Source organism: Solanum dulcamara, chromosome 11, assembly GCF_947179165.1.
Source record: "Solanum dulcamara chromosome 11, daSolDulc1.2, whole genome shotgun sequence".
Classification (NCBI taxonomy): Eukaryota; Viridiplantae; Streptophyta; class Magnoliopsida; order Solanales; family Solanaceae; genus Solanum; species Solanum dulcamara.
Window position 1 is genome coordinate 46,011,016 of NC_077247.1, and position 59,854 is coordinate 46,070,869.

Here is a 59,854-nt window from a genome sequence, read left to right on the forward strand (position 1 = left end):
TAAATGAATTAATAATCCATTAAAACTTAAAAATGAAATGAAGCTCCAATTATTTCTGTTTTAAAAATCTTCTTAAGATACAGTGATAATGAATGAGCGGAAAGTAGGTAACTAGGTATATATGGCATTGAGTGAGTGGGAATACAAAATTATTTACGTGATCAAATATATTGTAAAACACGTGCGTTTTGTGGCTTGGCACGTGAGATTTGGAGTTCCCACGAACGCGATTTTTCCAAGTTCAAAGATCCGCGTACACTAATGTTAAGACTTACCAGGTGTTTGAATTTACTATACTACCCTTCATATGGCCTTGGAGTCATTCAAAATCGAACTGGAACTAGTAACTCAAATTTATTCGTAATAATTATTAATTTAGCAGTTTAAGTAATTGTTTCGTTTTATATCGATTCTTAACGGTTTTAAAAAAAAAATTAACGGGTTAACCGATAACTCAATAGTAAATTAATAAATTATATTTACATCATTTGGTCTTAAAGTACTTGATTTAGGGGTTTAGTTTCATACTTTCATTTTTACTCTCTCAAACTCTTGATTATTTTGTAAGGTGTCAATGTTTGTTTTTGAGCAAGATGCAATCTGTCAATTCATGATTCATATGGTTTGTCACTATGTTTGTAAGTGATTTTCAATGATTTCTTTTCAGCGAAATCTTAACGGTTAAATCGATAACGATTAATAACTAATAAATCAAATTGATAAATTTCAAGATGCAATTTGTCAACTCATGATTCATTTGGTTTGTCACTTTGTTTATAAGTGATTTTCAATGATTTCTTTTGAGCGAAATCTTAACGATCAATAACCAATTAATCAAATTGATAAACTTCAAAATAGAATCGATCGATATGCAGCCTAAGAAACTTCATTACTTGATCCTTCAATATTCAGTTTCAGCAGCAAATAATATTCCAAATTGACAGTTTTGATTGTTTTTAACGAGTGAAAAATGTCACAAAACCAACAAAGAAAATAATATCTGGGGTAAACTTGATGTAAAAATGATCATTGTGCATAACTCAACCTCAAAATTTAACCGGTAAGATTGTCCAGTATATAATTTAAACTATAAAGATGTCAAGTTAACCTTTTCCACTAATGTGAGATTCAACAAATAGATATTGAGCATAACTCAACCTCAATAATTAATTCATGCGGTGAAAATTTATGCAACATATAAAAAAAAGTCATTTCCCACGTCGATCTTGGACTCAACAAAAATTTAGGGCACTAGTCTAGTGATTAGTGGTGAGTAAATCAGTACGTATAACTAAGTCATTATCCATTAATTACCTAGAGATTAGATCTTAGATATGCCAAACTTATCTGAATTAGGTAATGCTTATGAATATGATAAATCAGTGGTACTCCATGATTGATTCTTGATCATCAGAATTCCGTAAAGAATATAATTTTAAAATTTGACCTACTTTATAGTTGGGTTGATTCGATGAATGTTAGTGAGTAATAAAATTAGCAAGAAAAAACCATCATTTCATTAAATGTTAATGCCATGGTGTCATTTCACAACATGATTGTTATAACTAATGAGTTTGGTGCTTCCCTTTATCTCCTTTGGTCATGTCAAACCCCAATTAATACCCTATTTTAGCATATCAACATCCTTACAACCTTGCTAATAAAAAGGGCATTTCATAAGATTGACGACAAGTCATATTTTCATACCACACGCAATCATATACTCTCCCTTAATTTAAGGCCACATCATCACTCTCCATATTCCATTGTCTTGCTTTTTTGAAATGAAACAATAATCTATTAAAATTATGGGCATAATTTATTTAGACATCTTAATCTAATCTTATATTTATTGAATATTTGCCAATTTCACCTTTCAAATATGTATTTTTTCAACTTCAAATATTACTATTTTCGAAATTTCAATTAAACTATGTTCAAATGATGTTCTCAAAGCATATAAGAGGGCACAAATATAGTTAAACCTAGAGAGCTCATTTGATATGCGAGATAAGAAATAATAATTATACGATAAAATAAAAAATTATTTTATCTCACATTTGATTAATAGATAAGGAATAACAATTCCATAGAATATATCAAAATAATTAGTTAGTTATCCAATGTAACTGATGGCATAACTAGTATTATTTTTATCTCAATCCATAAAATATTTTTATCTATCTCACGTGGGACACCAAAGTATGCATCTTTTGTCAGCTACTCCATAATCATCAGTCTTTGGTACGACCACTTTGATAAGTACATCAACATATTCGAAAATAAAATAATATTACACACTAGAAAACGTGTAAACAATCAAAGTTGAAGCATTTTGGTAATATAAGCAACTAAGAAGGGCAATTTGGTGAAGAGAATCAATATATATATACTGACACGCAACTAAATCCTCCTCTCTAAGCAACTTCCATAAAAACCTCTGTTTTTATAGCTCCCAGTTTTCCTTCAGCCTCCATTAATGGAACTTGAGGCTGTTCTTACCCTCTTCGATTCATGTTGGTTCAATCTCGAAATCCTTAATAAAAATTCAAATTCAACCCCTTTATCAAGTTACCAGAAAAACCCAGATGACAAGATTCAAGAAAATTCACCTGAAACTGTATTTGATTCACCAAAATTAGAAATCCAAATCGAGTCACAAAGTGATGATTTGAGCTACAATTCAGATTCTTTCTCACCCGATTCAGTTCTTCAAACAACCCATTTTCAACCTGATTTTAAAAGGGCGGAACTGAAAAAAGTAAAGGGTAGAAGAAGGGATCAATTAAGGAGAAAAAGAACAACAAAAAGGGGTCTTACCAAGAGCTTATCAGAGCTAGAATATGAAGAGCTAAAAGGGTTTATGGATCTTGGATTTGAATTCTCAGAAGAAGATATAAATTCTAGTTTGGTTAATATTATTCCAGGTTTACAGAAATTGCGTAAAAACAGGGATAGTGATGATGATCAACAAAAAGTGAACTTTTTTGAGAAATCTGATAAGTCAAGAGCCAGGCCCTATCTTTCTGAAGCGTGGGGAGTTATTGAAAAGACGAAGAAAATGAATCCATTGATGAATTGGAAATTACCAGAAACAAGAAATGAAATTGACATCAAACATAGTCTCAAATGGTGGGCTCATACTGTTGCTTCCTCTGTTAAACAACCGAACAGAGTTTAAAATTAAAATCCTACTGAAATTTTCTTTCTTTTTTTTCCCCCTCTCCAACGACAACAAATGAAATTCGGAGAGAGTACAGTATACTAGGCAGATCTTACTTGCATTTTGATCCTGGTTTCTTTTTAGCTTCTTGACTCACACTGGTGAGCTAGAAGTTGCAATCTGAATATAGGAGAAAAAGCAAATTACTTTTCTTCAAAAGAAAATAATTTGTTTATTGGTTTTTAGAATTTGCATTGAGCTAGTCGATGCAAATGGTAATGTGTACAGAATTGAAGTTAGATATTTGCCAATAAATGGAGAAGAATGAGTCCATCTTTTACGTGTATATATAGAGAGAGAGTTATTCTTTACTTCAAGGAAGTCAATCAGCAGGCCAAGGCCAAATAAGAATGCGTCAAAAAATATCTTTATTTTGTCCCATCTACTATTTGTTTGATAAGTCTTCAAAAGCCATCCGCAAATATTTTAGTAATAATTCAAATATAGTATGAGAAATCAACCCCACGTATCAAAGATTAATAAGTAATAGTATTAGCAAATCTTGATGATGCTTTGATCAAATTTTGAGGATAATAATAAGATTTTTGTGGTATGATTGGTTGGAACAACCGAACAAGTGACATGAAATTAAAAATAGTTAACGGAAAAGGGCCAAAATTATCCCTGAATTTTGAAAAATAGTTTATTTATGCTATTCGTTCTACTTTAGGGTCAATTATACCCCTAACGTTATACTTTGGGCCAAATATGCCCTTGAGATTAAATCTGTTTTTTTAATCTATTTTTTAAAATCAGTTTTTTTTATTTTATTTTAAATTTGTTTTTAAAATCTGTTTTTTATATGTTTTTTAAATCCATTTTTTAATCTATTTTTAAATCTGCTTTTTAAATTATTTTTTTAAAAAATCTGTGAATGCAAATTTATTTTAAACACAAATTTAAAATAAAATAAAATAAACATATTGTAAAAAATACATAAAAAAACAGATTTAAAAATTTTTATTTTAAATTTGTTTTTAAAATCTGTTTTTATATGTTTTTTAAATCCATTTTAATCTATTTTTAAATCTTCTTTTTAAATATATTTTTTTAAAATCTGTGAATGCAAATTTATTTTAAAAACAAATTTAAAATAAAATAAAATAAACATATTGTAAAAATACATAAAAAACAGATTTTAAAAAAATAAATTAAAAAGCAGATTTAAAAATAGATAAAAAAACGAAATAGATTTTTTTTAAAAATTATTTTTAAAAAATGGTTTTAAAAACAGATTTTAAAAAAATTAAAAAAACATATTTAAAAGGGGAAATAAGTTGACCACTGAGAAACTGACACGTGGCATTCTGTTATACTCAAGGGCATATTTGGCCCAAAGTATAAGGTAGGAGTATAATTGGCCCTAAAGTAGAATGAAGGGCATAAATAAACTATTTTTTAAAGTTCAGGGGTAATTTTGGCCCTTTTCCGTTAAAAATAAGAAAAGTAATTTGTTCAAAAAAATATTTTTCTTGTAAATGATAGAAAACTTTTTTTTGAAAAAATACTCACAAAATATACAGGAAGGCGAACCTTCAATGTCCAACTTTTAGTATTGATTTCTTCCAAAAAATAATTTGATTCATCTAGATGCAAAATGTACGTACAGTATCCTTTTTTTGATTATATCGAATGGATGACTTCTACGGTTTTAGCTTCAACGTTACAATTCTTGTCACCCAATCAAAAATTTATATGTGTATATTTTTAAGCATGTTATTTTCAAAATTAATAGGTAAAGTGTGAATTTTGGGCTAACAACAACTCCTTCATACCAAACCAAACTTGACATTAGATAAATTTGTTAATTCATTTTTCCATTCCTATACAATTTGATATACTCGTCCCTCTACCGTCCTTTCTTTTCATGCCTCTAAACTATTATTGCATATATTATAAATAAAGTTTCAGAGGTGGTATGATATCACAAATTACATAATTATATCATATAATAATAAACATTAATTGAGAACCACACGTACCAAAGACCAAATATTTCACTACAAATTCTGAATAAGCATGGCAAAACCGGCCAAAACAATTGTGAAGAGGAAGAGGAAAGAAACTAAATATTAATTTCTTAAGAAATATAAATAAATAAAGAAGAAGAAGAGTGTCAACTGTCATATCATTATATATCGATCTTTCCTAAGTATTAAATTAATTATGTGACTTATATTTTTGATTTCTCTGTTCTTTTTATACTCTTTTTCCGTCCAAGTTAGTTGAATTATTTATTTTAACAAGACAAGAATAAAAGTTTGAAGCGCCACGTTTCACTTCATTTAACTATTTTATCTACACGACGAGGAGGCTGTGTTCACTAGAAATAGATAGATTAAAAAACTAATCAAATAATCATATCATAAATTTTATATTTACAAAAATAATGGTCGGTAGGACCATAAGTTATATCATTGTCATTGCGTGTATGGAAACACGGAATCAATATTTTAAAGGAATAGTTACTTTGACCACTAATTCATCAATATAATCAAAATATATATATTATCAATACATAAGTTATGTATAATTATGAATATTATATAATAGTATTCCAACGATCTTGAATAACAAGCTACAAGTTATTAAATATTTTTTATTTTTTATGATTTTAGATTTTTCTTATTGTATACATAAATTAAGTAAACTCAAGTTCTTGAGTTTCATATTGATTGATTCTTTCAACTCGTGTGATATAAATTATATATTTTGTCTTTGTTTTATATTTTTTTACACTACCATAATATGATGTGATAAATTTCTATTTTTGTTTTCTTGATTGATCACCTCTTTAATAATAAAAATGTTTAGAGATTTTTTATCCCAAGTATACATAATAGCGTTTTTTTATTTTTTTAGTATACATAATAGTGTGTTCTAATTTTTATATATTTTTTAATAAAAAACCAAAAATTAACCGAATCGTAACAATATCAAAGAAAAATCGAGATAATAAAACGATTTTAAAAAATCTAATTTTAATTATAAGAACTAATATTACCAAAAAAATGATATGATATAAATTTCATAAAACAACTTACCGAATGTACCATTGACATCCCTACATTTTCCCTTTATAAATTATATGGTAGAATGGTTTCCGCCTTTTAATTATCCCTATTTTTTAAAACTTTAATCTAGATTCATTACGTGACTAAACTATCCTATACAGTAATTAACAGCCACATGCGTTTTGCTTATTTGGCACGTGAGGTTTTTGGTAATTTAACCTCCCATGATTATTGGTGTAACAGGTGGTTGCATTTACTACACTACCCTTCTCATGGCTTGAGATGTACGAGTAGTATTTCTGAAAGGAAATTGGAAATTATTTTATGCAAAGAAAAGGAAAATTGAAAGTTTCTGATTTCAGCATCAACACAAAACATATGAGTAATACTTTTTGCACAAATTTGCCAATTTTCTTTCTGTTTTTCCTGGAATTAATAATTATTATCGAAATAAATTATCTTTCTTCTTGAGTAGTATAGTATTTTTGGGATAAAATAGGTAAAATGACAAAGATATCTATTTAAATTCTTTTTATACATCACTTTTCGCATTAATGTATATTTACATTATTTTTAATATCATGTATAATAACATTCACAACCTTCACTACTCCTTATTTTTATGACAATTCTTCATATTTATCTATTAAAAAATTACACTATATAAATATAATTTTTATTTATGAATTTATTTGACTAATTCTTATGTTTATTTATATTTTGATTTCTCTACTACTAAATTATATATTTTTAATTATATATTCTTTTAGTCACTTGAGAACTTGTATTTTATATATCAATTAAAATAAAAAAAATTAATATTTCACAATTTAAGAGTGCTATGTACTTATGAATGAAGTGATATAAATAATAAATTATTTTTTACTTTAATAAATTTAATATGAAAGTTCTATTTTTAAGTTAAATAAGATTGAAAGTTTTATTTTTAAATAAATATAGTAGCATCATCATAGGAATGCACATATATAAAATATTTAAGCTAAATAAGACGAAAATTTTATGTTGAAGAATGAATAAGGAAAAAATTATTTGAACCTGTTGTATTTGAATCATTATCAATTACCTAAAGATTATTCAAAACTTATCTTAATTACCAGGGTGTTTAAGAAATTCTATTATTGGTTCTTGATTGGAAGTAAAGAATCATCAGGGTGTAGGGTAATAGAAAGTGAAATTTAACCTTTTTTGTATGTAGTTGGATTAATCCCCTGCAATGATTAGTTGTCTATGAGTTTTAGCATGAAAAAGTCATCATTGAATTTAAGGTGTAATTTCACTAACATGATAGTTTAAGTTTGGTGTTTGGCCATAGGCCATGTCACACTCCAATAAGTGAGGCCTCAATTTAGCCATGTAGTATGTTTCATCACAGCCTTTATGGTTAGGGCATCTTATTGAGATTGACATTTCACTCAGTACCGCACGCAATCATTTACTTCTCCTTTTAAGCCACATCATCTTCCATATTCCATGCTCATGAGGCTTGACCTTTCCTCAAGGGAATACATTAAAATTTATTTTAAAATTTGAGTTGGAAGTATCTTATATGTAAATATTTTATTATGTATTTAAATGGTCAATCGAATAAGATCGTATCTCGAATGTCTATATGAAATATACTGACACATTTAAAGAATTGTTGATATATTCTAACATTTTTAAAGATGATTGTGGGATCAAGTTTATTTAAACAGATGTCAATTATGTTATTTGATGCTTATTAATTACTGAAGGAAGTGAATTGTTTACTTAATTTCATTGAACTTGGCCAATATATACAAATTACAAGATATGTTAAATACAAAGATTGATACTAATAGCTAAAACTAAGAAACCTAAATCTATGCTTTCTATAAATACAAAAATACAATATTAATTAGAATATATTCAAAATATATTATTTAAGGCATAATATATTTTAACATATTCTAACACACCTCATCCGTCGAAGCGGGAGGTTCACGTATGCTTAGACTGTCCCGAAAATCATTAAATAAAATGCACGGAAGCCCTTTTGTGAAAATATCAGCAATTTGATAACGGGACGGCACATGTAACACACGTACTTCGCCACAAGCCACTTTCTCAGGAACGAAGTGAATATCCATCTCAATGTGTTTAGTGCGTTGATGTTGAACTGAGTTTCTGGATAAGTATATCGCACTCACATTGTCACAATAAACTAGGGTAGCCTTTTGAATGGAATAATGCAACTCTAGTAGTAGATTTCAGATCCAACATGAATTAGAAATAACATTAGCAACACCCTTGTAATCCGCCTCTGCACTACTACAGGAGAGAGTAGGTTGTCGTTTGGAAGACCAAGAGACCAGATTATCTCCAAGAAAAATACAATACCCAGAAGTGGAACAACGGATGTTAGGACACCCACCCCAATCAGCATCTGTATAAGAGATAAGTCGATTAACGGAGGATTTATACAAATGCAAACCGTAGGTTAAAGTACCCTGAAGATAGCGTATAATACGCTTGAGGGCACGCATGTGCTCATTAGTCGGAGCGTTCATATGAAGACAGATCTGTTGCACGACATATGAAATGTCTGGTCGAGTGAATGTGAGCTACTACAGAGCACTTGCAAGACTACGATAGTTAGTCGGATCATCATACGGAGTATTTGCGGTTGCACTAAGTTTGGACTTAGTATCAATAGGAGTAGGACAAGGACTACAGTTAGACATTCCGGCACGTTCAATAATTTTTATAGCATATTGGGTTTGAGATAAGAAGACATCATGGGTGTTATGGGTGACAACAATATCCAAGAAGAAACTCAAATGATCAAGATCTTTCATAGAAAATTTAGAAGACAAGAGAGCCATCATATGCTTATGAAGATGGTCAGAAGATGCTGTAAAAATAATGTCATCCATATATAAAAGAATATAAGCAATAGCAGAACCATTCTTGTAAACGAATAAAGAGTGATTTGACTTACTATGAGAGAACCAAATGATAGCCACAAAATCAGCAAATCTTTGGTACCAAGCCCGATGAGCTTTTTTTTAACCCGTACAAAGACCTTTTTAGAAGGCAAACATAGTCTGGAAATTATTTGCTACGGAAACCCAGGGGTTGATGCATATAAACTGTTTCATTGAGACGACCATGTAAGAAAGCATTCTTGACATCCATTTGATGAATGGGCCAAGATTTAGAGAGAGCAATGCTGAGAACTGCTCTAATGGTAGCCGATTTAACCACGGGGCTAAACGTTTTATCACAATCAATGCCCTGATGTTGTGTATTTCCGTTACCAACAAGGCGAGCTTTGTAACGTTCAAAAGAACAGTCAAAATTATGTTTGTGACGAAAAATCTACATAGACCAAATAACATTCACATTAGATGGCCTAGACATTAATTCCCAAGTCTTATTTTCAATTAAAGCATTAAATTCATCTAACATTGTATTTTTTCAATTATGATCACGAAGCGCACTAACAGAATTTTTTAGGATAGGAAAAATATCAGTAGTGATCGTAGTGTGGTAGTTGAAAGTGTATTTAGGGTTGGGTTTAAAAATGTCGTTAGATGTACGAGTGGTCATGCGGTGTGAAATGGAGTTAGTAGGCCTAGAAGTGGTGTGAGGAGGGGTCAAGATAGTTGAACTGGGTGTAGGAGATGACGGGTTGTGGACACCACTACTTGAGGTAGTGGCGTCAAAGAGAGGAGGAGAGGGAGTGGGCTGCTGTAGCTACTGGGCTAAAGGAGAAGCAGCATGAGGTGAGACGTGATCTGGTCCCGTGTGAGACTGCGATTCAGATTGAGGAAGAGAGGCCGAATTTGTTTTGGGCTGTACAGACTGGTCCAGTTGATTAGGTGGGTTAGTTTGCAATGTAAGTTGAGTGAAATTTTGTGATAAATGATATATTAAATGTGAATTAATAGTGTCACTAAAAACATCATAATCCGAATGTTTTATTTTGTGAAGTTTGAAGAATGGAAATTCAGTTTCAACAAAATGAACATGATGATAGATTATGATTTTACCACTCGACATATCATAGCATTTTGAACCACGATGATTAGGAGTCGGACATAAATAAGCACAAGGAGTGAACCATTCTTGTAATTTATGAATAATACATGAGGGGAATAATGGAAAACATAAGCAACCAAAAACACGCAAACTCAAATAATCTGGATCACTTTGATATAAGATTTGAGCGGGTGATTGGTTATTCAATACCTTGGAAGGAAGGATGTTGAGAAGATATGTGTCCATGGTGAGTGTATGATGCCAAAAGGATAGTGGCATGGATGCATGAGCAAGAAGAGTTCGGATGATATTATTGATGAATTTTATGTGTCTTTCGGCCTTGCCGTTTTGAGGAGATGTATGAGGGCATGAAAGATGGAAAAGCATGCCATGTTTCTCAAAAAATTCCATAAAAGTTTTATTTATGTACTCCGTATCATTGTCACACTGAAGCATCTTAATATTACGTTCAAATTGAGTTTTGACTAAAGCATGAAAAACTAAGAAAATATGTTTGGCTTGAGATTTCTTGGCAATAGGAAATGTCCACAGAAACTTACTATAGTCATCAAGAAAACGAACATAATAACAATAGCCGAAAGTAATAACAATGGGAGAAGTCTAAAGATCACTATAAATAATATCAAACGGAAGAAAAGTATATGAAACAGAATCATAAAAATATAGTTTAGAATGTTTCCCAAGAGGACAAGAAGAACAAAAAGTTTTACAAGCCTTATTACAATCAATAAACTTTTTACTACAAAGAGACTTAAGTATATTATCGCCAGGGTGACCTAGACGATTGTGCCAAATATCCGAAGGCAAAGCAGTAAAAGCAGATTGATTGGTGGAAGAAACGGTTTGAGAGTTGGAGAAAAGTGGATATAAGTCTCCGGTGCTATCACATCTCATTAGTCTGTTCCCCATCTGTAAGTCATTAACAGAGAAACCAAAAGGGTCAAATGATATAGAAACTATATTATCTATGGTAAACTTACGAACTAAGACTAGATTTTTGATGAGTTTTGAAACATGTAACACATTATTTAAGGTAAATGGTGGATAGGATAGGGGCAAAATAGTACGATCGTGATCAATAATTAGAATTAAATGACCACTACCGACAACAATGTTATGATGCTTATTGCTTGAATTAAAATAAGAAAAGAGAATACCTGCATTCGCCGTCATGTGAGATGTAGCATCGGTATTCATGTAGTAGTTCCCATCGGGGTTGAGAAAATGAAAGAGCATGCATAGCGGTCTCAATATCGGTGGGTGTGTAGCTAGGAGTAGTAGGTGCAAGAACATTAAAAGATTGAGGTCTGGGTCCAAGTACGCCTGACCCAGAGGCTGAAGGCCCTTGAATTGGGCCTTAGCTGCCACTGGAATGTAGAAAACGGGCAAGGAGGCACTGTCCAACCTCCTCAACTAGACTGCCACTGTGGTGGTGGGCCCTGATGACGTGGCTGCCACTGGTGCTGCTGATGTGGCGACTGACTTAGACTGGGTCCACTTAGGCTTTATTGAGCTGCCTTTTTCTTGACATTTGATTTTGAATTATTCCTATTGTTATTATTGTTGTTTCTTTTGTTGCTAGCAGATAAGTCATTCAAAGAGAAAGAAGGTGCGGCAACCATGGCATCGCTATCGGCCCGATTTCCATACACACAATTTTTTCACGAGCTTGGTGAGCCTTTATGGTACGCTCAGCCATTTTCAACCTGGAACGACAACTTTCAAAGGGGGCAATGACTCTTGATTTTGTATAAAATCCACCGTACCATTATATGCCTCCGATAAGGATCCGATAAGACGTAAAACTAGGCGACTATTAGTCACCGGAGCATCAACATTAGCCAACCTGTCCGCCAAAAATTGTAAATAATTACAATAACTGTCAATTGAGGTGAAATCTTCAAAAACAACGTTCGTAAAGTCCTCTTAGAGATGGGTGGCTCGGGAGGCTTTGTTGTCTTGAAAAATAGATTCAAGATGATTTCACGCGCCCTCTGCCGTGTCACTGCATTTGAGGATAGCTAGAAGAAGATCAGGAGCAATGGTAGTGTAAATCCATTGCAATATAACAACGTCCAAATGCTTTTAAAGAGCCGGATCAGCAGACTTGGCCGTAGTGTAGGCAGCTAGAGCCGACGCTTCCGTCGGTGGAACCAAATAATCATAAAGATCATAAACCCTAGCAAGATTGATGAATAGAGTAGCCCAAGAATGATATAGGCCTTGCTCATTATCTAATATTACGGGTACGAGAGACTTAATATTAGTGACGGTGAGATCGGAATGAAATTTGGGCGAGTCTGCCATGAGAAGAGATGAAAGGGAATAGGAAGAAGAAGAGATGAGGCTAGGATTAGGAGATCGTACTAGTCTGATACCATTTAGGAAGTGAATTGCTTGCTTAATTTCATTGAACTTGGTCAATATATACAAATTACAAGATATGCTAAATACAAAAAATGATACTAATAGTTAAAACTAAGGAACCTAAATATATGCTTGCTATAAATACAAAAATACAATATTAATTAGAATATATTCAAAATATATTATTAAAGGCATAATATATTTTAACATATTCTAACAATTACTCATTTAGTGTCAAATTTATGTGATTTTTTAATCCATAAAACAGGAGATAGTTTTATATTTAATAATATTTTATTTTTAATTTTTAATTTTATTTTTAATAAAATAATTTTTAATCATTAACATCTTTAACTTATTTATGCCATAAATTTTAAAAGTTTTTCTTTTATTGTTATACTCCACTCCTCAATCAAACCACATGATGTAAATTGTGACGGGGGAAGTACCTTTCATAGCTTAGAAAAATGAAAAATATTTAATTGACATTTGATGGAAACTTACATAAATATACAATATTAAGAAAATATTTATTATTTATAGCAATAAAAAAATAATTTCACTGATCACGTATATTTATAATACAGTTTTAATACATATTGCAGAAAACTATTTATAAAACATATATAATACAAGTTTTATAGATGGATAATACATTTATCATATATTTTAATAGACTTATAATACATTATGTTAGTTTCTTACTACACAACATAATATATATTTTAAAACACTTATAATACATTTATATTGTATGCATAATTCACTTTTAATACAAGTGTAGATTTATCATAATATTACTATAAATAATAATAAATAAAAAAATCGCTAAACTCAGTAATTAATTTTTTAAAAACACTTAATCAAGTAGATTTTCCTTATTTCTTCTACTTTGTTGACAACTAAATTAGTCTTATTTTTCTCGGGCCGCTCATTTATATGCGCTCTTTCCCATTTAAACAATTGTCTTCGAGTGTCAAATAAAATATTGTAAAATTCTTTTCACTAGAGATAATGGCAAAAACTTATAAGTTCATCTTTTTTAATATTTGGTTAAAATCATTTTTCGCAAAAGACTGATATAACTTTAACAAAAAAAAAATTAGAAAGAAGTTTTCGAGAAGAGAAGAATTGCTTGGATAGTAAGTATTTCTATCATTTATTTTAAGATTACGAATTTAAGTCATAAAAAATATAAAAAAATAAAAATTCTTAGAAAGTTGTTGAAAAGAAAAATTCTCCTCCAATCTTTCGAACTAAATGCCATTAAACTTGTTAGTTAAAGTTTGGTAATGTGTGTAAACTGACTCATACATACAAAATAGTTCGTACACCATCATAAAAAAAATTAAATAAAAAATATATATATTTTTATATTAAACAAATTTAAAACCTCTTATTAAGATCATGTTTAAGGTATAAATCTTATTGAGCGGCGCTCTACACACTTAGCTAATCCCATTTAAAATCGAAGAGGTACACATAGTTTCCTAAGAATTTTCTCATGGCACCCTTACATTAGCATGAATGAAAGAAAATAAATGTGGAACTAAACCTACTTTTGTCAACTAAGACAATAATTTTGTAAAATTACACGTTTAAGTACAGTAACATTATTTATTCTAGTAAATAAAATAATACTACTACAAAACGTGTAAACAAACAAAGTTGAAGCATTTTTGTAATACAAGTGACAAACAAGGGTATTTTGGTCACTAGGATCAATATATATACCCACACAAACTTAGTTCTCCATGAGCATTTTCCAAAAAAAAAAAAAGGTTTGTGTTTAATAATTTCCAAGTTTCTTTCAGCCTCCATTAATGGACCTTGAGGCTGTTCTTACCCTCTTCGATTCGTGCTGGTTTAATCTCGAAATCCTTAATAAACATTCAAATCCAACCCCTTTATCAAATTATCAAAAAATCCCAGATGACAAAATTCAAGAAAATTTAGCAGAAACTGTATATGATTCACCAAAATTAGATATCAAAATAGAGTCACAGAGTGATGATTTGTGCTACAATTCAGATTCTTTTTCACCAGATTCAGTTCTTCCAGCAACCCATTTTACACCCTTTAGTAAAAAGGCAGAATCAAAGAAAGTAAAGGGTAGAAGAAGGGAATTAAGGAGAAGAAGAAGAACCAAAAAGGGTCTTAGCAAGAGCTTATCGGAGCTAGAATATGAAGAGCTAAAAGGGTTTATGGATCTTGGATTTGAATTCTCAGAAGATGATGCAAATTCTAGTTTGGTTGAAATTATTCCAGGTTTACAGAAATTGGGGAAAAACAGGGACAGTGATGATGGTCAACAAAAACTGGATTTTTTCGAGAAATCTGATAAGTTAAGAGCCAGGCCTTATCTTTCTGAAGCGTGGGAAGTTGTTGAAAAGGAAAAGAGAATGAATCCATTGATGAATTGGAAGGTACCAGTCATGAGCAATGAAATGGACGTAAAACACAATCTCAAATTGTGGGCTCATACTGTTGCTTCCACAGTAATAGCATAAAGTTCAAATCTTTGTGAATTTTTCTCCCCTTTTTCCCCCTCTACAAAATGTATAAGAAGAGTAAAGTTAGCCTTTTGATCCAATTTTTTGGCTGCTTCTTGATTCACATTGTTGAGTTTCGAGTTGCAGTCTTATGTATATTAAACTAGGAACAGGGCAAACTTCTTTTTTCTTCATAAAGTAAGGTAGTGGGTTTTGGAATCCCAAATGAGATATTCGATCCAAGTTCTAATTTGGGTTCAGTTGTAAATATTTGTCAAGAATGACATATAAATGATATCAAATAAACATAGTTGCTGCAGAATTGAACGGTTTGTTTGAAGCTCCAGTTTCTTCCTTTTGTTATGAATCAAGTCCATAGTACACTGTTGCTTTGGCCCTACAGATTTCACAAAGTTATCGCTATAGTGTTTATTTGTGTTATGTCTTAGAATAATTTTTTTACTTTTTGGCTCTTTTTCTGATATGCCGGTTCTTTAGAAATTTGGCAGCTCCATACATGAATACATAGGTTTGTCCAAGCTAAAAATATATGCATACATAGTGGTTTAATGACAAGATGGACTAGGGAAGCTCGGGATGGACCCAGATTCTGGAAGCCTGCCCGTTTTTCTATTTGACCTGCCGTCCATTCCCATGCTCGCATCTTTTTTGTTGTGCTTTCAGTAATTCAATGGCATTGGCTTTTAGGAGTTGGTATCCCTTTTGCTTTTAATCTACAGGCGTAACATTGTGATTTCCAAATAAAATTGAAAAGTCGGCCATGATTTATCATTGTTACTATTTAAAATATACATGGATTTCGTCTTTTCTATGTTGCGGTCGGTTCTGATTTATTGACTATTGTTTGAGGAAGACATGTCTAAGAAAATTGATGGATGGCCAAGATCATGGAGTACTTTTTACTTTGAAGGAGATACTCATTCTTATTTACATTTCTACTGCTTAACATAATTCGAAATTATTGCAGTGAATTTCATTTTATGGGATTGTTATTATTTCTTTCAGAATAGATTTCTTGTAGTGATTCCAACATCACAAAATCATTTTGGTTCCTACTATTAAGCCTTTTTTTTTTTTGCATGCATCAGACTAATAAGTGCATAGGATGTGTTTTTGTATAAGATTGTGGCTTAAAATATCATTTTCATTACTTAAATCGTGCTAATAAATTACTAACATATTTATCCTGATCAATACCACATCGTTTTGATGCCCCAAAAAGAAAACACACTACAAGAGGGTATAAAAAGGGGTTTTATTAGTAGAGACAAAGTTGCCAATTCAAAGGGCGCGCTACAATGGAGGAAGCAAGAAAGCTCAAGGGTCACAAAGCCAGCACCACTTGCTGTATCGCCTCCCAAAACCGCCCTGGTCTTATTGCCACCGCAGCTGAGGTCAACCCTTTTCCATATTCTATCTCACTTTTCGTCTTCAAGAACCCCCCTTTTTTTTGTTTAATTAGACACCCAGATGAAGCATAGGCCTTGAGGGGGTAGTTGTGACTGCGGAATTTCGAATTTTGTGATTAAAAAGATTGAAATTTTATTGAAAGGGCCTTACTTTCAAATGTTGTTTTTTTGTTAGAGTGCGCATTGGTTGGGGAATGAAAGAGTGGTTTGATTATATGGATTTGGATAATTTTCTCCTCGCGAGCTAGTTTTGGGGATTGAGTTAGGCCTATGTGTCGTATTGTTACAGTTTATTTGATTTTTTTGATCATTTTCTTGCTGATATTTCTTGGGAAATATTAGGATGGTTGTGTGTGCTGGTTCGACTTGAGGTGCAAAGATATAATCTTCACAATAGATGTTGGAAATGGTAACCCAGTTTCATCACTATGTTTCAAGCCAGGTTTGCGATTTCTTTTTTTTTTTCACTGGTTCCTCTTATTTAATTGGTGTTGTGTGATTAAACTAAATATGTAGGCTGTATTTTATAAGGTTTATTGCATCTATACATAATTTATTGCTCTATGTACTCCCAAATGAGAACCCTAAGATACTGGACAGGGAGATACAAGGGGGCTGGTTTTTCCGGAATTTTTTAAGAGCTAAAGCATCTTGGCCTATGAGGATTCCATTTCATTCTTGATAGACCACTGGTGTTTCTGTCCTTGTGTTAATTGCATTGCATCATATCCATCTTTGTTACATGGTCCCTTTGTTTTTTCTTCTGTAAGTTATGACTAAAGCTTGTCTCAGCTTTGCAATTAACAAATCAAGACCTAGATGGAGCCTAATGGATGTAGAGAATTCATATAAACCACCCCAACTAGAATTGAGGTATAATTGATTGATGTATAGTGGTGAGAGCAAAACACGTGATTGATTGATGTGTGGGTTAGATGGTCACCGGTCCAAATCCTGCTGCAGGAAAAATAATCTCGGTATTTTAGTGGAGAGGGGTGGATGCATTATTCACCAAGTTTCTAACTGTGCGCCACTTTGGTTATATAAAAGACTCTATCTTTTGTTTGGCACTGTGACAATGTTTATGATTACACATGTTAAGGAGCTGAAGAAGTCTGAATACTATAGATTTAAATGAAAATACTTCAAATCTTGTTGTAACAAATTATTTGGGGAGTGAGGAGAGGAGAGGAGATAATGCCTGGGAGACAAAATGTCTTGATTCTCCAGCTAAATAGTTTGTTGGATGCATACAAAAGTGGATAATAAAAATTTCCAGAAAAAATGGCATTGAGCACACAAATATTATCATATGGATAATATTTAGAGCGACAAGAGTGAAATAGTTTCGTATACACATGAAATATGGCTAGAGGTGGATCCAAGATTTAAATTGAGTGGGTTCAATTTTTAAGATTTTCAGTATTGAATTTATTTGTTGACTTTTATGTGTGCGTGTGTATATATATATATATCCATACTCCTGTCGAAAGTTGTGGGTTCAAATTATCAAATCATTACATTTTTCTTTTGCCATATTCAGGGGTGAATGTAGCCTTTCGTCTACGGGTTCATTTGAACCCACAACTTTCGACAGGAGTATGGATATATATATATATATATATATGAACCCGTAGACGAAAGGCTACATTCACCCCTGAATATGGCAAAAGAAAAATGTAATGATTTGATAATTTGATGAATACAATGGACACCTATTTAATAAATGTCAAAACACTAAATATGTCGTATTCTTCAATGAGACACAATACTCAAAACTTACAGTTTTAATGTTCTAAATCTGGTATTCCAAAGCTAGCATTTCACGTACTAACTTGCTCCCTCAAAGTATCCATATAAAGTAAGTAGTCTCCAGAGAATTTCTGAAGAAACATGCCATAAATTTGCCAGAAGATCACAAAGAAATTAATGGAATATAAGTGGTTGACAATGGTAGTGTCGCACTGCCGCCACTACAGTCGCCAAAAATGCCAATGGATAAGAGATGTGTTGTCACCGGAATACTAATGACTAATGAGAAATATGCACAGTGCCATCAGAATGATATGCGGGAAGAGGCATGATGTCGCCAAAACAGGTGCCTCGAATGAGCTGTAGTGTCTCTGAAATTGTCACCAAGAATAAATGTGGTATTGTTGAACGGTTATGGAAAGGAGATAAAGGATAGTAAAGCTATTAAAGCAAAGAAATAAAAGCTAGTTAGGTCTCTACTATCTACCATGGTGGTAGAGACTCTACTTAACTTTCAATTATGATCGTAAAAAATCTGATACCTGTGAGAAATGTGAACAAGAATGAACTGTATTGATGACTTGATAATTGATGAATGCAAGACACCTAATTATATGCGTCACTCATAATACATAAACCATATTCATTTAAAAAAAGAAGAGAAAAGATAATAAATGGCGTATACCACGCTAACTTAAGAACTAACAATCCAGCTCTATTACTCTTTAACTCTAACAAGGAACATTCCAGCTAAAAACATATGCTTCTACTCTTTGACAAAATAATATGATATTTTAGGACAATTACTAAGAATTATGTGAATACTGATTTTGAGTTCTCTGTTTCTGCAATGTAATAAGTTAGTTGGAGGGATGATAACCTTCCGCTGGCACTGATAGCATAATTTGAAATTTTTGTGAGTTGTCAATCTTAAACATTGTATCCCATGGTGCAGGAAATGAAGATGTTGTATATGTCTCATTGGGAAGTGAAATCAAATGCTTTGATGTGAATATGGTAATGTTATATTGTTCCAGCATTACTTTCCCGTGCCTTTTAACTTGTTTCTTTATGTGCTTTTATAATTTACCGCTTCTTTGTGTGAATCTTTTTACTCACAAATGGCTAATTTAGACCTTTACCAACATCTCTCTGAATGAAACGCTTTCCCTTAATGTTATGTTGTAATTTGGTTAGAGTTGGCTTCTCCCCACTTATTCTCTTTTATCACTTTGGGCACAGAATTTTTGTTATTAATCCAGTTTAACTGTATCTCAAGGTTACTGCATCGAAACTGTTGCACAGTTACAATTACAACAAGGATGAGATAAATCAGGTATCATTGTTGTTCGTTTTCTTTTTTTATCCTTATATTTCTCCTTTCTCTCACTGTCAATACCATTTGAGAAAGGATTTTTGCACTATAAATTTACATTATTCTCCTCTTTGCAAAAATCTTCCCTTGTGCTTTGTTATTTTCCACTAGTCATGTTATCAGGAGCATGCCGGATCATTTGTTCAGTTGACAATACAATATATTGCTATCTTCAGCATCTTCTTTATTATTATCTCCGTCCATATTTATGTGGCACCTTTCGCTTCCCTAGAGTTAATTTGACTAATCTTTGAAGCTAAATTGGATTAGATCAACTTAATGTTTTAAAATTAGAATTTGGATATTCAAAAACTATACAAAAAGTACTATGAATTTCAATTTTTGTCATGACAATTTGATGAAAAATACATTTCAAATGTCGGTCAAAGTTTACATAGTTTGATCTCGAAAAACAAAAAGTTCCACATAAATTGGGATAGAGGGAGAAATCTCTAGCCTCTCATTCAAGCACTCGTGAGTATTTTGGGACTTTGATTTCAAGCACTTCAGTTAAATGTATCAGTTATTTACTATTCTTATCTCTTAGCCTGATCAATTTTTATAGTTTTTGAGCATTAGCTAAAGGAGTTTAGATAGAATCAATTTAGGAGGTTTCCTGTATGGCTGCCTGTTCAACACGTAAACTTTATGGATCACGTTGCTTTTCAAACCCAAATAGTGGTACATGTCGATGTAATTTCAGGACTAGATGCAGAAACCAGGGAAAAGTCACACTACTTATCTGTCCATCTCATTCTGTAAAATGCCTTTGCTTTAACCACCACGCTAATAGGTGGATTGCTCTGCAATAAACTGTACCACATCTCCACGTTGACGAATCTGAAGAGTTCTGATTAAATTTAGGGCTTTTTCGCGAAACGTCCCTTGTTTCTTTTAGGCAATTGTGCACTCAATTCTCTGTTTTTAGGCTCTAGAAATGTCGTCTCCAACAGATCCACCTTGCCACCTTGTATAGGCTTAAAAACAGAAATTTAGGATTTACTCTTATTTGTTCATTCGGATAAGTATTAGGCTTTGTCCATTCAATTATTTTATCTTTACATATCTTCTCTTCAACCTTTTAATCTCTTCCCAGACCCCATGGTGTGGGATTTCACTGGGTTGTTGTTGTTGTAACCTTTTAATCTCTTATGATTTCTCCTATCTAACAAGGTCATATATAGGTACATGCCTATTCTGTTTCTGCGTGCTTAACCTTTCTGTTTTGTAGATTGCTTGCAGCTCGAAGTCATCATTCCTCGCTGCAGCAGATGATAGTGGTGATGTCAAGGTAGGACAGTTCCTCTATTTCTATAAGTATGTTGTACATCTGTTCGCTGTTCCCATAAGAGATAAAACTGATGAGTTGTGAAACTTTTAAAAGATAAAAACTGTTTTGATGTTTATGTTGGACATCTAAGTGCTACTTGTGTTGCAGATCATTGACATCCGCCAAAATCGCATTTACAAAACATTGAGAGATGGCCACACAAGTGTATCCCTTTTTATATAATTACTATAACAAGTTTTATATATTTCCTGCACCATGGTGGTTTTTTTATGTCATTCATTTTGATTAAAATTTTACTGTTCTACATTCTATATTTGTTGTTGCTCTTCTTGTATTATCTTTTTGGCATGTGAAGTCCTACTTGTATTTGGCTGTGAAGGTTATCCAATTTTTCTTCCCCCAACTTCACATAGGGAACTATTTTTTTATTCCGAACCAATCATCATTTGTGACCTTCACTATCTTATCAGATATGTAGCAGTGTTCAATTCATCCCTTGGAGACCTTGGGAAGGTACTTTTTGAACTAAAATTTTTGAAATTCCTAAGCCCCCCCCCCCCCCCCCCCCCCCATGAAGTGAATCGCCTACATAAATGCATGAACAAACTCAGAAATTTTGGCACCATAAGAAGTATGATAATGTTTTTATCCAAAGTTATTTTAGAGGGTATATGATGCCCACTAATACATAGACTGCAGATTTCTTGGAGAAACTAATTCTTCCTATAAGTTGTACTTTTTAGTACTCTTCGTGAGTTTTAAGCTGGTAGGTTTCAGAAGGTTTGCATTGGCTAGCATTTGACAAATTAGTCACAATATTGTAAAAAATGATGTGTTTTGATAATTGAAGTCAATTTAAGGCTGTTTTTACAGTTGCTGTCTCTCTGTTTCTCTCTCTCTCTCTCCATCTTGCTGTATGCGTGTGAGAGAGACAGAGAGAGCGAGACTTCAAAGAGAGATGCAGACACAAAGTATATGACATCCGTTGGCCCTTTAATTATTTCGAGAGAATCTTGATGTTAGGTTCCTCATGAATTACCAGTTTAATCTATATGGGATGGCCACATAAGGTTTCATAAAACATGCAAGTTGTGGTGCATAAGGTTTTTGTAAAATGTGCAAGTTGTGACAGCCTGCTACATATTATTCAATTTCTGATGATGTTTTGAGAACTATGTTTACTGTCAATTGCTATGCCAAACTATATATTGTCAGTTTGCTAAAGCTCTTGCTAAGTTAGCCTCCTAGCTAAATTTTCCAGTAATGTTTCTTATAAGCTGATGACAGTATCTTGTGTTTCTTCCATCATTTTTTAGTCATTACTGGGGGTCTTGATTCAAAATTTGTGCTATGGGACTTTTCCAAGGGACGGCCACAGAAGATTTGGGACTTTGGTATGTTAAGCCCTTAACCTATGCACTCTTTTCTAGATATGCTATTTCGAGTATTAATTGCTTTGGTAATATGTACCTTTAAGTTGAAGGCATGCCTCATTACACCAGAACTGCATATCTGAATTTTAGGTCTGCCTTACTACAGTAGCTACATACCATCTGAGTTTTAGGCATGCCTTACCACACTAGCTGAAAAACGAGCGAAATTACTAAGTTTTAGGATATCTGGTAGTTTTCTCCCTATATTTTGATCACAGGGGATCAACTAGAAACATAGAGAGTTAATTTTTGTAAGAGTGATTTTCTACATTTCAAGTTGTCTGCCTAAGCAAGATTGGCCAGAAGCAATTCATGACTACTCTAGTGGGATCTGACTACTTTAATTCTCAAAACACGTACTGTTTAGTCAAGTTCACGTGAGACCTAAAAAAATGTTTACTGCTTCCTGCCAGTGTGACATGTAATTTTGGTTCTCTCCTCGCCATTTTCCAAAAGAATCAAACTCGCCTTTCTGCGACATCTATGGTACCTCCTCTCATCATTTTACCTAAGTTCACCCATCTTGAACAGACATGGGCATTTCCAGTGGATCCTTCATAATACATACAAAACCTAGAATGGCTGAGTGTAGTGTCAGACACATACCTACATCCAATATTCATACCCCAACTAATTTGTTAGAATATTCTGTCTTGATATATTTAGCTTATTAGATTGGCTGTCGAAGTTCTCTTTGTTTGCTGTAGGCACACTTGACGCAGGAAGTAAAGGTGATATGGGACAATGTTTGAACCCTGCCTTTATTCATGCTCTGGCTCTTCCTGAAGTTGATGTGGTGGATAAATTTGTGAAGATTTGTGCTGTGGCAAGGGGTGATGGAGTTGTTTCTGTAATAAACGTTGAGTCAGAGCTCAATACTGTCAAGCCTAAGAGTTCAGCTAAATCCAAGAAAGGTTCTAAGCCAGCCCCTAAAGTTGGCGGTTCTTCTGCTGATCCTGAAATTGGAAATCAAAATGGAGGAGATTTGCACCTTGATCACTCTTTGGGAGGACACACTGCTGCTGTATCCTGTGTGTAAGTTTTCTTTATAGCATAGCATGCTCAAATCAACCGTGCCAGCCAGCACTAATCTACTGAAATTCTATTAGGACTTTTTCCACATTTGGAGACAAAGGGAAGTTCATAATTTCAGGTGGAAATGACAAACAAGTAAAAGTGTGGGATTGGTCTAAGTTTTTCATAGCTAGTGAGACGAGCAATGGCAAGGATTTCCTTCATTCTAGCTTAAGTTTGAGCAGAAAAGTGAGTTACACTTCATTGCTTTTTATGCTCTCTGTCACCCACTTTATGCCTCAGTTGTTTCGAATATTTTGTCTCACAATTTGCTCTTTAATTAATTAGGTGAATTGGCTTTGCACAACTCCTACTGATTCAGAAAACCTAATTGTCTGTGATACATCCAAGGTAGTGAAAGTTTACAACATCAGGTGAAGCAGTACAGATTGAGCTGAGATATTTCTACTTGTACATGATGTGACTCTTGCAGAAAGTTATGCTCCCGATATGCCAGTTTAGGCTCTTTTCTCTTGTATGCTAAACTGGACGTGCATGGCTTTGCCAAACAAAGGTTCTATCCTGCTAGGTTCTGACCAAAATAGGTAGCTGCTACAGCAATGGTATTGGCATATGCTTGTGCCTCTGAAGGATTAAATGTTTTATTTCCAATGTAATTGCAAAAAGATGTCTAGGATATCAAGAATCTGAGCGACATTGTTTGTATATTATTCTCTCAATTTGTAAGCAGCAATACAATAATAATAAAAAAAACTCCCTGAATGAAGATGTCTATTGCATGTTTGCTTGAGTGTGCGTGCAACTGTGAGGTCTACCTATTTGTTGCAGACTTGCATACCTAATTGTGGGCCTCTTTCAAGTTTCAAACACTTTCTTGGTACATTAGGTCATTGATGTGTCCAATACATTAATATTGAACTTTATGATATGTATAACATCCATTTTACATCATCATATGTAAAGGTAACATGAATTTCACGTCTGATTACCGCGAGTTTCCATATTTTGATGTTAAAATTTTTAATCTTGTTTATTTGAACAGGATGATTTAGGACAGTCGAACTAGTGATTATGTTTTTATTGTGATTGTATTCACATGTATTTGGTGAAGAGAATAATCTTATCTGTTGAGATATAAAAATAGGCAAATCTTTAATTAGAGCATAAAAACATGAATAAATTGAGCTTAGTTTCTCTAGAATGGATTGATAAATGTGATTTTACAAAAAAAATATTTTACTTAGAGAGAGAAGAAAACAGAGTGGAGGGAGAAAAGATATTAGGTCTGAATCACATCATTTCATGTTATTAGAAGTTTTTATTCTTTCCTTGATTTTGACAGTAAATCTATAGATCTTAAGATCAGAAAAAAAGAAAGAAAAGGAGAGCTTAAGTTGTATGCATTGGTGTTATAATTTTTTTACGCACTTAATTACAGATAAATTTGTGTAAAGTATTATTTGGTAATCCAATAAAAATGATAACATGTTATTACAAGTTAATTGTATAAAAGATTATACACTATCAATGTATATAACTTGCATCCAAAGAAAAAAGAAAAGAAAAGAAGGCATGTGGCTTGACTACATCTGTCAAATGAGGTGTGGAAGGTGGCTCAACCTTGAAGCTGCAGCCTGACTGAAAGTTTGGTACAATAAGTTGGTTAAGATGTATAAACTCCAACCATACTCATTCCTTCAAACTCCAGCAAATTTTTTTTAAAAAAATATGCCAACACATTGCTTTCTTCTCTGAAAAATATACCTTTGATACCAACTTCTCAACCTACAAGGCCTTGTACCCACTCTCCAAACTTTCCTTCTCCATTAAAATAATGTTTCTCATTCCTTTGCTCTTTTCAAGTCAGTGAAAACATTCCTTCTTTATATTCATGCAACTGACACAGGAGAAAGCATCATTTGTTTGCTAGATTGTGGCCAGGACTAGTGACTAGTGTTTTTGTGAGTGGAAAAAATGATGGAGTCAGGGGTTCCAATATGCAACATTTGCGGCGAACAAGTGGGATTAGCTAATACTAACGGTGAAGTCTTTGTGGCTTGTCATGAGTGTAACTATCCTGTTTGTAAGACTTGCTTGGATTATGAGATCAAAGAAGGGCGCAATGCATGTTTACGCTGTGCAACTCCATATGATGGTAAGTAAATTTTGTTTTTTTTATGACAATCTTGATATTTGAAAATTTGGGTTTATTTCTGATCCCATATGACTATTTGCAAAAGAATTACCTAAGGAAGTCTAACATAGAACTTTGCTTGTTATTATGCAGAAAATGAGCAAGAATCTACTAACCATGCTAAAGTGGCTTCTCATCCTGATACTGCTCAGGTACTAAGTAATGTTTGGTGGAACTTCTCATCGTCTACAAATTGAATTTTAGTTGGTGACAAATTATTGTTTCCAATGTAGGATGTTGGAGTTCATGCTAGAACTGTCAGTACTGTTTCAACTGTGGACAGTGGTAAGTAGATGGAAGCTTTGCTGCACAACATTCATAAGAGCTCTTTCTAGTCTAGTTCAATAAAGAACGTTGTATTAACTTATTTATTCTTTCCTCATGAAGAATATCATGATGATTCTGGGAATCCAATATGGAAGAATAGAGTGGAAAGTTGGAAGGAAAAGAAAAACAAGAAAAAGAAGAACCAAAGTAAGACTGTTGGGCAAGAAGCTGCTGAAGTTCCACCTGAGCAGCAGATGGAGGAAAAGCCACAGTAAGTAGACCTTCGCAAAAGCAACTTAACAAGATACGATAAATTTCTTGAAATTAGGAAGTAACCACGTTTTAGATGGTATTGCAGTTTTTGTGTGATTTCATAGTTTTCTTTCTTTTGTCTAGATGTCTAAATAACTACCAAGAGAACAAGGAATTTTCTAGTTATAAAAGATTGATGTTTGATCCACCTTCAGCGATTTTGAACCTTGAACTTGCTCTATCTTCATCATGCATGTATTAATTGCTTGTAATATAACTTGTGCAGGTTAGCAGATGCTGCAGAACCACTTTCAAGAATCATTCCAGTGCCCAAGTCTCAAATTACTCCATACAGGATCGTAATTATAGTTCGATTGGTAGTCCTCTGCCTCTTTTTCCACTATAGAGTAACACATCCAGTTGAAAGTGCCTATCCCCTTTGGCTTATTTCTGTTATCTGTGAGATCTGGTTCGCTTTCTCATGGGTGTTGGATCAGTTCCCTAAATGGTCCCCTATCAACCGAGAGACATATCTTGACAGGCTATCTGCAAGGTTAGAAATCTTCTGCACAAATATTCATACTTCTTACAACTTGATGAAAATTGTAGTCCTAGCTCTTTCAGTTCCATAGCACTGCTAATAGAACATATCCAAACTTCTTTGCATTTCTTCACTTGAAGTTAACTTTGTTTGAATATTTCTAGGTATGAAAGGGAGGGAGAGCCTTGTCAGCTTGCACCTGTCGATTTCTTTGTCAGTACGGTGGATCCCATGAAAGAACCTCCTTTGATTACTGCAAACACTGTTCTCTCGATCCTTGCAGTTGACTATCCTGTCGAGAAAGTATCCTGCTATGTATCTGATGATGGTGGCTCAATGCTTACATTTGAGTCACTAGCTGAGACTTCTGAGTTTGCAAGGAAATGGGTTCCATTCTGCAAGAAATTTTCAATTGAACCGCGCGCACCTGAGTTCTACTTTACGCAAAAGTTTGATTACTTGAAAGACAAGGTGCAGCCTTCTTTCGTCAAGGAGCGCAGAGCAATGAAGGTAAGAGTGGGATTTTGTATAAAATAAACATCTGCTTCAAGAATTGGGCTGCATTGTTTAGATGATTAATCTTTTATTTGGTATTGCAGAGAGAATATGAAGAGTATAAAGTAAGGGTAAATGCTTTAGTTGCCAAGGCTCAGAAAACACCGGAGGATGGCTGGACCATGGCAGATGGAACATCTTGGCCAGGAAACAATCCGCGTGATCATCCTGGAATGATTCAGGTTAGTGGTCATTGATTTTGCAACAATCTTTGTACTCACTGCTTTCAGATCATTTTGATTCTTGAAGTTCTAGTATTTGTGAAACTTGACTATTCAACAAAAGCATTTTGGAGTTCAGATAAGTATCATAATATTTCTTATTCACAGGTTTTCTTGGGACATAGTGGTGTCCATGACATTGAAGGAAATGAACTCCCACGACTCGTTTATGTTTCAAGAGAGAAAAGACCTGGTTATCAACACCACAAAAAAGCTGGTGCTGAAAATGCTCTGGTGTGTTCAGATGAAATTTATTAGCATTGATCTCAGACTATTTTATTTAATTCCTTTTACAAATGTACTGTTTTATTTCAGATACGGGTGTCTGCAGTTCTCACAAATGCACCCTATATTCTCAATCTTGACTGTGATCACTACGTCAATAACAGCAAAGCCATCCGTGAGGCTATGTGTTTCCTAATGGATCCACAAGTCGGCAGAGATGTCTGTTATGTGCAGTTCCCTCAGAGATTTGATGGGATTGATAAAAGTGATAGATATGCCAACAGAAACATAGTCTTCTTTGATGTAAGTATCGTGAGCAACTAAAATTAACACCATAATATTATATCACTTTAAGCCTCTCATGTGATTTTCTTAATCTATTTGAAAATTGAAGAATAATCTTGCTTCATTCAAAATCATACACTTAATATCACTTGTATAGCATTGAATCTCTTGATGCTGGCAAATGGATTGAGATGGATCTTATCATGATTTCAGGTTAACATGAAAGGTTTGGATGGCATCCAAGGACCAGTATATGTCGGTACAGGAACTGTTTTCAATAGGCAAGCACTTTATGGTTATAGCCCTTCTAACCTGCCTACAATACACAAATCTTCTTCATCTTGCTCTTGCTGCTGTCGCCGCAAGAAACCAGCCAAAGAGAAGGATCTGACTGAGGTTTATCGTGAGGCAAAAAGAGAAGATCTAAATTCCGCAATCTTCAACCTAAGAGAAATTGAAAGTGAGTTTTCTAGTAACTTTGGAACTAGTGAGAAATTGGCCTCCATTATCTTTGGAACTTTAACCTTAAATCTATCATTTTGATGTCTTCAGATTATGATGATCACGAGAGGTCCTTGCTTATCTCTCAGATGAGTTTTGAGAAAACTTTTGGCATGTCCACCGTGTTTATCGAGTCTACATTGATGGAAAATGGAGGAGTACCTGATTCTGCCAATCCATCGACACTGATCAGGGAAGCAATTCATGTTATCGGCTGTGGTTATGAAGAGAAGACAGCATGGGGAAAAGAAGTAAAAATTGAATCTTTCTCTTTTCAAGACTTCTTTTGGTTTCACTTATGGATAGAGGGGGCTAACTCTCTTCTTTTTGTATGTCCTTTCCAGATTGGTTGGATTTATGGCTCAGTGACAGAGGATATCTTGACTGGCTTCAAGATGCAGTGCAGGGGATGGAGATCAATATACTGCATGCCATTGAGGCCCGCTTTCAAGGGGTCAGCTCCTATCAACTTGTCAGACAGGTTGCACCAAGTTCTTCGATGGGCTCTTGGATCGGTTGAGATTTTCTTGAGTAGGCATTGCCCTTTGTGGTATGGATTTGGAGGCGGCCGCCTCAAATGGCTCCAAAGACTTGCCTACACCAACACCATTGTTTATCCTTTCACTTCTCTTCCCCTCATTGCATACTGTATTCTTCCTGCTGTTTGTCTTCTTACAGGAAAATTCATTATCCCTACGGTAAATGCTTCCACTTGTCTGACTTGTTTGCAACTTTCTAAATTGTTTAAAGATTTGAGATTTTGGCAAATGAGTTCATATTAGGAGCTGGTATTAAGGCTGCTCATTCTTTAGTTTTTATAATTACTGAGTCAAATTCTTGTGCCTTCTATGCAGCTATCAAACATTGCAAGTATACTCTTCCTTGGTCTTTTCCTTTCCATCATTGTAACAAGTGTGCTCGAGCTACGATGGAGTGGTATAGGCATAGAGGACTGGTGGCGTAACGAGCAGTTCTGGGTGATTGGTGGTGTCTCTGCACATCTCTTTGCAGTTTTCCAAGGATTCCTCAAAATGCTTGCTGGTATAGACACAAACTTCACAGTGACAGCCAAAGCAGCAGACGATGGAGAGTTTGGCGATCTCTACCTATTCAAATGGACAACAGTCTTGATCCCTCCAACAACAATTCTCATTGTCAACTTAGTTGGTGTTGTTGCTGGTTTTTCTGATGCACTCAACAAAGGATATGAAGCATGGGGGCCTTTATTTGGCAAAGTGTTCTTCTCATTTTGGGTGATCCTTCATCTTTATCCATTCCTCAAAGGTCTCATGGGACGCCAAAATCGAACTCCAACCATTGTTGTGCTATGGTCTGTGCTGTTGGCCTCTGTTTTCTCACTAGTTTGGGTCAAGATTAATCCTTTTGTCAGCAAAGACGACCCTTCAGCCATGGTTCAAAACTGCATCGACATGGATTGTTGAGCTTGGAACAAGCTTTCTTGAACCATACCACATGTTTGATAATGTAGGCTTCTTTTTCATGTAATGTGGAACTGAAAACTCTTCAATTCTTGCACAGTTTGAGCAGCTTGTATCAGTTTTTCCAGTAGAGGTTGTAAAGAAGATTTGTTTGGAAACAGGATGTTGGAACTTTGAATTCAAACTTTTGAAATTACAAAGGTAAAGGAAGTTGAACTGATAATGAAAAGTTTTATGGCACTTTAGATTAATGGAATTCTTTTCTAGTCTTTTGAGTTTCTCATAGTTCTAAGTTCTAACAGAACTGGATAACACATTTTAGACTCAAAATGTGCTATTATTTTTTAATCAAGCAGTTTGATTAAACTTTTTTAATAAACGGTGTCAAAATCAAGTTTAAGAGCAAAATTCTTGAAATGAAAGTAACGTATAATGTATGTCCTTTAAAAGGAAAACCTTAATTATTCAGCACTTTATTATTAAGCCACCTTTAATTTGTAAGAGGTCTAGTTAGAGGAAGTCTTTCAAGCAAACTAAAATTTTGGGAAAACCCCAATATTCTCAATTTCTGTCATAGTTAACCATATAATACTAGTAAAATAATTTTAAGGTCCGACTACTCCGAATTTATAATTAGAAAATTCCATCTAAGAAGTGACTACCAACAATGACTTCATTTCGAAACTTGAATTCAAAACTGATATGTAAGAGTCGATACTATATATCTTCAATTTAACCTTGAAAAGAAGTTGAATTAATTTATTGATCCATGTTAATCAAAAGGTAAAATGTCTTTTATCACAAAACTAGGAATTTCCAAGTTGTGTAGACCACAATACTTTAATTCAAAGGATAGAATCACATAATAATGAAAAAAACTAGTATTCCAAGCAAAGAATAATCATGAAAAATGTTTATGAAAAGGGCCAAGAATGGTAGGAGGAGAAAAGCATATAAAACCTCGATAAAGTAATATTCGATAAAGTAATAATCTCGCTAAATGAATATTTTTCTCCGATTCCGACTTGGGCCAGTTATATTAAAGTAATATTCTCGCTAAATGCATTAGATAATAATTAAAAATAAAGTATTAAAGACCCACAAAAAATATAAAGTAATACTTACTAGAATATATCAAGAATTTATATATATATTTAATCCGTCAATAATACTAGACCAATAACTATTTTTTTTTAAAATATGATTTTATAGTTGGATTCTCTTTCTTATGCTCACATATTGCGTTTCTTATTTTATTGGTTAAAGATGATTTTGTACGCCTTTCAAATGATGAGAAGACATTATACTTGGATTATTATTTTTAAATGTCTAGCTTTTTCTTTTTATAGTTAACATAAAATTTCTTCATATTCTATATACATGAATAGTAAATATGCAAAGACTAAACTTTTTAGTTTCCTAGATTTAAATTTTTGAAATTCTTAATTCAAATATATATTTTTTCTTTCTTATGGCACATACTGCAAAATATTCTCTAAAATAATAAATATTTATTTATCGATGAATAAAAATTTTATGCATTTATCAATAAACTAATAATCTCGATAAATAAATATTTTTTTCGATTTCAAGTATATGCATTTATAGAGGCTTTACTGTATATTTATTGAATGTGGTTCCAAATTTGTTGCATCATATTTGCAGGTGTCCACTAAGGGGTCATTTGGTAGAGTGTATTAGTAAAATTAATGCATGTATTAATTAGGTGTATTAGTAGTACCTTATTTGGTACACTTTTTCATGTTATGTATATCTAATGCTTGTATTAATAGCATTAATTATACACTCTATTGTGTATTAAAATGTGTATTACTAATACTATGGATTTTTAGGTATTAGTAATGCAAGAGGATTTAATATATGCATTAACATGATTAAAGACCCAATTACCCCTCAAAATCCCCTTTACATCTTTTCCACCATAATTATTGAGGATATTTTTATAAATAAATATTTTTATGCAATGCATGCTATTTTGTATATACTAAACCAAACAATGCATAAAAAATATTCTATCTATAATTAATACAAACATAACTAATACAAACATTATTAATACATTTTATTTAACATTATTTTTATATACTCTACCAAGTCACTTTACTTATCAACAAATAAGTCACTTTATATTTGTCCCATCCATACTCTTCCAAATTTTATTGTACAAACTCTTCTCACAATTCACAAAAAGTTTCTTCTATTCCTAATTTCTTCATCAACTATGGCTCCAAATCTCTCTTCTTTCTTCCTCTCCTTCACCCTTCTCTTCTTTCTCCTCTCCACAAACTCATCATCTCAATCCACTGATCTTGACCCAAACCAACTCAAAGCTCTCAGATCACTAAGTGTCCCAACAGGAAAAGACCCCTGCTCTCCTCTTCACAATTCCACCATTTGTGACTCTTCAACTCCCTTTCACCATCTCATCTCCCTCAAACTCATAAACTGTTCAAATGATGTTACATTATCCCAAACAGCTCTCAAAACTCTCTCCACTCTCCAAGATTTGCAATTCATCAACTGCCCTGTTTCTCCTATTCATTTCCCTTCTCAACTTTCCTCCAATCTCCAATCCTTCACTTGCATCAACTCCCTCAAGAAACTCACTAGCGTTTGGCTAATTCAATTGCGCAATGTGGTAAGTTTAACAGTGTCACATGTTCCTGTTTCTGCTAATGGCCCTTCTATAATCTTGAACAGTATCAAGAGCTTGCATACTGTTACAATTTCTCATGCAAATCTCAAAGGGGTTGTTCCTACAAAATGGCATATGAATCTTACTTATGTTGATTTATCTGGGAATAAACTACAAGGGAAAATACCAAGTTCTTTAACTGAACTTGAAAATCTTGTGCATTTGAATCTTTCTTCAAATTCACTCAATGGGACTATACCAAATTCATTTGGTAACTTACTTTCTTTAAAAAATGTATCATTAGCTTCAAATGCTCTGTCTGGAAGTATTCCGAAATCGGTTGCTGCAATTCCTGGATTAGTCCATCTTGATGTTGGATCAAACCAGTTAAATGGAAGTGTTCCAAAGTTCATATCAGATATGAAGGGATTGAAATACTTGAATCTTGAGAGGAATAATTTCAAGGGGGTTTTGCCATTCAATGCTTCTTTCATCAAGAAGTTGGTTGTGTTTAAAGTGGGAGAAAATTCAAATCTTTGCTACAATCACTCAACATTGTCTTCAAAACTGAAACTTGGCATTGCACCTTGTGATAAACATGGATTGCCATTGTCTCCGCCACCTCCTAAGGAAGATTTCAGTGATGATACCGGCGATGATGCCAAGGATGATAGTCCACCACCTAAACATGAACATGGACCAAGCAGGGTTGTTTTTGGTGTGGCCATTGGACTTTCATCTATTGTGCTTTTGATTATTTTCTTGGTTCTATTGTCCAAATGCTTTAAATAAGGATGAATGTAAATTCTTGGTCCAGTTAGGTTAGGCAAATATTTGAAAATTTGTTCTTTAACTGTATACTTGGATCTTGAGGGAGAGTAGTTACTCAATTTGTGTGTGATTCTATTAGCACTTTTGCTGAAGGAGTAGAAAAACTCCATTTCAGTTATCTAAATTGTTTTGACATTTATGTATGCCCTTTCCGTCCCTTTTTATTTGTCAAATTTTGATTTGACACATCTATTAATAAAATAATGATTAATATAATGAGTTTACCTTTATTAACTAATAGGTACCAAATTTTTCATTAAGGATATTCAACAAATTTTATATTTTTCAAAACTGTGTATTGCGATCTCAGCTGACAATCGTTCTTTTCTTTTCGTAAGATCTATTCTTAGCTCACTCAACCACTTTCTCTCACCATACCCCGCTCCCCCCACCCCAATTTTTTAGTTTTATTTTTTATTTATTAAATTTCTTTTATAAAAGATTTTCTAGAAAAAATCTTACTTCATTTCCGCCCCCCCCCCCCCCCCCCCGTCCCCTTCAAATAATAATTTAGATATTTTTATTTTTTTTAAAAAAAATTCTATCCCGCCCTACCTAACCCTCCACTTTCAAATTTTTTTCTCGTTTTGTGTTATATATATATGATTTTAGGAAAGTATTTTTTACTTGTCGCAAGATCTTTCTTAAAATAAAATTTTTATTTCTTTTATATTCGGTATGCAAGTAGAAAAATATTTTTCTAAAATTATATATACATATCTAACACAAAATGAGAAAAATATATAAAAATATATTTATATGAATTAAGAGCGGAGGGTTAGATGGGATGGGTATAATTTTTATTTTTTTAAAAAATAAAATAATAACATTTTTTGGGAAGGAGGGGGGGGGGGTTGAAGAATGAATTTTTTTGAAAATATTTTATAAAATAAATTTTTAAAAAATAAAAGGACGGAAATTATTGCGTGGGTGGGGGCGTGGGGGAGGAGGAGATGTGGTGGAGTGCGTGAGCAAAATATTTTAAATAATTTTTTTTTAAAATTTCTTTTTTTTTAGGTAGAAATACTTTAATCTTTAACTTTTAACTAATATTAATAGTTTATTTAATTTTTTTCAAGGTGAAATATTTCATCCATTTAGAATGTCATATGGCAAGATTTTTTCAAAAAAATAGAGAGAGTAGAGAGGGTGTATTAAACACACTATTGATGTGTGTTTCTCAAACTAATAAGTAATAGTTTATGCATGAAACTACACTTCCAATAATTTATGTATGAAACTCAAAAAATATGAACAATTTAGATGTGTTTTTGACACTTATCTCATCTAAAAATTTTATATTAACTCTTTTGAAATTGACTTATAGAGGAAGTACTTTTTAGTGTCATAGTTTACTGTTTTTACTCTATTTAGCTGTAAGGAGAAAAATATTTGACCAACGAATTTGAATAATTGTATCTGTTGAGTGATGAGTGTATGATTAAGTACCTGTGGACTGTGGAGTAACGAAAATCACACGATGGATGAATCATTAATGTATCTTAATCCATTGTTATCGAATATATACATATCTATAAATTTACTGACTCTAAATCCATAATTAATCTTAAGGACTATAGTTCCTTTTTGTCATGATCCGAATTCAGATGTGATGACACTCATCTCAATCCATCGAGATAAGTCAGCCTAAAACTCAACGGAAAGTAAATGCGGAAGTAATTGAGATAAAGCAAGGTTTAACTTAGTCAAAAATAAATAAATAATCTCAAAATCCCCCAAGACTGGTTGTCACGTATACAAGCCACTAATACATTATCGAAGTACGAAAGAAAATACAGTCACAATGTCTTTGTCTCTAGAATAGTACTAAACATATTAAAAGAAATGGATGTAACAGCTACCTCAACACTCGAGATGATAGCCTCAGGCGTGGTAGAGAACATGTCACGTCCCGGGAGGGTACTCTAGACGTGGCCGACACTCAAAGACCATTGCTGGTCCCCAAGCGAACTACCTAGTCCAATCACACATCCGTTCATTCAATCAATCGACGGAAGGCTTAAAATAAAGAAATAATTTAGTGGACAACTCAAATCATCGATCTAACTCAAGGAAGAAAGGTCATGGGCCAACAAATCAAATTTCACTCTATCTCATTAAAATAGTTTGACAAGAACAATTCAAGAAAATAAAATACTCAATCGATCCATCACTATCTAGTCTACGAAGCCTCTATCATTACTATCTAATTGGTGCCAATGACATGTTCATGGCTACCTCAAATCAAAATGAAAAGAACTAAACTCAACACAAGAATAACATAAGTAGTGTCCTCCGAATGTAGGGGAGGACTCACCAATAAGCTGAGTATGAATAGATCCTCAATGGTGCGCCTATTGATGATCTCCTAAACCTGTCTCTGCATCATGAAACGATGCAGGTCCAAATGGACATCAATACGTAAAATGTACGAGTATGTAATATGACAGAATGAAACATGTGTCAAGATAACACAGTACCAACTCAGATATCTTAAGTCATAAAGATAAGAGATACTCAATCAAGGTGTCATAAGTCTAACGTAAGAACACAGTTTAGACAGAGACCAATCATATACAATCTAATCCAATCATATACAATTCGATACAATCTAATCATATACAATCTGATCCAATCCAATCATATATGATTCGATCCAATCCAATCATATACAATCCGATCCGATCCAATCCAATCATATACGATCTGATCCAATCCAGTCACATACAATCCAATCCAATCATGTACAATCCAATTCAATCCAATCATTTACAATTTGATCACACACCATCCAATCTAATCCAATCATATTCAATCCAATTCAATCGTTTACAATCCAATTCAATCATATACAATCAACTCAGCAATAAAGTCAAAGGACTCAATTCAATAGATATGCAAATTAGAATTTAGCAATGTTTTACAAATCAACTCAATCAGATATAATCTCAATCAAACCAATTATATCAAGCACAGTCCACTCAATTGGGAGTTTCTCTAACCGACAACCATCATCATATGAGCAAGTGATAGTATAACAAGCCGACGTTGTTGCCACGTCCGTTCATACCTTGCCAGAGTAAGAACGAATCAACAATCATGAATCCATAACCAATCAAGCCCTATCATGTCAGGACAGTAATTAAGGAAACATCCGACTTTAACGGTCCAATCCTCTCCTATGTTTGGCGACGTAGTTATTGGTTCGAGTATGGACTATACTCTTACCCAATTCGGTGCTCTATACTCCTCCCAAGACTCAATATGCTCATATCTATCAAGTGAGTAAAATACTCAAAATACTCATTTAGTCTCTTAGGACTTATTTTCAAATCAACTCATTTAGTCTCATTAGACTCTTTTCAAAACTCAATCAATCTGGTCTCATTGGACCTTCTTTCACAATCAACTCATCTCAATCATCAAACTCTTCTTTTTTTGAATTTGATATCATCTCAACTCAATGAATACAAAAAATATTAGATGCATTTAAAACATAATTTCAACTCCTCAACTCAAACTCAAAATAGACATTTTTATGTAAAAATACTCATCTCGTTTCTACTCAAAATACTCATGTTTAAAAATAATTAAAAGACTTTTTAACTCAACTCATGCTTAAACTCTTTTTAAATCAAAGATGAAAATAATCATTTTTTAAACTCAAAATAGTGTATAAATAGTTTATGCAAAAATGTTCACAAATTATTTATTTAAAACTCCTTCTCAAACAATCATTTATACTCATATTACTCCAATCAAATCAAATTATGCAAATCACATATCATGTAGTCACATTAGACTCTAATTCATTTCATCTCAAAACATCATCATCAACATAAACTTTTCATCAATCATTTTTCCTTAGTTAAATAAACATCATTCACCTCATCATCAAACATCATCATTCACATCATCATTAAACATCATCATTAAACATCTTGCTCCAAAATCCTTATTTACTTCTATGTTCAATTTATAGAGACAAAAGGACATTCTGGCTCTACCAAGGTTTCGTCCCTTTTTATGCCATTCACATTCATAACTATCCCAATTCATTCTTTTCATACCAATCAATACATATACACAAAAACCATCAATTTCAACTTCAAGACAATTATGACAAAAAAAAATCTCATCTTGTGTTCATGTGAATGAATACATGAATTCATACTCTCAACAAAACTCAACTCAGGAAAAACTATCAATACATATGAGTTTAGAAACAATAATTCATTTGTAGTCAATATGTAGCTACAGTTTATGAAATAAATATGAAAGATAATTATTCAACAATTTAAGTCATGAAAATCATTAATCAATTAATAGTATATAAAAATATTCTATGGTTTAGGAAAAATTCAAGAAAACATTCATAGAAGTTAAAGTCTTTCACAATTTCCATCCAACACATCTATGGGGCATATGAAAGAACTCAATTCATATTTTAAGTTAACCTAACATACCTTAGAGTAGATTTTGAAGAAATCTTGATGTTAGGTCTTCAATGGGAAGCTTGAATCCTTGAGTTTTGAGGGCAAATCTTGTTGGAGCTGATTTGAGAGAGAAGAGGATGAAGATTAGGGTTCTTTGGAGAGGCAAAAGATTGAAAAATATGATCCAAAATGCGTCCAAGTTGTATATATAGGTATTAGGTAATTTTCCCAAAATGCCCCTCTAAAATCTGGAAATTGGGACAATTCGGTGATGCAGACGTGTCGCGCACCTTTCTAGTAGACAAAAAATGAAATCTGAAAAAAAATCGTCAAAGTTCGCTTCAGGTCCGTAACACGGACCTATCGCGGACCCCTCTGTTCAATCAAGCATAACTTTTGACTCCAAATTCAGAAAAATGTAATCTTGGTGGCGTTGGAAAGAAGACTTAAAGAACTTTAATTTGATGGATCATGGGAAACCCAATTCATTATATTTTAGGAGATATGGTTGTTTGAAGTTTACCCTTATATGGACTCATCCGTAAACTTAGTCGAGAGGAATTCTTTGAACTTGGCTTGGTTTTAGGGATACCTTATGACCCTAAATCACATCTAATACACTTTAAATACTTAAGAATTGATCCTAACTCATATATACAACTAGGAGTCACCGAGTTCGATCCTAAAAGCACATGAAGAATGACGGGAAAAAAATTCGAGGTGTTACAAACACTAAAAGATCAAGCAGGTCCGAGCTCACAACCTACACAAGTGTAGAAGCAAGGGGTGAGTACCAAACAACACGGTACTCAGCAAGTGGAACTAAAACTAAGCAAAACTCAATAGATACAAGTACTCTTGTCCTCCCAACCGAACCTCCTTAACTACAACCTGCATAAAACCAGCTCAACTCTACACTTGTACAATAATAACAGTAATATAGTCCATGAATACTCATCAATAGTATCATCAATGAATCATATCAAGTCAAGTTCAGCATATACAGAGCAATAAAGGGGTAAACACGAATTCACAAATATCAACAAAATGTGATGCAATGCAATGAGATGATACATGTCTGTTCTATCGGTACACATCCACTGAATTACAGTCCGGAACCCATGGGGGACATTTTTATCCATGTAACCTGTCATGAAGCGTGTGGCCCGTCCCCTCAATATATATATCCTGCCATGGAACGTGTGGCCCGACCCCTTTATTTCATAATATCTGTCACGCAGCGTGTGGCCCGACCCCTTTTGTTTCATATCATTTTCCATCTCAACATAATATATTAGAACCAATGCAATTAATTCATGTTCATATAATTTACGATAATAACATGACAACAATAATAATTTTTCCTATCTCACATCAACATAGTCATTTCACATGTCCAAAATAAATCCATAATCATAATATATCAATTCTACCAATTCATGTCATTAGATCACCATTTTATACCCCTCATCTCTATTTTTAAGGTCAATCATACAGTCAATAACTCAATCCAATTCTCATTACTTCTCAGTACACATAACACGAAAATACAAACATCTATAAGTTTAAACTGAGGTTTAAAAATTTACTTGCCTTAATAAATCAAGCAATCATTCCGGGACTTGAGCCTTCCCTTTTCGTTGAGTCTTCAAATCAACGTAATCTAGTCAAATAAATAATCACAATAAGATTTTCGATACTAATAACACCCTTATTACCATATGTCTAGCCTAGACCCAAAAATTTAAGCAAATCTATAAACATGTTTCTAATCTTGATGCCACTTAACATGTTAACTCTAATATTTTCTGAATTTTAAAACTATAGTTAAACCTCAATTAAATTGAATAATCACTTTAAAACTTGAGCCTTTCGTAACGTTTCCGAATGATCAAAATCTGTTCAAATACATAATCTTCATAAGAATACAAATCCAATGACACCTATATTGCTATATTTATTTTTGGATAAAAAATTGGGTCAAAAAGTCATCCTGAGTCATTGAAGTCAAATCTGAAATTTTCTTTCCGATTATGTTCACTCATGATAAAATAAAATCACATGTCAAATTTAAGCTAAAACGGATCGTTATTCGACACCCAAATCAAGGTTTTATGTGAAGAACCCTAGGGTCATATTTTCTTATTTCAGCGTTATTTCTCCATCAATATACCCTAAAAATATATTCATAATCACATAAAAATTTAATGGAAAGGATGAGAATAATTACCTTGACACTTTGGAATGAAAATTCCTATTTTTCTCTTCTCCTTTATTTTTCTTTTTCCCTTTCTTTTTCTTTCTTCACCGTATCTTTTTTCTAGCTTCTGCTGCTGTGCTTTCTCGCTGTTCTCTTTTTTTTCTCTTTCTCAAACTAATTATGTATTAAAATTTACAAACACTACTAACCTATTTTAATAAATATAAGAAAAGTGGTATAAGATATTAAATAAATTAACACCTTAGCTCACCAATTAAATTAATTCTCTAAAATTATCCCTCAACTAATTAACCGAAGTTACCGAAAGGTCCAAAATTTTCAACTTAAATTTACAAAAAAGATCTTTTATAAAAGGACTGAGACTCATTCTCCAAATGACCTAACGGATCATTACATTATCTAACCATGTTCTTCTAGCTCCTCTTGACTTCTGCCATGTGCAACTTTGTTTTGTTCCTCTAGTTCTTTGTCCTTCTACTAATAATTTGAAAAATGTTCAAAATGTCCCTTTTCTTATTAGAAATGGTTCAAAAATACCATTCTTTCACCTATTGAATTAAATTTGCATTTCGTTCAATTTATTGGATCAAAAATATCTTTAACATATTAGAAATGGTTCAAAAATGCATTTCTTCCACCTATTAAATCAAAAATGCCCTGAACCTATTAGAAATGGTTCAAATTTGCCTTTTCCTCTACTTATTAGATAAAAATAATCTCCTTAACATATTAGAAATGACTCAAAAATTTACTAATTCTAATTATATATGTCAATAATTTTTTTAACAATACTATGACAGTTATTTAGTTTTTTTTATTTGTATTTTTTTTTGAAAAAATTCTTGCTTGTATTCTTACCTAATAGAAGTATTTGCTTTAAATAAAATATATGAACTAATGTATGAATTAACCTGAATGTATGTTGTATAAAAATATTATCTTAATCACGGAGAAGAGGAATGTCATTATATATGTCCATAAAAAGATAATTTTTGTTGAATTTTTTTCTGAGTATAAATTATTTTATATATATATTTATGGAAAATGTATGCAACTTTATGGAAGGTTTTAAGTCGACGTAATCGTTGTTTTTCAAACTAATTTTTCTAGTCAAATTTTCATACACTTTGTGCTAACGTTTCATCATAAATTTGTTTTGATGAACATAAAATCATTACTCTTCCGTTGAATATATCAATAAATTATATTAAATATTTGAATTATAATTTATTTTGATTGAGTATATGAACCAATTCACTTTCAATTAAAATCTAAAAAAAGTTTCTGCAGTGTTTTTTTAATGTTCATTATGTAAATAAGTAAACTATTTAATTAAAATATATTATGTTATTTAAATTTACGTATTAACCTCAAAAAATTATAACAATTCAAATTTATTTCAATTAATGCTAATATGTGTAATATATTATGTTATTTAAAAAAAATCAATTCTTTTCTCATCCAAAACCACATGCGATAGCATCTAGCACAGTAGCACGTGTGATAAGTGATGAGACACAACAATGTGTACATGGCTCTTGTGGTCAGCCTGCATACACGTTTACTCTTTTTTGTGGTGGTGAATCAATGTGTTTCACTAAAAATAGAGTATATGTTACGTAATCAATTTCATTAAGAATCGAAATTTTTTTGTAGTTTTTCAAGAAAGTATGGGTGCACCAGCAACTGCAGTTTTCTCTTCAAATTCCATATCTCACATGCCCTCCTTCTCTGCTTTATGTAAACCCAAGTTGGGCATCCCACTACCAAAAGGTACTTTTTTTAATCAAAATGAGTTAATTGAGTTGTGTTCTTATGAATTCTTGAAATTCAAAATTGGTTACTGTCAAAATTTTGGGTTTTATTTATCATTACTATATTATTGGAATTGCAAGGCGCCAAATAATTAGTCAATGTACATGCTAGCTGACCCTAAAACTAATCCACAAAACAGTCCATGCAATTGATGGATCAGAAATGTGGAATTTGAGTGTTATTGATTTTAATGGTTACTGGCTTTCCAGGTACTTGTCGGAAGATTAAGTTTTTTGTGGTAGTTGTAGGAATTAATAGGGGTGAAGTAGATGAGAAGAAGTCAAGAAGAGACTCACTTTGCCTGTTATAGCTACATGTACTTTTCGATTTAAACTTTGTTGATGTTTCTGTACTCAAGCTGAGGGTATTTCAAAACCAACCTCTCTACTTCAAAAAAGTACTGGTAAGGTCTGTACTCTAGTCTCCTCATAGCCCACTTGTGTTATTTCATTAGGTATGTTGTTGTGAAGAGGAATTTAGTATATTTTATAATCACTATGTCTTGTAAGATGTAACTGTGAATGTAGTGGCAAGGAGTGCTTGGAGAAAAATACATGACCTCTTTATTTTTTCTCTGTCATTCTTGTTTTTTTTTTTTTTGTGTGTGTGTGTTGGAGGGTAGGGGTGTGTGTGTGGAGGGGGGGGGGGGGGCGTGGCTTTTAACATGAGGGGCATCCTTGAGATAATTTTCAGACAATGAGACTAAGATACCTCAACAGTCTGATATTGGCTAGACAGTACATTAGGACTAGGGAATAGAAGTAACTTTCTTTGTAGCCTGGCTCCGATTGTTCGAATTTGACCTTCAACCTTGTCATAGACATATTTGAACCACTGGTGATCTCCTTTTGTTATGTTCATGCATTTTTTTCCCCGCTTTCCATTTGGTGATAGCATTTGTTGATGGAACAGACAGTTGTATATGGATCTTGTGATTATGTAGTTTTTAGATACTTTTAAACTGAGGTATTGATTTTTGATGCAGCTTGTTCAATTTGGCAGAGATTGCATATGGGCTTTCGGTGAGTACAGATCGTAGGGATTGTCATTGTTCAACTCTCTCCACCATAAGAGCGGATGGGAGCAGGCGGAGGAGGTCTTCAAAAGATGCCACGCCACGGAAAACATCCAAAGGAAATCAGCTCAATATGCAGTCACCCCCCGACAGTAAATCATCAAACTCATTAAACCAGGAAGAGATCATTTCTCTTTTCAAGAGAATACAATCTTCAATTTCAAAAGGTGATTCTACAAGTTCCAAGAAAAGAAGTAGCAAGTCTTCTGAAGAGAAGCCTGCTATTGATTCGGTCTTGGAAATCATTCGTCATTCAAAGACAGAACCAAAAGGTAGTGAATTTCTTTCAGTTTTACCCAAGCCTGTATCCAAAATTTTATCCTAATGCAAATGATGATACCTCAGTTAGATACTTATCTCTTTTGCTTTTGAAGGTACAACTTCAAGTATGAAGGATGACAAGGGTTCGGCTCATCAAAAGGAACCAGAAACAGACTATTCACCAACATTAGATCCAAGATCAACACGCCTACGGTCAAGCTTTGTGAAAAGATCCCCTATACAATCTCCAATTAACTCCAAAGAAAAAGTTGAGCTCAAGACGGAGACATCAGTGGATTATCATGTTGAAAGTGAAGCAGTCAAAATTGAAGAAATGAAACTTCCTCAGCTTAAAGAACTGGCAAAATCTAGAGGACTTGCGGGTTATTCAAAATTGAAGAAAAGTGAACTAGTGGAATTGCTCACCAGATGTTGAGATAATGCTTTACATACTTGACAGTTAACTGCAGGGCTTGTCTCTTTTTCATATGTGCTTTCTTTCATGAAGAAACGAGGTGGAACACCAGAGCACTGTGGGGGGAGTTTTAAAACATTCATTTGTTGGTTGGTTCGTAACATATGTTGTCTTTAAAGTCTAATTGCATTTGTGATCTCTCTCTTTCTGAAGATGTGCATACTTCTCTTGTGTTGGTAAGGAAAAAAGTCTTCCGTTGCCGGGACTTGAACCCGGCTCTCTCGGGTGAGAGCCGAGTATCCTAACCACCTAGACTACAACGGATTTGAACATTAATGCTAAATTATTGCCTCATGACTACAAGGCAGGATCCAAGCGGGCGATGTGACTAAAGGAAGATTCGAGGAAATTTAGATAATTTTCTTTTGAAATGTTTTTCTTTAAATTGAGGGTCTATAAAAAAACAATTTCTCTACCTCACTTATGTGACTTGCATACATTCTATCATTTACACACCTTCGTTGTAAATTTATTTAGTCTTATACTTGTGGACATGCTTATTTAATTTGCAGGAATTCCAACTCTACCAGCTAGGCCATGTCTTTTAGTAAATCAACTTCAACATTGTATATTGGCTGCACTTGCTCTACAATGGTCATTCCTCGTTGCTAAAATTATCCATACAGGGTGGCCTATTACATTTTAGTTACCTTGAAAGAACAGTTTACCCAATTGACAAAACAAGGGGAACGGTAGTATTTTTATTGGTTAAGAATCAATCACTTTCAGTATATAACAAATTCAACCCCTAAGACTACTCAATCTGTTACTACTTATTTTATAACAGGGAAAGCAGACATCAGATGTCACATAGGAGATAAGAAAGAAAAATAGAATGTAGCACATATCATGCCATATTATGTAAATCATGTCTCAGGAACTTTTTCAGAATCTCTTATATAAATAAATGATTTGCTCATCTAAATTGAAGGCAGGCTTCATAGATGATGTAAGAATCATGCCACTCTCGGATCTGAAGGTGCAAAAGTGATTGCCATCTTATACAATATTATCTAGCCAAATAAAAAAAATGATAGAGATTCAAAAGAAAATCTGAAGTATATAATCCCACTTATCTAAAATCGACCAAGAATTTGGCTCAGATGATGTGAAAAGACAAAGCTATGGCATAAGTTATGCTGGTTTGTTGTACTAAAAACACTCAAAACCTTGTTATCTGCAAGACGCGGAATAAGATTTGAGGCAAGAAACTATTAACTCTATTTACCGCATCAAAACAAATTTATACGGCAAAACCATGGTAGCCAAAAAACTATTATCAGGCATGCTATCAACAAGTTACAAAATGGCTGTCCACGGCAGCATCTTCTATCTCGTTCTGCTGAACCAGTACCACCTGCAATATATCTCGCTTCATTCCACTCTGCAATGAATCTATTGTCGCTGACACCAGTGACATTTTTTGCGATCTCCCGACAAATTTCACACAATCTGCACGACGATACAGGAATGAACTAACAAAGTTCGACTTGGACATTCAACTTTAACAAGCAGCAACAATATAAATTCCTTAATTCCATGTCTTAATTATATTACTGTTTATGCCAAGTTACCCTTACCAAGCAACTCATCAATCACTTTAAGAATTTCAATACTAGAGTTTTCGACAATTGAAGAGGTTTTCCAGGTTAGGCACATGATGCCATTCATTTACTAAGCAACAATAGTACCCCCGAACGCACATAACAAGCTCTTGATTTTAGAAGTCGATAATAAAAAAAAAATCATCTTAGCTGGCGTTTTTGCGCAAGAAGTTGGGAATAGGGTAATAATCATGTTGCTATTCTGCCAGAGTGCAAACCATCTATGGCATGTACTTTAAAACATACAGTTACCCAGGAATTGTCACAGACCGTAAAAGGATATCCTTTAGTGTTGGACGCCAAAGGGACCCACAAGCTTGGGGATATTAAACAACAACAACAACAATATTACTGTTTATTCAGTTATGCATCATCCAGCATGCTATGCTACCAAAGGGCAGGACAGAAGGCAGCACTAACAGCCAGAGAAAGTAGTTTTCCTTTTTTTTTTTTGCTCTACTAATCAACATAATTCTTATGCAACATAAAATAACCTAGTAACTGAAACAGAAGAAAAGAAAAACTGAATCTTTGTGGATCAAATCCAAAAGTGTTGATCCGGGTACCAGCTATTCCCACCAACACAGGTACTGGTAACTCTGCACAAGCAAGGTTTACTACCAATGCAATAAATTTGGCAAAGGCAAACACTCTTTGCACCCTTTGGCAACCAATTCCAATAAAGACCAAGCTTTAACAAGACATAAGTACACAGTATGCTAAATGCAAGCAAAAGAGCTAGTATTGTATTGTACCTAAGGGTATAACCTAGTGGTCAATGAATTGGTTGATAGCATGAGGTCTCAGGTTCAAATCCCAGCGAAGACAAAAACATTATGTGATTTCTTCTCATCTATCCTACAGAGTTACTTAGCACTTGTTGCTGGTGGGAGGTGACAGATATCTCATGGAATTAGTCGAGGTCCGATTAAGCCTGGCCCGGACACCACGATAATAGGAAATAAAGAAAAAGAGCTAGAACTGTATTCAACCCAGGGACACAATAAGATTAAAGCATACAGATACTGTCATCAGTCAAATAACAAATGAAGTAAACAATCATAAGTAAAGACAAAAAAAAGGGAAAAAAGGTTAAGTTACCTATTTCCTTTAACCTTAAACCAAGTCTCTGCACAATGAGAATGAACAAATCCAAGCTCTCCTTTACACCCACAACCAATCTCAATCAAATCCACAATTTTTTTCCCACTTTCAAATGTATCCAAGTGGCATATCCTACACATCTTCTCGAAATCTTCAACAATCAAATTCTCCTCCAATTTTTCATCCCCAATATCATACTTCACATCAATTACACTTGAAAAACTCTCTTGCTTCAAATCCTTCACTTTCGCCTCATCCCCACCAATCCCAGAATCCACCTTTTCATGATTTTGATCCAATCTGATAGTGATTACTGTCTCCAGAGCTCTCTGATTCTGAGTATCGATCTCCTTATCCATAAATTTTTCGTTCATTCGCAAAATTTCATTCAAAATACACCAAGAAAACAATTCCAATCAATCGAATAACGAAAAAGGGTACATGAATCGGGAAGAAATTAAGATAAGATCAATTGAACTTGAAAATAGTGGCCAATTTGGGAAGTGAGAAAATAGAGATAAGAAGGTAAAGATCCATACAAACAGTACAAAAGAACAACGGCCTTTTATTTTATTGTGAATCTATGAAAGTAGTTTGCTATGATAAGTTAAGTTCCCTATATTGGTGTCAACCAATTTGTACTCTTGTGCATATATGCGTGGTGGTTTAACTGCTGATAGGGTTGACGAAGCAGTAGACTTTTCAAGTGGAGGGCCCATTTGGATGCCGGAAACATGATCTTTCAGTTAATAAATTAAGGCTTATGGTTATATCTATGTCCTCCAATTTTAGACAGATATAAATACAAATTTAATTTTTTAAAAATTTAACAAGTAAATACAAGTATTTTACAAGGCATAATACATGTTTGACACCACTTAGGACACACAATTATCACGTGGGATGTCATTTAAGACAAATGTGTTTATTTATTTAATTTTATATAAGAGCACAGATGTTTGTCCAGGGGCGGAACCACGTACAGAGTATCGGGTGCTCGAGCATCCACTGACCTCGACAAAAACTTGGTATATGTGTATAGAAAATACTGGTAAATCGATATAACCTATTTGCAAGCACCCATAAACCAAATGGTTTGATGAGTGCTTTGATTCTAAAGCTAATGTTAGAGTGTTTCGATGTCCTCTAGCAAGGGTTCAAATCTTGGTGCCTGCAACATTTTTTTACATTTTTACATTTTTTTTATTTTTATTTTCCACTGCACGTTAAAAGAAGTGAGCAACCATGACCTTTAAATCTTGGATCCGCTGATGTGTCTGTTGATGCCAAGTTAAATGACACATTTATGTATTATGCCTAAATTAAGTGGGTGTTTGATCACGTTTCATTGTGAAATTTGAAAAATCAAAGTGCAAAAATGAAATGATATTTGAAAATTGAAATTGTGTTTAGCCATACAAATTGAACCTGTTTTTTTTAGAATTATTTTTTGTGTGTAATTTGAAGTGAATTTTTTTTTTATTGTTTTTTAAATTCTTGAAAATTCTGGAGTTGAATTCCAGAATTTTATGGCCAAACATGTTTGAATCAAAGTTCAACTCTGAAAAAAAAGTAAAAAAAAAAATCATGGCCAAACACCTCCTAAAAAGTTTCTCCAAATCTGAATCTAAAGTGCATGTCCAAATAAAAGTTCAATTCCAAATCAATCTGATTTCAAATCATGATTTTATATCGCATGTCCAAACGGACCCTTAATTAAAACCAAGAGGATCCATTTATTATTATTTTTTAACACTTTAAATGATTTACTAAATTAAAGATGTCCATGCTCCTTTTTTCCTTTTTTTTTAAAAAAAAAATTGGCTAATTGGGGTAGGGGAAGGGGATTACAAGGCAGGGAATCAAACTCTCACCAATAAAGTTAAGGTTCAAGCATCTAACTAAATGAGCTATTAAGATTCCCCGTACATACTCCTTCAATTTTAATTTATTCGGTGATATTTGACTGATCACAAAAAATTGATCTTCGAAATTTAATTTTAAACGTGCCATAAAAAGTATGAAGGCAAAATGAGAAATGAAAGTTAATGAACAAATATTTATTTATAATCTATGTAGGAAAAAGTGGGAAAGTCATAAATAATATACTCCAATCTCATCTTTACTACTACAATTTGAAAATTGATATTGGACTCCTAACAGAGTACTTGGTCGAAGACCATTTTATGTATCCTTGTGAAGAATGTGTTGAAGTTGAGCGCTTAAATGTTACTTGATAGGACAACTTCTGGTTCAAAGCTGAGAATTTCAATATTCTAGGCTTAATACTCAACGCGACGCCTTCAACTCCAATTACTTCAACTGTGTAAGTCGAATTAGCCTCACCAACATTAGTCACGGTCCTTGTGAACGTTTGAGCACATGATCCAAGATCAATTGAAAATGAAGGATAGTTCAATTCTGCTTCAGCTATGCTCGACGTGCAATGTACCTTCCTATTCACAATGATACTAACTTGTTGATCGGTGTAGTTTAAGCCGCATAAGTAAGGCACATAATCTTGGGGCTGAATGTCATAAACTAGGCCCGGATCATTTGCCTTTGATGGATTTACGTGCCCTGATCCAATTGTAAGTAGATCAGCAGGGTTGAGTTTTTCATCCTGAATCGGATTGTTGCCAAGGTTGACTAAATCAGCAGTCGTCATGATTGCAGACTTGATTGCAGCTGGAGACCAATCGGGATGTGCACTCTTTAACAAGGCCGCTACTCCTGCAAGGTGAGGGCAAGCCATCGATGTGCCAGATATAATGTTGAATGTTGATGTAGCAGATGGTTTCACCCCTGCAGGGGCTCCGTTCCATGCTGCAAGGATATTCACTCCGGGGCCAATGATATCAGGCTTTAATATGCCTCGACTTATGTTATATGGTCCCCTAGAAGAGAAGTAAGCAACTACTGGCGCGTGCTTGTCTCCAAATCTTGTTCCCTTGAATGATATTGTTGCAACGGGGTCTGATGTTGATTCTGTATATTTTAAGATCTTTAGTCCGTCCGTGTAACTGACATGTGTTGAAGGAAGGACATGAACCTCTGCAAATGTTGTATAGCCATGCTCTTTTTCGTTCCCTAGAATCATGGCAGCGCCGCCAGCATGTTTCACTGCTCGTCCTTTTTCGATTCCAGACAAGTTACCCATGTTTTCACACAACACTATTTTACCCCTGACATCAAATCTAGCCAATGACTCACAATTACCGCCATTTATGAGGGGAAATAAGTTTCGTGAGATTTTTGTTGATTGAAAGGCTGATTCGCCCTCATATTCCGCTCCATTACCCAAAACTGCTACAGCACTGATCTTTCTATCTGTTGAACTAGCACCAACAGTTAGAATCCATGGGGATCCATTCTCTATATTAGTATTAGATGGTCCGCTATTTCCTGCTGAGCAACTTACAAAAATCCCCTTTTCAATTGCCCTATACGCTCCAATTGCCAGGATTTCTTCATAGGGAGGTATAGCTGTTGCTCCAATGGAAATGGAGATCACATCCACCCCGTCTTCAATGGCAGCATCATAACCGGCTAAGATAAAGACTTCCGGACAACCATCATCATCACAGACTTTGTACATGGCCAAATGAGCACGGGGTGCAATGCCAACAGCAGTGCCATTAGCATTACCAAGGAAATTGGCACCATCCACAAAGTTGCCAGCGGCTGTGCTTGAAGTATGTGTCCCATGTCCATCTCTATCCAAAGGTGACTTAGCCGTCTTCACAAGGTTTCGTGCTCCAATAAGCTTGTTGTTACAAGCTTTGAAATTGAACTCACATTTGCCTTTCCATTTCGCAGGGGGAGGAAGCATTCCGTTATCATTGAATGAAGGATGTTGTGGATTTATTCCAGTGTCTAATAAACCAATAATCACACCTTTACCAAAATTTGAGGCATTCCACAAGCCTACATTCTGGTGCAACCCAAGAAAACTTGGACTGTGTGTGGTATGCAACTGCAGCACTCTTTGGGGACGCGCAGATATAAATCCTGGTTTCTTTTCCATCATTTTCACTTCATCTGATGACAAAATTGCAGCAAATCCGTTGAACACATGACGATAAGAATAAATAATTCGCGATGAGGGATCAGAATTTGTAGGCAAAAATGACTGATGCCAGAGGTATAAATCTTTTGAATCAGAGAAAACAAAACCATCAGGCAACTCAATCTGCACAATGTAAGTTTCTAAATCATTTTGATTAATAAAATGATCAGCAAAAGTATTTTTTGATGAATGAAGCAATATGACAATGCAAAAAAAGATTGAAACGAATTTGAGATTCATGTTTTTTTTGGTGATTATCACATTGAGCAAGATATGCATTATATAGTGTATTTGCCTATTTTTTATGAAGATCAATTCAATATTGATTGATTTTACAAATTTGGAACAATTAACATTACCTTTTAAACTTGTTACTTACTCCTTATATGTCATGTCTAAATGTGATTTGATCATGTATTTCTTATGGTCAGTAATTTAATTTTCAACCAAATATCCATATTAGCCTATTCAAAATTTGCAAAAATAGGAATTTAATTGGAAAATGAATTATTCTAATGGTTATCCATAACAAATTAGTTGCTCAATAGGCAGAAATAAGAAGAGTACACTAATTTATTTATTACTACAAGCAAAGGATAGGCTCAAAGCAGGAATGAATTTTAGAAGTATGAGAGTTATTCGTTAACATGAGTCCTATTTATATAATTAGCGGTAATAACTTTATCGCCCACTAATTTAAATTTCTAGGGCCAATTATTAGTGACAATGAAAGTTAAGCCGCTAAAAAGATCATTATAGTGAAAATTAGTAAAAATACAATAGAGAAGTACATTAAGGGTGAAAAATGCAACGGACAGTTTTCCTCCCATTTTCATATCCAAATATTTCCTTTCTTTGTAATGATTTTTATACTATTTTTATTTATATTTGTTCTTTTACTTTATTAATTATGGATTACGATTAGAGTAATTCGTTTCCAAATCAAAGTCTTATTTGAATAGGCTAATTATAGAGATATTTGGCAGATAATTGATTTACTTTCCATAAGAAATATGGTCAATCCGATAGCACATCACATATAAGGAGGCGAATTCATAGTATTATACTATAGTAAGTTTATAAGGTAAGTAATTGAATCATTGATCCAAATTTGGACATCCATTAAAAGGCTGACATATTTGGTCACTCAATTATTGATTCTTTTCTCTGAAAGTCAATCAATTTTGATTTAACTCAAAAGTCACTAATTATAAGGATGTGCATCAATCGATTTTGTTTTATTTATATATTATCAGTTCGGTTTATTGATTTTTGATTTTTAAATATGCTAAACCAATACGAATTTTTTTATCGATTTATGGTTTATTGATTTTTGACTCTTAACAGTTCAATTTTTTATTTAACCAATAAGAAAAATGCTCATAAAATAAATATATGACTACTCCAACAATTCAACGCGACAGGACAATAATGTAACTTTACAGAATGCTCATAAAATTGAAACAATAATAACTAACATGAAAATAACTATACAAGTGCAACACAAATAAAAGAGTTTGTTTCTTGTGAACTCAAAGTCATTGTAAAGTGTGAATTGAAAGCCAAAGGAAGTAACTAGTAAGGTAGTAATATTAATATTTATATAGTGGTAAAATAGTAAATTACGGTAATCAAAACCGAACAGATAACTCGATAATTTTTTAAAATAAAATCATTAAAAACCCGTCAACCCAATAACAATAAATCAATAACATTTTTTTCGATTCGATTTTTGCACGCCCCTACTCAACTATTAACTCTTCTCTTACAAAATTACTCAACTTTGATTTTTAACTCAAAAGTTACTCAATCTATTTAATTGATTTTTTAAATTAAAATTTGATGACATGAATTTTTTATTTCTAACCCAAATCTTAAGAAATAAAAAATTATCCATTTAATGATCTGCCCACTTGATCCAGTCCACTAAAAATATAATATTAACCCTTTTATTTTAGATTTATTCTAAAAAAAGAGAGTTTTTATTATAACTTTCTCCCACAAACACCAGTATTTATGGCCATTCTTTTGTTTATTTCTCTGTTTTTTTCCATCTTTAAGATCATTTCCATGGCTTTTCTTTCTAACTTTCTCATTAACTTTTCTTCCCAGTTCTGAAAAACCAAAGATACCTTTTTTAAGACTTCATTAGTTCTTGAATCTTGATATAGTATTCTTTATTGTTGTTTTTTGAACTATTTGGCAAGAATCCTTTTAGTCTGATTATTGTTTTTTAAAAAAAGCATAAATTATACAAAAGGGCGTTTAGAGGTTGAGGTTTTGATGGTGGAGAATTTTTCTGGAACTGTTAAGGTGGATCGGGTCAAGTGGGTGGGTCATTAAATGGTTTAAATGAATAATTTTTTATTTCTTAAAATTTTGGTTGGAAATTGAAATTTCATGTCAATAAATTTTAATCTAAAAAATTAATTAAATAGGCGGTCAGTTTTTGAGTTAAAATTCAAAATGGAGTGAATTTCGAGAAAAGAATTCATAATTGAGTGAGATATTATCTCCATTAAAATACTGTCCAATCCGATTACAAGAAGAAAGTTTAGAGTGTTAATACTATAATAATAAGTTGGTAAGCTGTAATTAATGTAATTTGATTCAAGATTAGAAAAGCCGATTACACATCACATATTCAACTGAGCTTCATCAGAAAAGCACTATATATATACACATCTTGCCAACTGTGATAGTCACCTAAAAACACATGGTGCTGAAATTCATTTCAATCTTTTTTAGCATTATCCTGTTTCCTTTATCAAAAACATTGGGTGACCATCTTACTAATCAAAGCGATCTAGATACTTACATAGTACAACTTGAGTTTCCTGATGATCTATTTTCTCTGATTCAAATGATTTATACCTCTGGCATCAATCATTTTTGCCTACAACTTTTCAAGTTCTGATCACTCGCCGCGCATTATACATTCTTATCGTCATGTGCTTATTGGATTTGCTGTCATGTTGTGAACAGATGAAGTGAAAGAAATGGAAAAGAAACAAGGGTTTGTATCTGCGCGTCCTCAAATGGTCTGGAATTACATACCACACACACCCCAAGTTTCCTTGGGTTGCACCAGAATGTTGGCTTATGGAATTCTTCAAATTCTGGTAAAGGTGTTATTATTGGTTTATTAGACATTGGAATTAATCCACAACATCCTTCATTCAATGATAACGGAATGCCTCCTCCCCCTGCCAAATGGAAAGGCAAATGTGAGTTCAATTTTACAGCTTGTAACAACAAGCTTATTGGAGCAAGAAATTTTGCACAATTTGTTACGTCACCTTTGGATGGAGATGGACACGGAACACATACTTCAAGCACAGCTTCTGGAAACTTTGTGGAAGGTGCCAATTTGCTTGGTAATGCTAATGGCACTGCTGTTGGCATGTACAGAGTTTGTGTTTCATTTTGTCAAGATTCTGATACCTTAGCAGGTCTTGATGCTGCCATTGAAGACGGTGTGGATGTGATCTCGATTTCCCTTGGAATACCAGCCTCAGCCTCGTTACCTTTACATAATGATGTTGTAGCAATTGGCTCTTATAGTGCGATAGCCAAGGGGATATTTGTAAGTGCCTCAGCAGGAAATCAAGGACCGAATAATTTGTTCTTTAATGAATGGAGTCCCGTGGATTCTCACTGTTGCTGCTAGCACAACAGATAGAAAGATAAGTGCAGTAGCAGTTTTGGGTAACGGAGCAGAATATGAGGGCAAATCAGTCTTTCAGCCAACAAACTTTTCACAAAATTTACTGCCACTCATAATTTTTAATTCAAAAATTATCTATTTATTTTTGTCTACAGTTGATGTCGATGTCAAGGGTAAGATAGTGGTGTGCGATACCTGCAAGAAAGTCAAAAAGAGAGGTGCATATGCATCGTCCAAGAAGAAAACGCGTATTTTATGCGTTTTCAATTTTCTATAAATAGAGGCCTCTTGCCTCATTTAGATCATCCCACAAAAATATAATCCAAAAGAGTAAGAACACAAAGAAAGTTATACACCAAGATAAATATTGTAGTCTTGAGTGTCCTCTTTAGTGAGTTATTCCTTTTACAAGAGAGAAGTGTTTATTGTTGTTTTCTCCTTGTATCTGAGAGTAGTGTACTCCCATATTATCATAGTAAAATTCTTCTATCCCATGGTTTTTCCTCTCTATCTATTTGAGAGGTTTTCACGTAAAATTTTCGTGTCCAATTTATTTTCATTATTTATTATCATATCAAACTTTAGTCGTGGTGCTTCATCCCCATAATAGTGGTATCAGATCCCTCGGTTATTCTATCTGTTTTATGCGAAGGTACTATTTGTGAATAGTAAAATTCGATGAAAAGTACTATTCGCGTGAATAGTAAACTTCGGTGACGGTACAGTTTGTCACGATTGTTCGCAAAAATATTTAGAAATAATCTAGAAGGGTGTGAAGCAAATAACAATGTCAAGTATAACAAAGTTTGACGTTGAGAAATTCAATGAGACTAATTTCTCATTGTGAAAATTGAAAATAAGAGCGATATTGAGAAAAGACAATTACTTAGTTGCAATTGAAGGCAGACCCATAAACTTTACTTATGACAGCAAGTGGAACGACATAGACAGCAACGTAGTTGCTGATCTACAATTAACACTAGCTGATCAAGTGTTATCTAGTATGGCTGAAAAACGGACGACGAAGGAAATATGGGATACTCTTACGGGATTGTACGAGGCCAAGTCTTTGTATAATAAAATCTTCTTAAATAGAAGATTGTATACCCTTCGAATGAGAGAGTCTATGTCGGTTACTGAACACATCAATACTTTGAATACTCTATTTTCGCAACTTACAACAATGGGCTGCAAAATAGAGGGGGGCTGAACGTGCGGAGCTTCTATTTCAAAGTCTTCCTGACTCATATAATCAACTCATCATCAATCTGATGAACAATACAGACAGTCTAGTTTTCGATGAAGTTGCAGCCGCTGTCTTAGAAGAAGAAAATCGACGCAAAAATAAGAAAGACAGATAACCAAGTTCGCAGCAAGCTGAAGCTTTGACGATGGTGAGAGGAAGACCAACGAAATGTGGCCCCAGTGGGAGTCACAATCATGGTAGATCTAAATCAAGAAGTAAGAAGAATATCAAGCGTCACAACTGTGGCAAGAAATGGTACATCAAGAAAGACTATTGGTTCAAGAAGAAGAGTGAACACCCTGAGTCATCAAATGTTCAAGGGAATGTTGCAATGTGTTATGGAGGATCAAACTTTACTGTTAAAGGTTATGTTGATTCAGATTATGAAGGTTATATGTTTACTCTTGCTGGAGGAGCTGTAAGGTGGGTTTCAAAACTGCAGTCTATTGTGGCTACATCTACAACGGAAGCAGTATATGTAGCAGCTACACAAGCTAGCAAAGAGGCAATATGGATGCATATGTTACTAGAGGAGCTCAGGCACAAACAAGAGAAGGTTGCTCTGTTTTGTGACAGCTAGAGCGCTTTGCATCTTGCAAAGAATCCGCCATTTCATTCAAGGACAAAACACATACGAGTTCAGTATCACTTTGTTCGTAAGAAGGTGGAAGAAGGCAGTGCGGATATTCAGAAAATTCACACTAATGACAACCTAGCAGATATGTTTACGAAGCCGATCAACAGTAACACGTTTATATGGTGTCGATCTTCTATTGGCCTAGCAGAAACGTAACATTGCAATAATTGGGTAGAAAGGATGGTGTGAAGACTTAATTGATTTTTAATTAAATCTTCAAATGGGAGAATGCAAGAAAGTCAAAAAGGGAGGTGCATATGCACCGTCCAAGAAGAAAACGCGTATTTTACGCGTTTCATAAATTGTTGCCTCCTTTAGCAACTTTTGACAAGAAAACACTTATTTTACACGAAAACGCGTATTTTACGTGTTTCCAGTTTCCTATAAATCTTGCCCTCATTTAGATCATCCCACAAAAATACAATCCAAAAGAGTTAGAACACAAAGAGAGTTATAGACCAAGATAAATATTGTAGTCTTGAGTGTCCTCTTTAGAGATTTGTTCCTTTTACAAGAGAGAAGTGTTTATTATTGTTTTCTCCTTGTATTTGAGAACAGTGTACTCCCCCTCTATCTGTTTGAAGGTTTTCCACGTAGAATTCTCGTGTCCAATTTATTTTCATTATTTATTATCATATCAAACTTTACTTGTGGTGCTTCCTCCCCTAACAATACCAACAGTTTCGGTTACTCTAATGTTCAACTAGGACAATAAGTGAAAAATGCCGGTGGTGCGGCCATGATTCTCATGAACCAGGAAGTTCGTGGTTATGCAACTCTGCAGATGTTCATGTCCTTCCTGCACGTTACTTATGGTGATGGACAATAGATCTTAAATTATACGAAATCAACTTCAGCCCCCGTTGCAACAATATCATTCAAGGGAACAAGAACGCGGGTATACACGTGCAAGTTCAGAAATTAGTATTACTACAAGAAAGAGCTTTAACTTTCCTTGTAATAAGCAAATTTTTAAGTGAAGAAACAATTCATACCATCAAGCTAACAGTGAGCAATTAGTTTTCATATCCATAGATTTCCTTTCTTTGTAATAATTTCTATATTATTCTTTTCATATTTCTGTTCAGTCAGCTTATAATTATGGATTACGATCAGAGTAATTCTTTTCCAAGTCAAAGTCTATTGAATAGGCTAATTATTGACATGTTTGGCAGAAAATTGAATTGCTTACATAAGAAATCTGGTCAAATCTTATTACATATTACATATAAGCAAGAAAATTTAGAGTGGTCATACTATAGTAGTGAGTTGGTAAGCTGTAATTAATGTAATTTGATCCAAGATTGGAAAATCCGATTACACATCACATATTAAACTGAGCTTCATCAGAAAAGCACTATATATATACTCACATCTTGCTAACTGTGATAGTCACCTAAGAAACATGGATGTGAAGTTTATTTCAATCTTTTTTTTCATTTTCCTGTTTCGTTCAGCGAAAACATTTGGTGACCAGCTTACAAATCAAAGAGATCTAGATACTTACATAGTACAACTTGAGTTTCCTGATGATCTATTTTTCTCAGATTCACATGATTTATACCTCTGGCATCAATCATTTTTGCCTACAACTTCAGCAAATTCTGATCTTTCATCGCGCATTATTTATTCTTATCACCATGTTTTTAACGGATTTGCTGCTATGTTGTCATCAGATGAAGTGGAAGAAATGGAAATGAAACCAGGATTTGTGTCTGCGCGTCCCCAAAGGATTCTGGAGTTGGATACCACACACACTCCAAGTTTCCTAGGGTTACACCAGAATGTTGGCTTGTGGAATGCTTCAAATTCTGGTAAAGGTGTGATTATTGGTTTGCTAGATTCTGGAATAACTCCAAAACATCCTTCATTCAACGACAATGGAATGCCTCCTCCCCCTGCCAAATGGAAAGGAAAATGTGAGTTCAATTTCACAGCTTGTAACAACAAGCTTATTGGAGCACGGAACTTTGTGAAGACGGCTACATCACCTTTGGATGGAAAGGGACACGGGACACATACTTCAAGCACAGCCGCTGGAAACTTTGTGGATGGTGCCAATTTACTTGGTAATGCTAATGGCACTGCTGTTGGCATTGCACCCCGTGCTCATTTGGCCATGTACAGAGTCTGTGATGATGGTCTTTGTCAGGAAGCCTATATCTTAGCTGGTCTTGATGCTGCCATTGAAGACGGTGTGGATGTTATTTCCATTTCCCTTGGAGGACCGCCAATGCCTTTTTATGATGATTGTCTAGCAATTGGCGCATATAGTGCGATTCAGAAGGGGATTTTTGTAAGTTGCTCGGCAGGAAATAAAGGACCGACTGTTGGTACTGTAAAGAATGGAGCTCCGTGGATTCTCACTGTTGCTGCTAGTACAACAGATAGAAAGATAAGAGCGGTAGCAGTTTTAGGCAATGGAGCAAAATATGTGGGCGAATCTGCCTTTCAACCAACAAATTTTTCAGGTAAATTGTTGCCACTCGTAAATGCTAACAATTGTGAATCGTTGCCTACAATTGATGTTAAGGGTAAAATAGTGTTGTGTGATACCAGTGGTGACTTGTCAAGAATAGAAAAAGGAGAAGAAGTGAAAAATGCTGGTGCCGCAGCCATGATACTCATGAACGAAAAAAATGGTGGCTATACAACATTTGCAGATGTTCATGTCCATCCCACAACTCATGTCAGTTACTTTAACGGACTAAAGATCATAAACTATATAAAATCAACATCAGCCCCTGTTGCAACAATATCATTCAAAGGAACAAGAATCGGAAACAAACACGCGCCAACAGTTGCTTCCTTCTCTTCTAGGGGACCATCTTTGGCAAGTCCAGGCATATTAAAGCCCGACATTAGTGGACCCGGAGTCAATATCCTTGCGGCGTGGCCAACCTCTGTAGAGGAGATGATAACATCTGCTACATCGACGTTTACCATCATTTCTGGCACGTCGATGGCTTGCCCTCACCTTGCGGGAGTAGCAGCATTGTTAAAGAACACACATCCAGATTGGTCTCCAGCTGCAATTAAATCTGCAATCATGACCACTGCTGATATCGTCAATCTTGAAAAGGATCCAATTGAGGACGAAAGACTTAAACCTGCTAATCTATTTACAATCGGATCAGGGAACGTGAACCCATCAAGAGCAAGTGATCCAGGACTCATTTATGACATTCACCCCGAGGATTATGTGCCGTACTTATGTGGCTTGAAATACACAGATATACAAGTTAGTGCAATTGTGAGAAGGAAGGTACATTGTACATCAAGCATAGCTGAGACGGAGTTGAACTACCCTTCGTTTTCCATTCATTCGAAATCAGGGGCTCAAACATATACAAGGACTGTAACTAATGTTGGAGAAGCTAATTCAACTTACACAGTTAAAGTGTCTGGACTCGACGGTGTTGAGGTAACTGTTAGTCCAATCACCTTGAAGTTTTCAGCGTTGAATCAGAAGGCGTCATATAATGTAACTGTTAAGCCATCAAAGCTTCCATTACATTCCCAAGGGTACATAACATGGTCTTCTTGTAGGTACTCTGTTAGAAGTCCAATACAAATATCCCCGTATAGCATTTAAAGATTTAAATGGCTTTGTTACGAGAGATGAGTTCTCCATGATTTATTAAACAAATCCTTCTGTGTTCTTAATTCTTATATGATTCTTTTGGAAAGGCGAATCAGGGGTTATTATGAAGAAAAAAATGTGCAACAGAAAAATGGAAAATAATAAATAGAATGATGAAATTGTAATAACAAACCAGCAGGGATAGCAACGGGGCAGTACAATAAGGTTAGTGATCAGT

At 33.9% G+C, this 59,854-nt stretch overlaps 9 protein-coding genes, 1 non-coding gene and 1 pseudogene across 11 annotated transcripts; 8 read left to right on the plus strand and 3 right to left on the minus strand.

The window, feature by feature from the left end:
• Positions 1–2,479: 2,479 nt before the first annotated feature.
• On the plus strand, positions 2,480–3,181 carry LOC129872627 (uncharacterized). The gene has a single exon (XM_055947563.1). It carries the CDS (start codon positions 2,480–2,482, stop codon positions 3,179–3,181), a length of 702 nt encoding a protein of 233 aa, XP_055803538.1.
• An 11,290-nt stretch (positions 3,182–14,471) lies between these two features.
• LOC129872628 (uncharacterized) lies at positions 14,472–15,158 on the plus strand. Its single transcript, XM_055947564.1, has one exon. It carries the CDS (start codon positions 14,472–14,474, stop codon positions 15,156–15,158), a length of 687 nt encoding a protein of 228 aa, XP_055803539.1.
• Positions 15,159–16,309: 1,151 nt separating this feature from the next.
• On the plus strand, positions 16,310–24,222 carry LOC129871940 (uncharacterized). Of its 2 annotated transcripts, none has more exons than XM_055946764.1 (11): positions 16,310–16,555; positions 16,913–17,012; positions 19,278–19,339; positions 19,602–19,658; positions 20,929–20,988; positions 21,136–21,192; positions 21,459–21,501; positions 22,305–22,382; positions 23,144–23,456; positions 23,531–23,684; positions 23,784–24,222. In XM_055946764.1, exons 1-11 carry the CDS (start codon positions 16,460–16,462, stop codon positions 23,871–23,873), a joined length of 1,110 nt encoding a protein of 369 aa, XP_055802739.1. In that variant the 5' UTR covers positions 16,310–16,459; the 3' UTR covers positions 23,874–24,222. The 2 variants fall into 2 exon arrangements, with proteins under 2 accessions (XP_055802739.1, XP_055802738.1); XM_055946763.1 differs by having other exon boundaries at positions 16,319–16,555; positions 23,129–23,456.
• Positions 24,223–25,312: 1,090 nt separating this feature from the next.
• On the plus strand, positions 25,313–30,266 carry LOC129871939 (cellulose synthase A catalytic subunit 8 [UDP-forming]). The gene is made up of 13 exons (XM_055946762.1): positions 25,313–25,611; positions 25,744–25,802; positions 25,884–25,935; positions 26,038–26,188; positions 26,456–26,722; positions 26,875–27,220; positions 27,310–27,447; positions 27,595–27,720; positions 27,802–28,014; positions 28,210–28,456; positions 28,549–28,748; positions 28,842–29,195; positions 29,352–30,266. Exons 1-13 carry the CDS (start codon positions 25,431–25,433, stop codon positions 29,937–29,939), a joined length of 2,922 nt encoding a protein of 973 aa, XP_055802737.1. The 5' UTR covers positions 25,313–25,430; the 3' UTR covers positions 29,940–30,266.
• Positions 30,267–32,063: 1,797 nt separating this feature from the next.
• Positions 32,064–33,501, plus strand: LOC129874863 (receptor-like protein 51). The gene has a single exon (XM_055950243.1). The coding sequence runs from the start codon at positions 32,179–32,181 to the stop codon at positions 33,382–33,384; it is 1,206 nt and encodes a 401-aa protein (XP_055806218.1). The 5' UTR covers positions 32,064–32,178; the 3' UTR covers positions 33,385–33,501.
• Positions 33,502–41,728: 8,227 nt separating this feature from the next.
• On the plus strand, positions 41,729–43,857 carry LOC129874865 (rho-N domain-containing protein 1, chloroplastic). The gene is made up of 3 exons (XM_055950245.1): positions 41,729–41,853; positions 42,898–43,242; positions 43,345–43,857. The coding sequence occupies exons 1-3, from the start codon at positions 41,751–41,753 to the stop codon at positions 43,665–43,667; spliced, it is 771 nt and encodes a 256-aa protein (XP_055806220.1). The 5' UTR covers positions 41,729–41,750; the 3' UTR covers positions 43,668–43,857.
• A 40-nt stretch (positions 43,858–43,897) lies between these two features.
• TRNAE-CUC (transfer RNA glutamic acid (anticodon CUC)) lies at positions 43,898–43,970 on the minus strand. Its single transcript has one exon. It is a non-coding gene; the product is annotated as a tRNA-Glu (tRNA).
• A 607-nt stretch (positions 43,971–44,577) lies between these two features.
• On the minus strand, positions 44,578–47,147 carry LOC129874866 (uncharacterized). The gene is made up of 2 exons (XM_055950246.1): positions 46,412–47,147; positions 44,578–45,158 (listed from the first exon to the last, which is right to left on the minus strand). The coding sequence occupies exons 1-2, from the start codon at positions 46,786–46,788 to the stop codon at positions 44,939–44,941; spliced, it is 597 nt and encodes a 198-aa protein (XP_055806221.1). The 5' UTR covers positions 46,789–47,147; the 3' UTR covers positions 44,578–44,938.
• Positions 47,148–48,542: 1,395 nt separating this feature from the next.
• LOC129874862 (subtilisin-like protease 4) lies at positions 48,543–50,459 on the minus strand. Its single transcript, XM_055950242.1, has one exon. It carries the CDS (start codon positions 50,442–50,444, stop codon positions 48,543–48,545), a length of 1,902 nt encoding a protein of 633 aa, XP_055806217.1. The 5' UTR covers positions 50,445–50,459.
• Positions 50,460–53,199: 2,740 nt separating this feature from the next.
• LOC129872629 (subtilisin-like protease) lies at positions 53,200–57,154 on the plus strand (annotated as a pseudogene).
• A 527-nt stretch (positions 57,155–57,681) lies between these two features.
• On the plus strand, positions 57,682–59,628 carry LOC129872630 (subtilisin-like protease). Its single transcript, XM_055947565.1, has one exon. The coding sequence runs from the start codon at positions 57,697–57,699 to the stop codon at positions 59,626–59,628; it is 1,932 nt and encodes a 643-aa protein (XP_055803540.1). The 5' UTR covers positions 57,682–57,696.
• The last annotated feature ends 226 nt before the right edge of the window (positions 59,629–59,854 follow it).

Excerpts from the sequence above, each read along its gene's own strand:
- LOC129872627 (XM_055947563.1), top strand. The coding sequence starts at position 2,480 with ATGGAACTTGAGGCTGTTCTTACCCTCTTCGATTCATGTTGGTTCAAT.
- LOC129872628 (XM_055947564.1), top strand. The coding sequence starts at position 14,472 with ATGGACCTTGAGGCTGTTCTTACCCTCTTCGATTCGTGCTGGTTTAAT.
- LOC129871940 (XM_055946763.1), top strand. The coding sequence starts at position 16,460 with ATGGAGGAAGCAAGAAAGCTCAAGGGTCACAAAGCCAGCACCACTTGC. Across the intron at positions 21,502-22,304 it reads CCCTTGGAGACCTTGGGAAG|TCATTACTGGGGGTCTTGAT; the intron begins GTACTTTTTGAA and ends ATCATTTTTTAG. Across the intron at positions 23,685-23,783 it reads GCTTAAGTTTGAGCAGAAAA|GTGAATTGGCTTTGCACAAC; the intron begins GTGAGTTACACT and ends TTAATTAATTAG.
- LOC129871939 (XM_055946762.1), top strand. The coding sequence starts at position 25,431 with ATGATGGAGTCAGGGGTTCCAATATGCAACATTTGCGGCGAACAAGTG. Across the intron at positions 25,803-25,883 it reads CTCATCCTGATACTGCTCAG|GATGTTGGAGTTCATGCTAG; the intron begins GTACTAAGTAAT and ends TTTCCAATGTAG. Across the intron at positions 27,448-27,594 it reads ATCATCCTGGAATGATTCAG|GTTTTCTTGGGACATAGTGG; the intron begins GTTAGTGGTCAT and ends TCTTATTCACAG.
- LOC129874863 (XM_055950243.1), top strand. The coding sequence starts at position 32,179 with ATGGCTCCAAATCTCTCTTCTTTCTTCCTCTCCTTCACCCTTCTCTTC.
- LOC129874865 (XM_055950245.1), top strand. The coding sequence starts at position 41,751 with ATGGGTGCACCAGCAACTGCAGTTTTCTCTTCAAATTCCATATCTCAC. Across the intron at positions 41,854-42,897 it reads GGGCATCCCACTACCAAAAG|AGATTGCATATGGGCTTTCG; the intron begins GTACTTTTTTTA and ends TCAATTTGGCAG. Across the intron at positions 43,243-43,344 it reads TTCAAAGACAGAACCAAAAG|GTACAACTTCAAGTATGAAG; the intron begins GTAGTGAATTTC and ends TTGCTTTTGAAG.
- LOC129874866 (XM_055950246.1), bottom strand. The coding sequence starts at position 46,788 with ATGAACGAAAAATTTATGGATAAGGAGATCGATACTCAGAATCAGAGA. Across the intron at positions 45,159-46,411 it reads TTTAAGGTTAAAGGAAATAG|ATTGTGTGAAATTTGTCGGG; the intron begins GTAACTTAACCT and ends ATCGTCGTGCAG.
- LOC129874862 (XM_055950242.1), bottom strand. The coding sequence starts at position 50,444 with ATGATGGAAAAGAAACCAGGATTTATATCTGCGCGTCCCCAAAGAGTG.
- LOC129872630 (XM_055947565.1), top strand. The coding sequence starts at position 57,697 with ATGTTGTCATCAGATGAAGTGGAAGAAATGGAAATGAAACCAGGATTT.